At 42.4% G+C, this 60948-nt stretch overlaps 1 protein-coding gene across 1 annotated transcript; it reads left to right on the plus strand.

Moving 5' to 3' along the window:
* The first annotated feature begins 10014 nt into the window (after positions 1 to 10014).
* Positions 10015 to 49176, plus strand: LOC126234305 (uncharacterized). Its single transcript, XM_049942989.1, has 3 exons — positions 10015 to 10171; positions 38524 to 38682; positions 48335 to 49176. Exons 1-3 carry the CDS (start codon positions 10102 to 10104, stop codon positions 48559 to 48561), a joined length of 456 nt encoding a protein of 151 aa, XP_049798946.1. The 5' UTR covers positions 10015 to 10101; the 3' UTR covers positions 48562 to 49176.
* The last annotated feature ends 11772 nt before the right edge of the window (positions 49177 to 60948 follow it).

Raw genomic sequence — 60948 nt, forward strand, 5'->3', positions numbered from 1 at the left:
AACTGAAGAAACTGCAAAAAGGTGGGAATTTAAGGAGATGGGACCTGGATAAACTGAAAGAACCAGAGGTTATACAGAGTTTCAGGGAGAGCATAAGGGAACAATTGACAGGAATGGGTGAAAGAAACACAGTAGAAGAAGAATGGGTAGCTTTGAGGGATGAAATAGTGAAGGCAGCAGAGGATCAAATAGGTAAAAAGACGAGGGCTAGTAGAAACCCTTGGGTAACAGAATAAATACTGAATTTAATTGATGAAAGGAGAAAATATAAAAATGCAGTAAATGAAGCAGGTAAAAAGGAATACAAATGTCTCAAAAATGAGATCGACAGGAAGTTCAAAATGGCTAAGCAGGGATGGCTAGAGGACACATGGGGTAAGATAGACACTGCCTACAGGAAAATTAAAGAGACATTTGGAGAGAGGAGAACCACTTGCATGAATATCAAGAGTTTTGATGGAAACCAAGTTCTAAGCAAAGAAGGGAAAGTAGAAAGGTGGAAGGAGTATATAGAGGGTCTATACAAGGGTGATGTACTTGATGACAATATTATGGAAATGGAAGAGGATGTAGATGAAGATGAAATGGGAGATATGATACTGCGTGAAGAGTTTGACAGAGCACTGAAAGACCCGAATCGAAACAAGGCCCCTGGAGTAGACAACATTCCATTAGAACTACTGACAGCCTTGGGAGAGCCAGTCCTGACAAAACTCTACCATCTGGTGAGCAAAATGTATGAGACAGGCGAAATACCATCAGACTTCAAGAAGAATATAATAATTCCAATCCCAAAGAAAGCAGGTGTTGACAGATGTGAAAATTACCGAACTATCAGTTTAATAAGTCACAGCTGCAAAATACTAACGCGAATTCTTTACAGACGAATGGAAAAACTGATAGAAGACGACCTCGGGAAAGATCAGTTTGGAACACGTGAGGCAATACTGACCCTACAACTTATCTTAGAAGAAAGATTAAGGAAAGGCAAACCTACGTTTCTAGCATTTGTAGACTTAGAGAAAGCTTTTGACAATGTTGATTGGAATACTCTCTTTCAAATTCTGAAGGTGGCAGGGGTAAAATACAGGGAGCGAAAGGCTATTTACAATTTGTACAGAAACCAGATGGCAGTTATAAGAGTCGAGGCGTATGAAAGGTTTAGCAGTGGTCGGGAAGAGAGTGAGACAGGGCTGTAGCCTATCCCCGATGTTATTCAATCTGTATATTGAGGAAGCAATAAAGGAAACAAAAGAAACGTTCGGAGTAGGTATTAAAATCCATGGAGAAGAAATAAAAACTGTGACGTTCGCCGATGACATTGTAATTCTGTCAGAGACAGCAAAGGACTTGGAAGAGCAGCTGAACGGAATGGACAGTGTCTTGAAAGGAGGGTATAAGATGAACATCAACAAAAGCAAAACGAGGATAATGGAATGTAGTCGAATTAAGTCGGGTGACGCTGAGGGAATTAGATTAGGAAATGAGACACTTAAAGTAGTAAAGGAGTTTTGCTATTTGGGGACCAAAATAACTGATGATGGTCGAAGTAGAGAGGATATAAAATGTAGAATGGCAATGGCGAGGAAAGTGTTTCTGAAGAAGAAAAATTTGTTAACATATAGTATAGATTTAAATGTCAGGAAGTCGTTTCTGAAATTATTTATATGGAGTGTAGCCATGTATGGAAGTGAAACATGGACGACAAATAGTTTAGACAAGAAGAGAATAGAAGCTTTCGAAATGTGGTGCTACAGAAGAAAGCTGAAGATTAGATGGGTAGATCACATAACTAATGAGGTATTGAATAGAATTGGGGAGAAGAGGAGCTTATGGCACAACTTGACTAGAAGAAGGGATCGGTTGGTAGGACATTTTCTGAGATGAAGAATCTTGCACAGGATAGAGAAGCATGGAGAGCTGCATCAAACCAGTCTCAGGACTGAAGACCACAACAACAACAGTGTATGCGAGGTCAATCACCACAATAATGAGAGTGGCTGTAGGTGGTGGTGTCTGATTGGGTACAGTTAAGTAAGGGATGCCTCATGGGTCAGTGCTGTGTGTGTGTGTGGTCGCAGCACTGACCTCTTAGGAGCCCCTCACTTAACTATACCCTGTCAGACGCCACCTCCCAGCGGTTCTCATCATTGTGGTGAATGATCTCAGTTAAATTTTCAAAATGTTATAGAAATAACACCACTGGTCAGAATGACGTCAAATTGCTACGGAATACTATCGGAGAAGGAGGGAAACATATGGCAGAAGAAAAAAAATTGTGTGAAAATTGATCAATGTGTCAGAATACGTAAATGAAAACACCTGTCATGCGCACGACCTATTGAAGTTGCTATAAACACGCCGGGTTCACGGCTTTTCCTCCTTTTGCATCTGCGACATTCACCAGGACCGTCTCAATACAGGATCGCGCTGTGCATGTAAAGCTGTATTACAAGAATGATAACGGTGCACACGTCAGTCTGCAGAAGTCCCGGACACTGAAGGGCTTGAAAAAAGGCGTCGATCCGATGACTGCCATGGGTCTGGAGCAAATGGTTACGGAAATTCGAAAAGACTGGTTCTTTTGGTGTGCAACCTGGTAGAGAGAGGAAACTAATTGATTCGACGTCAGTGGAAGCAGTGGCCATAATGATGCAGGAGGAGACGAGTGGTGGTATGCAAACGTGTAGTGCACGGAGAATTGCACGAACATTGGACATACCCGTGAACACGGTGCGTAAAATCCTACAAAACACCCTTCTTTGCTATCCATTCAAAATTAACTATGTGCGCTAGTTGCTTACTGCTGACTTGCTATCAAGACACACATTTGCTTTAGAATTTTTTGCTCTCAAGTGGACAATGACTGGCCGTGGAAGATTATGTGAACAGACAAAGCCCACTTCCATCTGACAGGATATGTCAATACACAAAATTGTCGAATATGGGCAACGGAAAATACACACGCAAATCAACCAGTATCACTTCATCCTGAAAAGGTCACTGTGTGGTGCAGGTTTATGGCATCATTTATCAAGGACATATTTTTTCGAAGAGTCAGGTGCTTCCGGTCCTGTTACCTGTACCGTCGCTGGAAAGCGCTATGAGTGTCTTTTGCGCAACCATGTCAATCCAGCTCTCCAACAGGGCTGGGATCATTTTTACACAAGATGGCGCACCTCCGCACATCGCAAATCCTGTTACGCTGAAGCGCCACTTCGGAAATGCTAGAATTGTCAGCCGCCGTTTCGCTACAGCCTGCCCGCCCCGGCCACCTGATCTTAATCCGTGTGACTTTGGGCTGTGGGGCTACCTGAAAGATGTTGTGTTCATTGTTCCGATTGCAAACTTAACTGCATTGAAGGCATGCATTGTCCGCAGCTCGTGGTCGTGCGGTAGCGTTCTCGCTTCCGACGCCCGGGTTCGATTCCCGGCGGGGTCAGGGATTTTCTCTGCCTCGTGATGACTGGGTGTTGTGTGATGTCCTTAGGTTAGTTAGGTTTAAGTAGTTCTAAGTTCTAGGGGACTGATGACCATAGATGTTAAGTCCCATAGTGCTCAGAGCCATTTGAACTATTTTTGAAGGCATGCATTGCGCAACACATTCTGAAAGTGACCCCAGAAACGCTTTGATCAGTTGTGGAACATGCTGTTTCTCGATTTCAGCTTGTTGCAGAAAACGGTGGGCAGCATATTGAACATGTTTTGCGCCATTCACACGGAAATTAATAATCCGATTTGATTTTGATTGATGCTTTTTATGCGGTTTTGGTCTCAGGACGATTAAAAACCGATGTTGATGCTTCTTATGCGATTTGTGGTCTCAGCACAATTAAATACCGATGTGACTGATGCTTTTTTTCTTGTTTTTGGCCTCATGACAATTAAAACCGATTTCTCTCATCCGGTGTGGTATGACCTTGCCATGGTGGATGGGCTTACGTAACTAACAGTATCACACCTGTACACCCATGCACAGTGAGTAGTGCAGTTTGTTTAACGCCAAACGTACACCTTAGGCATCGTTGTATGATTCATTTGTCATTTGTAGTCGTCCATTATTAAATTATGATGCTTATATATGTATTGCTACATTTTGTAACTATTTATTTTTCTTCTGCCATAAGTTTTCCCCCTTCTCCGATAATAGTCCGTTGCAATTTCACGTCGTTCTGACCAGTGGTGTTATTTCTACAGCGGTTTGAAAGTTTAATTATAAGCACCATGTATGTACAGGCTGAATTTTTCCGTCGTGAACAGACTCTATGGATTGATCGATGAGAGGATATGGATCAAAAAATATCTCATGAACTATGTCCAGAAATGTGTGGTTCCCATGCTAGAGACCTTTTATTCAGTCATACTTTGATACAGAGACTGCAGATTATTACACGGTGTACCGTGCAGCCACGGTTACAGTAAGTGCTGGAAATGGTTTCCATGTGCCTCAACACACAGTAGGATGTTCTGTCTCAAATGTTCACATCGGCCAGGATGCATCCAGACATTGTCAAATGCAGCGTGAATATGCTGCTCCGTTGTCTCCGAATCTGGAATGGGCTCTGAATACACGATACTTTAGAGATGGCTCCATAAACAACAATCCCACAGTTTGAGATCCGGTGAACGAGCAGGCCATACAATTGGACACCATCGTCTGATCCATCGACCAGGAAAGACACGATTGAGATGCAACTGGACATTAATGGTGAAGTGGAGTGGGGCACTATCATGTAGCAGCCACTTAGCCCTTCGAGTCATCAGTGGCACTTCTTACAGCAGGGGAAGCAAAGTCACCCACGTCGATAGTTCCGGCCTGTTAGGCGATGTGGAAGGAAGACTGGTCCCAAAATACAGTCGCCAATTATCCCAGCCCACACATTCTGGCTGCACCGATGATGATGATTCGCTGTTACCAAACTATGGCGTTCTGCATACTATCCCACAGATGACTTGTTACGAAAGCTGATGATACCACTCCGTGGAAAGGTGGCCTCACCTGTGAATATGACGGATGACACAAATCGCAGAATTGTGATTGCCTGGTGAAGAAACCAGTGACAAAATGCTCCCAATGTGGAAGTCTGTCATTAGTAATCCCTGCACACCTGTAAGTGATAAGTGTAGTAACAACTGTCACAGAGAATGTTCCACATGGTCATCTGGCTTAGCCTGAACTGGTTGGCTAATTGCCTCGTACTGACGAGGCAGTCGCCTTCCACAGTGTTAATCACATTTTCCTCCTAATCTGGTGTCCGAACATTTGTGATACGACCTTCATCAGTTGCTGCTTCCTGAAACGACGCTGTCTAAGACAAACGGCGAAACACCGTTGCAAACATTGAATTCTGTGGTTGCTGTCAGCACAGATAGGTCTCCTGATACAACCTTGCTGCCCACCGCCGATTGCCATTTTCCTTTCTGTAATTAAAAACTATATCAGCAAGCTCTCGATTCGAATACCGAATCACTGTGTACAACGTTGTATCACATCCACTACAATGTGAATCAGCAAGAGAAGTGAATACGACACAACATTACCAATTAATATGGCAGGAGAGGGCACCAGGGCATGACATATGAGGTTGGTTGGTTGGTTTTGGGGAAGGAGACCAGACAGCGTGGTCATCGGTCTCATCGGATTACGGAAGGATGGGGAAGGAAGTCGGCCGTGCCCTTTCAGAGGAACCATCCCGGTATTTGCCTGGAGTGATTTAGGGAAATCACGGAAAACCTAAATCAGGATGGCCGGACGCGGGATTGAACCGTCGTCCTCCCGAATGCGAGTCCAGTGTCTTACCACTGCGCCACCTCGCTCGGTGACATATGAGGAACAGTTCCACCCTCTAGGAGGAAACCATGCATATTCTAGCAGTGGATGCATGGTACAGCGCACATTAGACCACAGTATGATTGAATAAAAGGTCTCTAGCATGGAAACAATGCATTTCCAGACGTAAGTTCGTTAGACCTTTTTTGTTCTTTATCCTCTCATCAATCAAACACTGAAAGTATATATGGTGCGTGTGTGTGTGGGGGGGGGGGGGGGGTGCATTTCCCATCTGTACTTTGCTTATAGGCTTAAAATATCAGCATTCTTTTAGAGTAGTATGTAAATCCATGTACTATCTAACAATTTTAGATATTTCATTGTTCTGTAAATTTTCTTAGAACAGTAGCACCATACGCCAGTAAAGATACTTCTTCCGCTATCAGATGCCTCTCCTCCTACTTCTCCCTGTTCTGGTTTTGTACATTTCCTAAAGCATCTCAGGTGATTCCTCCTTCTGCAATATTAGTTTCGCCTAAGCTGTTTGTTGTAGGCTCTCATCTATATGAGTTACGACTGGTTTGCTGGGTTGGGTTGTTGGGTTGTTTCTGCGGGAGGAGACCAGACAGGTCATCGGTCTCATCGGATTAGAGAAGGAAGAGGAAGGAAGTCGGCCGTGCCCTTTCAAAGGAACCATCCCGGCATTTGCCTGGAGCGATTTAGGGAAATCGCGGAAAACCTAAATCAGGATGGCCGGACGCGGGATTGAACCGTCGTCCTCCCGAATGCGAGTCCAGTGTGCTATCCACTGCGCCACCTCACTCGCTGGACTGGTTTGTGACTGGTCCAATTGCCCCCCCCCCCTCCACACCTTACTTGAGCACTCAAATTAATCACGTGATTTATTGATATACTTCAGAATACTGTTTCAGTTTTCATCGTTGGTGTTTGTTCCTGTTATCTAAAAGTTTTTTTTTACTGTTTTCGTATTGTCCAACAACTTACAATGTAAGCTTATAATTGCACCACAACCATACAACCATGCCATCTGGTGTCATCTGTGGGTAGCAGAGCAATAATATCAAAGATGTAATTTTGTGACACAATGCTTTGTATTAAGGCGTTTTTATGGTATGTAAATTTGACTGAATGTTTTTAACTATTTTTACTCTTAATGCCATGTATAAGTTTTGCTTGTTGTTTCATTTTTCAGTATATTCTGGTGATGGAATACACCTGAAACGTGTCAGTAAGTATAATTTTTAGCAAGTCTTCTTTTGATGTTAGGGTCCAAATTAAACAGTAATATGATGTGTGATCAGAGTCTGTGTAGTGGTGGCATACTTCTTGGACGACTTTCTTCGCTAATAGATCTTACAATTGAGTAAATATAATTTTTAACAAGTAATCTGTAGATTTTAGTGTTCTAATAAAACAGTAATATAGATGGGCTCGGATTCTGTATAATGGTCGCAGACTTCTTGCACGACTTTCTTCGCTCATGGATCTTCCAATTGAGTCATCTGACCATGCCTCATGGATCGAGTACAGAGGCTGGCCTGTCTAAGAAAGACAAGTGTTCGTTCGGTACACAGTTTTGTAGTTGTTGTGTTCTTCAGTTTGAAGATTCATTTGATACACCTCTCGCCGCTAGTTATCCTTTGCAAATCATTTCATCTCTGCATAACTACATCTATTAGAACCTGGTCTCCTCTACAACAACATTCCGCCCCCCAAGAGACATACCTACAGACACATACTTACTTCCAGTATCAAACTGACGATTTATTAATTCAGTATATTTCCTATAAACGGATCTCGCCTTTAAGTGAAATTGTACCATAAATTTATTGTTTCCGTACTGTGTTTTAGTACCACATCATTAGAAAACCGATCTTCGCATGTAACATTCATCATTCTTCTGTAGCACCATATTTCAAATATTTCTGATTTCTCTTTGTCTCGACTACTTATCGCCAACGTCTCACTTCGACGCAAGGCTACATTCTACGCTATTCTTGGTGTTAACAAATTTCTATTTTTCGGAAGTATGTTCGTTTTACTATCTACAGTCTGCATTTGATACCGTCTCTAGACCGTCCATCACCTGTTATTTTGGTGCCCAGATATCAAAACTCATTTACTAAGATTAGTGCCAGATTTCCCTATGTAATTCCGTCAGCTTCACACAATTTAATTTGCCTACCCTTCGTTGTCCTTAATTTAATTGATATTCATTTTATAACCTCTTTTCAGGACACAATTCACTCCGTTCTACTATCTTCCAAGTCCTTTGCTATCTCTGACAGACTTATAATGTAATCTGCAAACCTCACCGATTTTCCTATCCTTGAGCTTTAATTCCCTTTCCTAATTTCTGCTTTTTTCCTTTTCTGCTTGCTCACGTACAGATTAATATTGGAGATACACTGAAGCGCCAAAGAAACTGGTATGGCATGCGTATTCCAATACAGAGATATGTAAACAGACAGAATGCGGCGTTACGGTCGGCAACGCCTATATAAGACAAGTGTCTGGCGCAGTTCTTAGGTCGGTTACTGTTGTTACAATGGCAGAGTATCAAGGTTTCAGTCAGTTTGAACGTGGTGTTACAGTCGGCGACGAGCGGTGGAAGACGGCATCTCCGAGGTAGCGATGAAGTGGGAATTTCCCGTACGACCATTTCACGAGTGAACCACGAATATCAGAAATCTGGTAAAACATCAAATCTCCGACATCGCTGCTGTTGGAAAAAGACCCTGCAAGAACGGGACCAACAACCACTGAAGAGAATCGTTCAGCGTGATAGAAGTGCAACTCTTCCGCAGATTGCTGCAGATTTCAATGCTGGAACATCAACAAGTGTCAGCGAGCGAACCATTCAACGAAGCATTATCGATATGGGCTTTCGGAGCTGAAGGCCCACTCGTGTACCCTTGATTACTGCACAACAACAAGCTTTACGCCTCGCCTGCGCCTGTCAACACCGACATTGAACTATTGATGACTGGGAACATGCTGCCTGGTCCGACGAGTCTCGTTTCAAATTATATCAAGCGGATGGACGTGTATGGGTATGGAGACAACCTCATGAACACATGGACGCTGCATGTCAGGAGGGGTCGTTCAAGCTGATGGAGGCTCTATAATGGCGTGGGGCATATGCAGTTGGAGGGATACGGGACACCTAATACGTCTAGATACGACTCTGACACGTGACACGTACGTAAGCATCCTGTTTGTCCATTAATGTCCATTGTGCATTCCGACGAACTTGGACAATTCCAGCAGGACAATGCGACATCCCACACGTCTAGAATTGCTACAGAGTGGCTCCAGGAACACACTTCTGAGTTTAAACACTTCCACTGGCCACCAAACTCCCCATACATGAACATTATTAAGCATATCTGCGATGCCTTGCAACGTTCTGTTCAGAAGTGACCTTCACCCCCTCGTACTCCTAAGGATTTATGGACAGCCCTGCAAGACTCATGGTGTCAGTTACCTCCAGCACTACTTAAGATATTAGTCGAGTCCTTGCCACGTCGTGTTGCGGCACTTCTGCATGCTCGTGGGGGCCTTACACGATATTAGTCAAGTGTACCAGTTTCTTTGGCTCTTCAGGGTAGAATATAATTATTGTCTCACTCCTCTCTCAATTATTGCTCTCTTTTATGTTCTTGGGCTCTTATGACTGCAGTCAGATTTCCGTACAAATTATAATCTTTCATTTCCTGTACCTATTCCTGACACATTCATAATTTCAAAGAATGCATTGAGTTATCATTGTCAAAAGGTTTCTGCGAATTTTAGAATGCTGATAAATGTAGGCTTGCCTGTCTTCAGTCTGTTTTCTAAAGTAAGTCGTAGGTTCAATGTTGTCTGGTAGCCAAACTGCTCTTTCCCGAGATCGGCTTGTAACAGTTTCAACTTGTCACACGTATAACATACGATTACAAAACATTCCACCAATGGGATTCGATCCGTGTACTTCAATGTCGAGATCAGCAGCACTCTTTCTTTGTTGTGACTTTAGTAACACTGAGATGGAATTAATGGATGGGGATACGTGATGACTCGTGCAAGAGGCAGCTGAGGGCGAAGGGGGCACGGAAGTGTGCGGTATGGGAACTTGAAGTCGTGGACCAGGAAGTGAGCGGCAATGACGAATAGATAAGCAAAATAGAAGTGCACCGGAAAGCGCTCCCCACCCCTTTTTATCATACAAGTATGGCCTAGCGCCGCCGGCTCTCGGAATCATACAACTTCCTGTCAGAAGTGTTCACAACAGTTCGACGACGGCCTGACACGATACAGTCTTGTGCAAAATGAAAGTCCGAGTGTCTCAAGATCGCCTTCTGGCGCTGCTGATTCTGCTCGCGATCGTCGTGAGCCCTGGTGAGTACGAATTCATTCTCGCGCTTCAGCAGTCATCTGTCAGTAGTTTGGCCGAATGTTTTCCTCTGTATTTATAGGAATTTTCTTTAGTGATCATATTCCTAAAATAACGGAAGCTATTGTGGGTATCGACAGAGATATTAGAAAGAACAATAGAGCTTTTATAACCAGCGCACGAAATCAACTGATAATGGCCTCTTAGCTGAAATAGAATTTTTCAGATTTACTTTAATCTAGTAGTATCCTTTTATTTTATTATTCCGTGTTCCATGAACCCATGTAGTGAGTGTTTCGCTCATATGTAGAACATGGTAAATGTTACTGTAGTCCGCAGCTCGTGGTCGTGCGGTAGCGTTCTCGCTTCCCACGCCCGGGTTCCCGGGTTCGATTCCCGGCGGGGTCAGGGATTTTCTCTGCCTCGTGATGACTGGGTGTTGTGTGATGTCCTTAGGTTAGTTAGGTTTAAGTAGTTCTAAGTTCTAGGGTACTGATGACCATAGATGTTAAGTCCCATAGTGCTCAGAGCCATTTGAACCATTTGTTACTGTTACATCATGTATTGTTAGAGACATACTTTACTTCATGGCCAGGTTTCTACGGTCATAACGATCATGAATAACATTATATTATTGGCTAAGTATTATGTTAATTCAGTTACAAACTTTTACTAAATACTATGTAAATTCGTTGCATCATCATACAAATACTAAGATGCTGTAAAGCTAACACACACAAGATATTCAAGATACTACAGCGACAGTAAGTGGTTCATTACATTATAATGTATATAAATAAAATGTAAATGTTCGTTTGTTCAGAATCACATATCTCTGAAAGACCGTCACCGACTGCTTTGAAATTTTGACAAAACGTTGCATTCAAATATGCGCGTGTATTTATAGGCGTGCTGGAGCGCCATGTACAATATACAAATATATATGCAATGATTATAGGGAAAATCTATATAAAAATATAAATGTTCTTCTGCGCAAAATCTTAAATCTTTGAAAGTTTTTCACTGAGTGGTTTGAAATTTTGACACAACATTAAATTCGAATATGCGCGTGTTTATATGTATCTATTTTTAAATATTTATATACTATATAAATATATATGTAATAAGTAAAAGGGAAAATTATTACCAGAGATCTCAAAAACTACTCGGCCGATTTACTTCAAATTTTTACACATTGGTGTAATAAACGATTGGACACACGCAGGCTACATATTTTTGATATATATATATATATATATATATATATATATATATATATATATATATATATATATATATGTGTGTGTGTGTGTGTGTGTGTGTGTGTGTGTGTGTGTGTGTGTGTGTGTGTGAAACGTCGTTAGAAAATACGGAAATTGTATTTATGGCTTATCGGTTTGTGATTAGAATACTACTATAGAATCTGAATTTGCAATAACAGTAAACAAAGCTCAAGGTCAGAGGGAGGGGTGGGAGGAGATGGACAGAGAGAGACGGCAGGAGGAGATGGAGGTAGAGGGGGAGGAGAAGATGGATGGAGAGAGCAGGGAAAATATCGTGGTCAGAGAGGGGGGGAAGATGGAGGAGCTGAACAAAGAAAGGGGGAGGAGGTGATGGACAGAGACATGGGGAGAAGATGATTGGGACGTATATTCAATTCTCATACATGTTAGAAATGTGTACCTTCTCTTTTCTTTCTTGTCTATTCAATCAGACGGAGCATCAGCAATGCGTGGCTAGGAATAGCTAGAACACAAGAAATTCTTATTTAGAGTAAAAGGATTTTTGTAAAAGATAATGTTTTAAATGATTATTGAATTTGCACGGGTCACCAAATAACAGTTCTGACATGAGTTGGTGACCACCGTATATCTTGATGCTTACGTAACGTAATCCTCTCACTACCATGCTCAGACATTTTTTCTTTGTGTAAATCATGTTTATTTCGTGTATCACGTTCATGATGCATATTGCTGAATCTGTATAACATTTTATTTTTTACAAAGAAGGAGATCAGTGAGAGAATGAACCTGCAAGACATAATGAGGATTCCCAAGGGTGTGAATAAATTCTTCCAGGAGTGTCTGAGACGGGCTCTGTTAGTGATCCTCTTATAAATAGTCAAAATCCGTTCTTGATGATAATAACCTCAGAATATAGCGACGTACATAAAAAGAGAATGAAAGTAACCATGGCTTCCTGCTTTAGTAAACTCTTTTAAACAAATTCAGGCAATCACGCCAACATCAAATGAAGCTGAGTTCAGTCTTCTGCATACACTGATGAGCCAGAAGGGCATGGCCGCCTCTGGTCGACCTTTGGAACGCATTATAGCTGTGGTGTCACCGCCAGACACCACACTTGCTAGGTGGTAGCCTTTAAATCGGCCGCGGTCCGGTAGTATACGTCGGACTCGCGTGTCGCCACTATCAGTGATTGCAGACCGAGCGCCGCCACACGGCAGGTCTAGAGAGACTTCCTAGCACTCGCCCCAGTTGTACAGCCGACTTTGCTAGCGATGGTTCACTGACAAATTACGTTCTCATTTGCCGAGACGATAGTTAGCATAGCCTTCAGCTACGTCATTTGCTACGACCTAGCAAGGCGGCATTATCATTTGCTATTTATCTTGTGATGCATGTACCGTCAGACCGATGTTCACCAATTATGGATTAAAGTTAAGTATTCCAAAAGCTACGTACTTTTTTTACTAGACTCAACTCCTTTAACTGTTCCAGACCTCACGCCAGCCTGTTTGAGCTTAAACGCGTGCCTTTCGGCTACCTTCTAGTGGCTTGGCTGTCTTGCCAAGTCACAACAATAGCAGCGATTCTGCGTTGTGTGGATTCGATGACCCCTGGTAGCCTTCCAGAGATACGTGGGACCAGATGTCTACGCACACGTTATGCAGGTCCCGCAAATTACCCACCGATGGTTTTTGGGGCGGCGATGGTGCCAGATTGCATCCCAGATGTGTCCCATCGGGCTCAGATCTGGCAAATCTGGTGGCCAAGACAATTCCATGAGTTCAGTATCATGTTCCTCAAAGCACTGTAGCGCGATTCTTGCTTGGTGACAACGGATATTTATCGTGCTGAAAGATGCCATCGCCTCCAGGGAAAACATCAAGCATAAAGGAATACTGGTGGTCTGCAATAATTTTCACGTATTAAGGTCGTGGTCCAAGGCATATTTCTACGCCTAACGTTTCGTCTTCTAAAGCTGGAGACATCATCAGGAGCTATAAAGACTTATATAATATGAGGGTTGGAACTTTAATAGTGGCAACTATTTATTTACAGCTCGTACAAAATAGACACGTGTTTCAAAGTTTTACTGACCTTCGAAGTAGTCACCAGCTTTGCGTATAAACTGTTGCTAGCGATGTGGAAGTTGTAGGACACTCTTAGCAGTGCCAGGTGTGTTGGCAGTTCGAGCGGCACGGTCTATTGCCCGACGAATTAGTAGCAGTTCTGAAGCGAATGCCGCGAAGTGTTTCCTTCAGTTTAAAAATCGAATTGAACTTACGAGGGTTTAAGACAGGGGAGTGCAGTAGGTGGTATAGCACTTAGCAGCCCCATCACTCAAGTCCGCAGCTCGTGGTCGTGCGGTAGCGTTCTAGCTTCCCGCGCCTGGGTTCCCGGGTTCGATTCCCGGCGGGGTCAGGGATTTTCTCTGCCTCGTGATGACTGGGTGTTGTGTGATTTAGTTAGGTTTAAGTAGTTCTAAGTTCTAGGGGACTGATGACCATAGATGTTAAGTCCCATAGTGCTCAGAGCCATTTTTTTGAACCCATCAGTCAAACAAATCAGTAACAGATTGCACTGTACGTGCTTGAGCATTGTCCTGCAAAATGATGGTCAGGTCCTGCAGGAAGTGTCATCACTTTATGCTGTTCATTTTTGGAACACAACCTATGACCAGCTTAGAGACAGAACTGATGACACTTTCTGCAGGACCTAACCATCATTTTGCAAGACAATGCTCAAGCACGTACAGTGCAAGCTGTTACTGATTTGTTTGACTGATGGGGCTGCTAAGTGCTATACCGCCTACTGCACTCCCCTGGCTTAAGCCCTCGTAAGTTCAACTCGATTTCTAAAGTGAAGGAAACACGTCACGGCATTCGCTTCAGAACTGCTACTAACTCGTCGGGCAATAGACCGTGCCGCTCGAACTGCCAACACACCTGGCACTGCTAAGAGTGTCCTACAACTTTCACATCGCTGGCAACAGTGTATACGCAAAGCTGGTGACTACTTCGAAGGTCAGTAAAACTTTGAAACACGTGTCTATTTTGTACGAGCTGTAAATAAATAGTTGCCACTATTAAAGTTCCAACCCTCGTAGTTTCAAACTTAAAGAAGCTCAGCAAGTCGAAGTGTTTATACGTATCCACGCAACGATGGTGTCGTGACGTCAACAGACTGCTGCCTAATATCGTAGCTGTCATGGTGCCTTTGGTTACTACCAAAGGCCCCATGGAACCGCAGGCGATTGTCTAGATTTATTAACACTGCCCCCACTGGCTTGCATCCTTGGCGTAGAGCACGTTTCGAACACCATTCGCCTGGATGACGGCGTATCAGAAAAGGACCAGCGATCTGATGTAACAAGAAACTTGTTTCATCCGATCAGGCGAAACGTTTCGATTGGTCAACGGTCAAATTTTGATAGTCTCAAGCAATCTTAATTGACGGTGTCCTGGTTTCAACATGAGAGCAGGCAGAGGTCGCCTGCTGTGGGGACAACATTACCAGTATGTGCGGTGAACGGTATGCTACGAAATGTTAGTGCGTGCTCATCATCTTACAGAGCGGCCAAGTCTCCGAAGACCATAATCTGTGATGAGGCGTGAACTTCCAACACCTTGTCCAGTATTCGTGGTTTCCCCGTTCTTCAACCACTTTCCACAGATGTTCACAGTCTTACCACGCGAACAGCCGACTAGCTGCCCCGTTTCGGAGATGTTCGCAGACGCTGGGTCGTTACGCTCCGCTTATACACGTACTTTCTATACTGTACTTCCTTTATTGCGTTACGAGCACGCGTAGCCACCATTCTCGCGGTGAGCAGTGGTCATAATGTTTCAGCTCATCACTGTAATTCACATGTATGTACTGTCCATCTGAGCTTGATATTGACATTTGGTTCAAGGACTCGGGGAAGTATCTGCTCTTGCTAGTTCTTCATCTTTGTATTTTATGGTCAAATAACCTCATATTTAGCGTGCTGTTTAAAACTGTGTAAACTGTATGTTGCAGACAGTGAGAGAGAGAAAATTCGATTGAAACCAGTCCAGAAACTATTGAAAGGCAGTGATTCAAGCAGTGCTTAGACTACTGTTGGCGGGTTTATCAGTCAGAATGGCCGTGTTATTAGCAAACTCAAGTGACTCGAATGAATCTTTCGCACTTCTCTAGTTTTAAATAACAACATTATTTGAAATAAGCGAAGCCTTTGGGATATGGATAGTTGTGGGAATGAAGAGAAAACATCTTTAGAAATGAACCTAACGATGTGAACTGTCATCACCTGCTTGTAATTTCTTATTTTCGACCGTAATATTTACATTTACCTGTTGCTGAAGAGAAGTTTAATGAGAAATACGAATATAAAATACAAAGAAGTAAATGTATGCGAAATGTATGGATTAGAATGTCGTGTTCACTTCTTACCTGGTATATCACTAAGGCCACAGTAACCTGTAACTTATTTTGAGATTTTAATTCCACTTTATACTTTATGTAAGTACGTTGGACCATAGCAGCAATTAGTAAATCACAATTCAAGGCGACAATGACAAATATGTTTGTCGTTTCGGAAAATATATTCGTCCACTTGTACGACAGGCAGAGTAATGGACTACCGCAGTAGTCGTTGTTAATGTCTATGACAATGCTGTATTCAAGTTATCAAGTTCATAACTACTTAAGAAGTAAAATGGTCAGTAAAATTTTTCTGCATATGTAATCGTATTCTAATTGTGTAAAATTCTACGACTTGTCGGCCACTATTTCAAACGGCCTTTCTTTTTAAATAGCAATAATAATAGTAATAATAATTGTTATTATACATTCGTAAAACATTGGTATGAAGCTAAGCACCCATGGTGCTCTTTTGCGTACGATAGTTAAGCCTCTTTTATGTTAAAATTTTCACAAATAGTAAGTTCTAGCGCAAAATCGGTACGCAATGTAACAAGTTGATTAAAAAACCTTTTTAACCACACCACGTTCATCGCTGTACGATTATTGTGTGTTGATAAAAATGAATATCGACTTGAGAAATAATAAATATTATGAAAAACTACCATAAGATTGAGAGACTGCAAAATAAATAGTGGTGGTCTCCCATTTAGTCCTTCGTGATGGGGCAGGACTGTGATGCTCCACGGCAACGCCGCATGCCCTAACTTGAAGATGTACTGTGTCGCGTTGAAGAAAACCACTCCACGAGTACTCGAACAATTGCATGTGCAATGCGTGATAGTCGCAGTATCGTCTGTGCCGTTCTGCGTGAGCAAGAATTACATCCGTACCACTTACAAATGATACAAAGCATTGGGTCCAGCCGATTTTCCACAACGCGTTGCCTACTGCACTTGGTTCCTGCACCGCTGCATAGACACACCCCTATTTCCACGTCGAGTTCTGTTCGCGGATGAATGTAAGTTCACTAGGGACTGTGTCCAGAATTTGCGAAACAGCCGTGCCGGACAGACGAAACCCTCGTGCCACGCATCTTCAGGCATTTCAGCAACAGTTTGGTATTAACGTGTAGGTAGATAGTCTGAGTGGTCTTGTTATTGGACGATACTTCCTTCCACTGAAGCTAACTGGCCCTGCATGTTTGCCCTTCCTACAAAAGATACTAGACCCGTTCTTGGAAGCTGTGCTACTGAACGTCAGTTAGGAAAATTGGTTTCTGCGTGACGATGCACCACCTCACTGAAGAGACTCTAGGTGGGATGGAGAGTGTGTACCAGAATATGTTTAGTAGGTTCAATGTCTGTAACGAATTTGGTGGTCGCCACATCGAGCCGAGGTTGTAATGCATCAGTACTGTTCTGTATATACAATATGCTGGATACACTTCTATTTTTGAATAATGTAAACACGTGACATTTAAGTGATAATACAAACAAATGGGATTAAGTGATAAATGAATGTTTCGAGGTGTTACCTAACAACTGTACTGCGTCACGCCTAACACCCACAGAAGTGCCAAAGAAACTGGTATACGACTGAGTATTGAAATGCAGAGATATGTAAACGGGAAGGATACGGAGCTGCGGTCGGCAACGCCTACATAAGACAACAAGTGTCTGACGCAGTTGTTAGATCGGTTACTGCTGCTACAATGGCAGTTATCAAGATTTAAGTGATTTTGAAAGTGGTGTTATAGTCGGTGCATGAACGATTGGACACAGCATCTCCGAGGTAGCGATGAAGCGGGGATTTTCCCGTACGACAGTTTTTACGAGTGTAACGTGAATATCAGGAACCCAGTAAAACATCAAATCTCCGACATCGCTGCGGCTGGAAAAAGACCCTGCAAGAACGGGACCAACGACGATTGAAGAGAATCGTTCAACGTGACAGAAGTGCAGCCATTCCGCAGATTGCTGCAGATTCCAATGCTGGGACATCAACAAGTGTCAGCGAGCGAACCATTCAACGAAGCATTATCGATATGGGCTTTCGGAGCTGAAGGCCCACTCGTGTACCCTTGATGACTGCGCAACAACAAGCTTTACGCCTCGCATGGGCCCGTCAACACCGACATTGGACTATGGATGACTGGAAACATGTTGCCGTTCGTTTCAAATTGCATCGAGAGGATATATGGAGACAACCTCACGAATCCATGAACCCTGCATGTCGGCAGGGGCAGTTCAAGCTGGTGGAAACTCTATAATGGTGTGGAGCATATGCAGTTGGAGTGATATGGGACACCTGATACGTCTAGATACGACTCTGACAGGTGACACGTACGTAAGCATCCTGTTTGTCCAATAATGTCCACTGTGCATTCCAACGGACTTTGGCAATTCCAACAGGACAATGCGACACCCCACATGTCCAGAATTGCTACAGAGTGGCTCCAGGAATACTCTTCTGAGTTTAAACACTTCCGCTGGCCACCAAACTCCCCAGACATGAACATTATTAAGCATATCTGCGATGCCTTGCAACGAGCTGTTTAGAAGAGATCTACATCCCACCCTGCTCTTACGGATTTACGGAGAGCTCCGCAGGATTCATGGTGTCAATTCCCTCCAGCACTAGTTCAGACATTAGTCGAGTCCATACCACGTCGTGTTGCGGCACTTCTGCGTGTTTGTGGGGGCCCTACACGATATTGGGTCGATGTAGCAGATTCTTTGGCTCTTCAGTGCAGCTCTTCAAGTAGAAACTGATTAGTAAAACATCTGAAAAGACACCATCGTAGAACGGAAGCGGTATGTTTCCGGATATGGGTTCCCATCCAGAATATTATGTACTCACTCCGTTCTACAAGTCCTAGAAGTTTGTAACGGGAATTTCCGAACACCCTCCACTGTTTTATACGGTAGAGCGAGTGTAGATGACTGAAAAAAAATTCCGTACTGTATTGTAGGTATGTTCATCTACACTCTGTCAATGAACCAAAATAAATCAGTTTCAAAGAAGATACCATTTTCAGAGCTAGAAGGGAGAAAACAATTGTGGAGTGTTAACACTGGAAAGATGACCTCTCAAGACGTTTTGACCTTCTAAAAACTGTATTGGGCGAAACCCAACACAACATCCAGTCATTGAGTAGTCCAATTGGCAGGTCATCACAATAAAGTGTCAAACTGAGGAGACAAGGACTGTATTGACTCAATCCTAGGCTGTTATGAGTCACCTCTACCGGTCAATTTGGGGATGTTTTGGAGAGTCTTTCATTCATGTCTTCTATGTGACGTTTTACTCAAACAGTCCACTGACATAGCTTTCAAACATTTTTTTCAACTTGTGTTATGCCAGTTAACGTTAAAAGGTAGGAGACATCAATAAAATGAAATAGATCCGTTAAAACGACAAGTTTTGACGGTAAAAATGTGCTACCAAAGTCGAATATGCGTTTATAAAGTATTTGCTGTTTCTCCATTTTGAGGCGTATTAATTAAAAGCATTTTTGCTGGTTATTTATTTTTGTTGATATTCAACCAAATTTCTTCAACTGATGTTTTTTTTCTGACCGAGGTTTTATGTTTTCAATAATAATAAACATAGATTTGCAGATCGTTCAATCAAAAAAGTTTTAATAATATCAGAACATGAATTTTTTATATGTACTTACATTTCAGGCGTCAAAAGTAATCTAAAATGTTTTAAGTACAGTCATTTTCGCGTACATCATGTCGTATTTTTTTCTTAACATGACACATTCTCAAATTCGTCGAATCAGGCATGTCAAAACTGAAAATGTGGAAATTTACCCTCCTCTTGCGTAAATTTCTGGTGACGCCCTGATATGAAGTTCAAATGGCTCGGAGCACTATGGGACTTAGCTTCTGAGGTCATCAGTCCCCTAGAACTTAAAACTACTTAAACCTAACCAACCTAATGACATCACACACATCCACGCCCGAGGCACGATTCGAACCTGCGACCGTTGCGGTCGCGCGGCTCCAGACTGTAGCGCCTAGAACCGCTCGGCCACCCTGATATGAAGTCATTTCCTGTTTAGTTCAAATAACGATCTTCGCCTTCCAGATTGCGTAGTCGTTATTTTCGAAGTTCTGTTTGTACACAATTGCTTACAACATAAGGAAATATACATCTTTGCCGTATACTGTTGAAACAAGGCTATTCCGTTATTTTGTGGAGTTCGTGATAACTTCTAAAAAGAGAATTGCTCAACATTCGAGATATTCATGTTCAAGACTGTGTAAAGGTATCTCTAATTAGTGGATTGAAATAACGAGAAAAAAATAAATTAAAGTTTTCGAGCGCGTGCAAATAGTTTTATCTTTTGACGTCTGAATATTTAATCCTCGATGCGAATACGTCCGCAGCGAACTAAATTTCACCACCAAGCTTTATCTTAATGTACTAGGAAAACACTTGCAAAAGGCAGAAGCACTTTAGCAGAACGTAACCATGTGGTGCAACATTTTCACTTCGATGGACAGCTTTTAATGGCCGGGCACAACACCAGTAGGGAATGCCAACTGCAGTGTACCGTGAACGTTTTCAACCTTGGGACTGATTGAGAAGGCAACGATTCGATCATTCAACAGCTGCTCACTGTAGTGGACGCTATGCGCCATAGAGGCAGGCAAAGACGACAGTCAAGACAAAACAGCTGTTGCAACAGTCGCGATTTCCGCTTTTATCACTTCTCGGGTTGCCCACAGAGAGATAACATAGGGAAGAGGACAGCATGGTCGCTATAACTGTTGCTCAGCTCAGCCAAAATGACGAATAAGGAACTGTCCGGGTTAACTGGACCATTTCAGCAGCTCGTATTCACCATCATATACGTGCAAATGTAGATTGGTTTGCGTTTATATAAGGCAAAGCTATCAGTCAGTCCTAATTCAAAACTTACATAGAGAAGGATTATTAAACCCAGCTTAAAAATGCTCCTGTCGGAACACAAAAAAACGAATCTGCGTCTGTTTAACAATCTCTGACTGAAAAGTGGGTTATTAGCTGACTCATCCTACTTTCCCTAGCACTTTTAAAAATTTTCCTATGCGAACATATTCGAGCTCTTTTTAACATGCGCAGGCCGTTGTGCTCGAGCGGTTCTAGGCGCTTCAGTCCTGAACCGTGCGACTGCTACGGTCGCAGATTCGAATCCTGCCTCGGGCATGGATGTGTGTGATGTCCTTAGGTTAGTTAGGTTTAAGTAGTTCTAAGTTCTAGGGGACTGATGACCTCAGATGTTAAGTCCCTGCCGCGCGCCATTAGCCGAGCGGTCTAAGGCGCTGCAGTCATGGACTGTGCGGCTGGTCCCCGTGGAGGTTCGAGTCCTCCCTCGGGCGTGGGTGTGTGTTTTTGTCCTTAGGATAATTTAGGTTAAGTAGTGTGTAAGCTTAGCAGTTAAGTCCCATAAGATTTCACACATATTTGAACATTTTTTTGTTAAGTCCCATAGTACTCAGAGCCATTTGAACCATTTTTTTAAACATGCAACTAACCTCTCACTTCCACAAGCTGCCCTAACTGTAACTCGCTCACACCTGCTAGCCCATCGCTGTAAGTCGTTCATACTCACCCACTTACACTTGCCCATTTCGCTCACTCATTCAGCCCAACTCATTGTCATTACCTCTTTGTGTCTCTCCAATTTTCACTGTTGCCTTCGTTCGGTCCAACTACTACTGTCTGCTCTTACTGGCACTCTTTCTCTTCTCTCTCTTGCTGCTGCTGTCTCATTCATTCCTTCCCAATGCTGTTGTCTCTTCTCATTGTCACTATCTCTCCCTTCCACGTTTTCATTGTGATTGACTATGTCTCTCATTATCACTAACCCTCACACACTTTCACTTTCTCCTTCATTTTATTCGTCTACCACTGGCCCTGTCTCCCCTCACTCTTTTCCTAGCACTGTTCTGTCACTGTGTACTGTGTACTGCTTGCACTATGTCCCTCTCTTTCTCTCACATTGCCATGTCTCCTTCGATCTTTTCCATACCATGAACACTGTCTATCTTCCAGTATTTATTACTTTTCTGTCTCTTTACCACTGCTACTGTCTGCTTCTCTCTCAGCATAAAACGGCCCAAATATGTTCGCAAAACAAAATTTTTAAGAAAATTTTTAAAGTTCCTGACGAAGGCATAATAACACAGCTGGTACCCCAATTTTCGGTTAGAAACTTTTAAACAGGAACATATGCACTTTTTTTGTGCTCCGATGGGAGCACTTCTCTGCTGGTTCCATTCTTTCCCCGGCTACAGCAGGGGATAACACTCATATCAAAAGAACTTTATGGGTCAGTAAAATTTTGATACTTTGCTTAAATGAAATTGAAATAACACAAAACATAATTTTACACCTTAGGCCTGATTTTACGCGCACAAAAATTTTGCATGTGCTTCGGTACTACAACATGAGGTTCCCAGAACCCTTTCGATGCCAGCAGAGTCACTTTTCAGTGTATTTCTCGCGCTGCATTACTTTATAAACTACGTTTCCGCCTCACGCAGGATTTTACGTGTAAAAGCAGGGTAATTTTAAACCTCCGTATCTCAGAAACGGGAAAGGTTTAGAAAAATTTTCAAGGTTATTCGAGATCGGATTATTAGGAATATTTCGTAAGAAATTCAGCCATTTGCTGTGCTTGGCAGTCTTGGAATCCGCGGTTCAGTTTTAATACGAGAAAATGGTGAAAAACTCTTTTTAGGGGTTTTCTAGTGAACCGCCGATGACCTAACAAAGATTTTTGAAAACGGGAAGACTACATTTCTAGATATGCCAAGAGAATATGCCGTTAAAATGTGAGCAATATCTTAGGTCATTTATTATTTAGATTTCGCCTCATACCGGATTTTACGTGAGGTATTTTACGTGTAAAAGAAGGCTGACTTTAAAAGTCTGTATTTCGGAAACGGATAAAGATATCAAAAAAATTTTGAAGATTGTTCGAGGTTGGGGTCATAGAAATGTATCGTAAGAATGTCAACCATTTGCTGCGCATGGTCGTCTAGGAATGAGCGGATCTGTTTTGTTACGAGAAAGAAGTAAAAAACGGCTTTTTTGTGGTTTTCTAAGGAACCGCCCCTGGGTAACCATGCTTCCATAAGCCCCTTAAGGTCCACCATAGACCGCATCAAATGCTAAAAGAATCAACCAATTTGCCCGTTTACGTAAGCAGTAGAAAGTGGGTGAAAGGATTGATACCTTCACCCTGTGCTGCAGTGTACTGACACTAAGACTATACTTCTTTTAGGTAAGTAAATGATCGCTAGCCCAAGGGCTACCCAAAACGCTTGATCCTAACTTTCTAATCCCAATAGGAACAGAGGTATGAGACCCGGAAGAATCGCATTTTTATGCGCGGCCCTTCGGTAAATACTCGTATTAGGTAGCCCATGCAACATGGTAGAGTCATGGTACGTACAATCTCAAGGAAAGCCTTGGATGATGTTATGAAAAATAACATTTTCTTCATATATCGTGAGAAGAAAAGGATAAAAGTCTAGAGACGAAACAGTAACCTTCTGCATCTCTAAGAAAGCCTAAGGCCAGTAACAAAAGTGGAAAATCGACGAAGACAAGCTCGTGGTAAAAATGCGTATTAAGATCGCAGCTTATAATCAGTTTTGCGTCAAAGAAGCAAAAATAGAAAAGCTAAAGAATTTATATCAAACACAAATGTGGGAGGTAAAAAACCACTGATCTAAAGTTCATATGCAACGTTTCCTGCTCGAAAGACAGAACATGTAGAAGAACTTTTAAATGACGTGATAAGGCCTTTTAAAATATAACTTGTATTTCTGTTAAATTCTAATAAGGACTAAAATTATGAGTCACAGTAGTGGTAGCAGAAGTACCAATAGTGCTTTGGAAAATACTGAAATCGTAAAAAGATGTAACAGAAATAAAGGAAAAAAGGTTACACAAGTTGGCCGACAAAAGAGACACGACAGATTCAGATTAACAACACTAATGAAAAACGTTTTGTTTCTCCTTAGAGATATAGCTGCTCTAATGTAGCTAATTAAAAGACTGTTTGTACTGTGCCATAAGCGTTTCACTTCTTTTTGTTTGTGAAGCATTTGCAGAGGCGATTTGTGAACTTATTAGTCCAGGAGTTGTACTTAGTTGATCAGTGTTCAGCAGGATGTTAGATCTTCGGCGTTTTTCGGACACATCTCAACTGAACAGATCACATATTCTGTTCGCTGTGTTCTATTTTGGTGGTTTAAGTTCTCTTCATTGAACAGAAGTCCTTTGGTGCCAAATATCAGCTTAAAGCCGAAGAAAAAGTTTCAGAAACTGTGTGCATTCAGGGCAGCATTGTATGGAACTGGCGTATGGCACGTGGGAAAAGCAGAGAGCCTGGAATATTTGAAATACTACTCTGTGCAAGGAGGTTAAGAAATAAATGGGCATCAGATGTCTTATATGTGCTTGAATCATACAAACCAAGACCACTTATTTCTTCCCAATGAATCTACATTTACATTATAATAGAACAGTTCTTTTAAGACGCACATCGATCAAAATAGTACAGTAATTAGAGCACCGAACATGCATTCGGGAGCAGTGGGGCTGAAATCTCCATCCGAGCATTCAGATTTTGGTTTCTGTGGATTCCATAAATTGATTATGGCGACTTTGAAAAGAAGATATCTAATTTCCTGGGCCATCCTTGTTCTATGAAAGTTTGTGTTCTGTCTTTAATTACCTCATCGCTGACACGACGCTAAACTCTACTCTTTGTTCGTTCTTCTTCTGTCTCACTTTCAGTATCCTATTATCATCTTTCAGTACTGTATTCTGCATTTAACAGAAGTATGGCATCCACACAAATATGTAATCCAAACCTCGTAAGAAAATAGCTTCACGATTTCCACATTCTTTAGACTTCTTGCTAGTCGCATTTTATGAGAACATACTATTCACAACGCTCTGTTCTATTATTTTCTTTGCTCATCATTAATCCTGAGTATTTCCAGAGTTCAGTAACGAATTTGTTTTCAACTGCGAGCAATCAGGATCTGAAGAGGATATACATATGAAAGGAAACCTGGAAATTAGAGGTACCAAGAGAGTTCTTTCAAGATCAACTAACATCAATGCCTTAACGCATTCGTATTCAGTTATGGCGACTGTTATTCTGTATGGGAAATTGGAAAGTTATTTATTTTGCTGCGGAAGTCGGAGGTGCTCTGCTCCCTATGATACTTTCTCGTCCGCGTGATCTTGCAAGGGCAGTAGGGAATATTTACGTGACAGCAAGCAAGAGTGGAAAAATGGGCGTAAGACAACTTCAGCTACGGTATGATCGCTGCTTTTGGCCAATAGATGCTCAAAATAATTTGCTTTTTCTTTATTCCTGATCTGCGTATAAAAATCATACTTTTTAGAGTACACTGTCTTTCCTGAAAAGTGTGTGATCTTGCAGTCCATACCACCTGGAACCACTGGACAAATTCAGTCTCTGGATGTTTGTTTTTTCTGTGCCTATAAAACATATTCTCGTACTATATGAAGCTGCGTGTTAAAGGATAACCAGTTTCACGATAAGCTACATGACAGACTGTTTCGCATTCGGGTGCATGCCATCACGTTCCAGCAGTTCTCATCTGCCCGTTACACCAGTATGGTTCTATATGCCTTCTTAAAGAAGTTTAACACCTTGCACGGTTTGTAAATCCCAAGGAGTTCGCCTTCGACATTGATTATCACAGTGGCACACAATTTTTCATTCGGTGTTCATGGTGCAATTCAATGGTTTCTTTTGAACATTTCCTGAATGTCGACGATGTTCATTCCGTGAAGTGTAAAACGTACATCCCATAGAAGGTTGACTTGCATCTCCAGGACACTAATTTTCTGTCGCCCTCCTACTGCACATGGTGAGTAATTAGCAGTAATATTTTTCCTGTCATAATCGTTAACACAACATTTTCAAATGGGCCTTACTAAAGACTGAACTTACAACCTCGCACTCATTGAAGGGATTCCTTGTAAATCGTCTGTGTGGTAGCTAAGAGATTGGTTTTGGCGTTATATCGTTCGCGCTCCTCATTCCGGACGTTTAAACTCCGTATGCGAGACAGCTGTCTTACTTCTTCAGTTTGGGCGATGAACTGTTTCATCATCAGCATCGTTAGGTTGAAATGGGAACAAAGCATCCATTTTTGGTTCAGTTACCCGACAGCGGATGAAGAAAAACGGTGTGAAATCCTTAGTGTCTTGCTCTACCAATGTCGCGACAGGTAGTATTGTATCCTATACTCTGTTCGACTTGAATGTGTAAAGAGAGCATACGTGTTTTTTAAAGATTTTACATTCTCTAGGTAAAATGTATTGTTCGAATAACGACTTTTGTAGAGTCACGGACATTTCAGCCAAACACCAGGCGAGCTGGTAGTGGGGCAGTAGATGTCTCAGTTGGGAATATTTGGGAGATGTTTCCGATTGAGGCTTTCACCCAACAAACGAGAGAAACTTCCCAAAATCCTAGGCGAGAACCCGAGGATATGAACTATTTTGTCCCAAAATGCCCAGCTAAAAAAAAAGTGGAAGCCGAAGATTTGCTCGATTTGTGTAGTGCACCCAAGTCGCTAACGATCGAGACTGAGTGCATATCTGCCAACGTCACATCAAAATGTTCCATGAGATGATTCGACTGCACGTGGTAGATAGTTCTCATACTGTGAAAGATACTGTATCGTAAAATTTCTTCTGATGCCAGTCGTGACAAAAATACTTTCTCACAATGAGTGATCAGTACACAGGTTGTCACGTGCTTCAAAATCATGTCTTCTACAGGAAATCTGGAGATTTCCTGAGCTTCGGCATCTGGTACAGCTTTTATGACAGCGTAACGATTACTAGTCAATGTATTTCCACGGCTAGTATTCCTTGAAGTAGCTTACATAACGTCCGATCGGTACGGGGAACACTCGACCAGATGGTGCAAATGGCTCTAAGCACTATGCGACTTAACATATGAGTCATCAGTCCGCTAGACTTAGAACTACTTAAACTAACCTAAGGACATCACATACATCCATGTCCGCGGCAGGATTCGAACCTGCGACCGTAGCAGCAGCGCAGTTCCGGACTGAAGCGCCTAGAACTGCTCGGTCACAGAGGCCGGCTCACTCGGTCAGAATAGCCGCAGATGAAACTCCAGTTTACAGACCTATCAATCACTGTTTGGTTTCTCCCCTCTCGCTTACCATTTACTGACCAGTGTCTGAAAGTTTAACAGCAGAATTATTGCAATGCTTTCACTCGTGACTGAACAACATTCTAGCATTGAAATACCATGTTATATGGTGATTCTTGTTGCCAAGGAGGTTCTACCGTGATATACGCGTAGTCTTATCCACAGAATTCCTGTAAGCTACGCTAAACTCAACTGGTCACACAATCCTGTCTGCCAGATACCAGCACTAATTCTACCCGCTCAAGCCGACCGATAGGACTCTTTCGACAGGCTGTTTATGGAGAACTTTCCCTGAAGGAACTATCTACACCCCACCCAATATGCAACAAAAACTCAAAACTTCTATCTTATGCAGGGGCTTCTATTCTGATGATTCAGCTCCGTATACATTTCCCGCTCTTTCTCTACGTGTTTTGTTCAAACTGTCTGTCGTTGTTACAGCTCTCCGAACAACGAACTCTGAGACAACAATACTGTATCCCCCGTGAGTCAATTCTCGCCAATCTAACGCAGTGGTTTCTACAGTCCAATGCTACTGGTCATTACACAGTCTCTGTCCTTTTAGCGGTGATTTATCATCCTATTTCGCAGAATGTGCTTTGAACCTCTACATAATTCTTGGCTTTTATAGGAAAGGCCACTGCAAGGGTGACTACTTGCAATGGAAGGCTTCTGTCGTCACAGTTTGTGAATTTATACAGCATTTCAGCTCTGACTGACGTCGGATCTCGAAACTTTGGACTAGTAACCAAACACACTCATCGCTAGACCACGTCAACAAGAGTCACGAAGGTGAAAGCATAGATGAAAGAGACACTGCATAGAAATCTCCTATCAGGTAGGGGGAAGGTCACTGTAATATTCGCCGAACTGCCAGATGCTTTGCTAGTTGAAAGGATACTACGGATGAAAAAATTAGGAGCAAACTATTATCAACATACGCACAACAAATTGAGGACGTAAGCTGCAGTTTATTTCATAGATTAATATAAATAATGGCGATACTTCTTCATAAAAACTGAAACATTGTACAACCATACCAAAGAGTACGCCTAGCAGTGTGGACAAAACTATGCCGTGTTGTGTGTGGTGGGAACACACACAGATGTACAGGTGTGGAAAAAAAAAATGGAAATACCGCCAGCACAACACATTATAATCCCTGTTATGTTGTAGGAAACACGTTGGCATCCAAAACAGCTTCCAGTGGTCTCGAAATGGATAAATACAGGCTCTATGTGGTTTTCAAGCAAATTTCATACAATTCATCCTGCAAAACACGCTCAGATGACAAAAGTTGTGGGATACTTCATAATATCGTGCCATAACTCCTTTTGTTCGGTGTAGTGTGGCAACTCGACGTGGTATGGTCTCAACAAAACTTACAGAAATTGAGAGTCATGATGCCTCTGTATCCGACAATGATTACGGAAGTCTTGCCAGTGCAGGACTTTGTGCACGATTTGACCCCCCGATTAAGTTTCATGGGATTCATGACGAGCAATCTGGGTGGCCAAATCATTTGCTCAAATTGTCCAGAATGTTCTTGGAACCAATCGCGAACGACTGGCACAGTGGTATGGGGCATTGCCATGCATAAAAATTCCATTGTTTGGGAACACGAAATCCATGGATGGCTGCAAATGGTCTCCAAAAGTAGCCGAACATAGCCATTTCCAGTCAACGGTCGGTTCAGTTGGATCAGAGCACCCAGTTCATTCGATTTACACCCAACCCACACCATTATGGAAATACCATCAGCTTGCACAGTGCCTTGTTGACAACCTGGGCCCATCGCTTCGTTTGGTCTGCAGCACATTCGAACCAAACCATCAGCCCTTAACAATTGACATCGGGATTCATCTGACCGTGTAGTCTAGGGTCCAACCGATATAGTCACGAGCCCAGGAAAGGCGCTGCAGGCGATGTGCTGTTAGCAAAGAAACGTCGATCGTCTACTGCCGTAGCCCATTGAAGCCAGTTTTCGCGGTACAATCCTAAAGGATATGTTCGCTATACGTCCCACATTAATTTCTGCGCTTATTTCACCCAGTGTTGCTTGTCTGAGCACTGACAACTCTACGTAAAGGGGGCTGCTCTCGGTCATCAAGGCCGTCAGTCACTGCATTTTCCGTGGTGAGGGGTAATGCCTGATATTTTTATTCTTTTATTTTTTTTTATTTTGGCACACTCTTGACACTGTGGAATCGGAATATTGAATTCCTTAATCTTTTCCGAAATGGAATGTCGCATGCTTCTAGCTCCAACTGCTTTTCCGCGTTCAAAAGTCTTACCTCTCGTCGTGCGGTCATAATCACGTCGGAATCCTTTCTACGTGCATCACCTAAGTATAAATGACAGGTCCGCCAATACACTGTCCTTTTATACCTTGTGTACGCGATACTGTTGCCATTTGTATATGTACATATCCCATGTCTTTTGTCACCTCAGTGTTAAGAGCAGCAGTTCTCGTAACGGCGCGATAGCCGTCACGGCAGCTGCTAAAAAAACAAGAGGTGTCGATCGAGTCACGGATCAGCACGGGCGAAGACGTACCCAGTGTAGAACAGATCTTGCGGAAAATAGAGACCGAAACCGCTACCTGAAACTAATGTTTCAAAATGACCCCATACACACAGCAGGAAGTTGCGAAAAATAAACCAAGCAGTACAGCAAGTACGAACTCTGTATAAGCAAACCCAGGAAAGCAGTTATTGAGCACAAATAGAAGAGTTTCCGTCCCAAACACAAAATAAACTCGACGAAGGAGTTAGTGATGTCAAACAAGAAGGAAACGATAGGAAAAGCGGAAGCCAGTCACCTATAAAAGAAAATACATCTGCAATTTACATGAAATTGCCGTGACACGATGAGGCCATTTGGATGCACTTTTGATAACTTTTCTTTAGTATTAATCACATTTTTATTTTTCCAAAAACTTACGCGTTTCGACTTTACTTTATTCTCAAAAGCCGTGTTATCTCAGTTATATAAAACTTTTCATTAGATACATTGTATCACGTCGACATTCTCAATCACGAGACAAGTGCACACTGCGACGCAGACATAAAAAACGACTCAATGTCAGACTGATACCGACATCGGTGAAGATCATCTGATGCCTCCATCTGCCGAGATATTCATGACTAGCAAACGAGGTAGAAACGGAATACAGCCAAAAGTCAGTACAGTGCGGAAGAAGAACGAAAACAAAGACTCCAAAGACGTCAGTATTGCTACTCACGGAAAAGACTCTCAGCCCGAAACTCAATTGGAGATGCAATGAGACCACTATCGTTTAGACCAGGGGTCTCCAAACTCTTTAGTCCGCGGGCCGCATTGACTCCTCCACGAAGTCATGAGGGCCAAGATCTACCTAGTGGGATTAAAGCATCCTAGCACTCCATGATCACCGTAATGTAAGGCTACAGAGAAGATGAAATCGCAAAAATCTAAGGTTGTTGGAATAGCTAGCACTGAAACGAACTACAATTTTTATTTAATGACATAATTTTGATTGGTGGACGTACTTGACCGAAATTCTGGTGTACCTTATTCTAGTGAATTTCACCGACAAAAAAGTATGTCACTGCACATTCTTCACAAAAGCGTCCTGCAAAGTTAACGAAATCTCAAAATCATTGTTAGCAACACTATTACTGCAAGACGTAACAGATGTAGAGTATGTCAACGCACTGTTATTTCAAGCGGCGCAACAATAAGTTTAGTTATGTAGTCTTGCAGCGAGTAGCAGAGCCAGAGCATATATTTGATAGTTCTGTTGCGTGATTGTGTCTGTGTTGCGAGTGCCTCACGAGGGTTTTAGTGTTTTATGCGCTGTACTAGTAGGTGAGACGACGAAGTGTGGGACAATTCAAAGTTTGAATTCGAAGAGACAAGGAAAATCTGAAAATCGAAATAGGTATAGCACGACTTGAGTATTTTTTCAGTGTATTTTTTAGAGGAACTACAATGTAATTGTGAGTATTTAATTTAGTAATTAAAGTACCTTAAAAATAAATTCATTGCATTTTGTTTAGGCAGACTAATCCCTAGTTTTATTAGTATTAAATAGCACAATTTTATTTTCAGGTTATAATCTTTTGTGAAGTTCTGTACAAATATGGAAAAGAAACGAAAGGTTGATAGTGAATGTAGAATTTTTAAAGAGCAGTGGGGATGTCAATATTTCGTGGTGGAGTCAAGCAACAAACCAGTGTGTATTATTTGCAAAAAAAGCAATATCGGTCTTCAAAGAATACAATATAAAACCTCATTATGAGACTAAGCACTCTCAGAATTACTCCAAGTTTACAGGATGCGAACCATTAGAAATCTATGAGTCTCCGGAACGCCAGCTAAAAACCCAGCAGTTGCTATTTAAGAAAGTAAATGCTGAACAACATGCAGCAACTCGCGCTTGTTTTCGTGTGGCTCATTTAGTAGCGAAACAGTGTAAGCCATTTACCGACGGTGGATTAATTAAGAACTGCATTATTGCAACAGCAGAAGAAATGCGTCCAGGAAAAGTTAATTTATTTAAAAACATAAGTTTGTCGGCAAACAATGCGGCTCGAAGAATAGATGACATTGCACAAAATATGTCAGCACAAATGCGTGACAAAAATCAAGACAGACTGGTTCTCTTTGGCCGTGGATGAGTCAACAGAAGTATCAGATACTGCTCAAGTACTACTTTTTATTCGAGGGACTGACAAAAATTCTGAAGTGTATGAAGAGCTCCTTGATGTTCACAGTATTCACGGGACGACCACTGGCGAAGATATTTTTAAAGGAGTTGAAACGGCAGTTCAGAAAAACAATCTTCAGTGGAAGAAATTAAAATGTATTACAACTGATGGTGGCAAAAACATATGTGGGAAAAATAAAGGTGTTGTTGCTCTCCTTTCTAAGCTCGTAGAAAATGACGGTGGCTCAAAACCATTAGTAGTGCATTGTATTATTCACCAACAGTCTTTGTGTGGAAAACATTTAGATATGTCAGAAGTTTTAAAGCCATTTATTTCAGTTGTTAATTATATCAGATCCCATGCACTCAATCATCGCCAGTTCAGCGAGTTTCTTGAAGATATTGAGGAAAGCGACTTGCCATATTATACTGCAGTAAATTTATGACCCGTTTTGTTTGAACTCCGAAGAGTAATTGAAATTCTTTTGAACGAAAGGAATCGCCCTCTGGCTGAGTTACGGAACGGTGAGTGGTTATGGAAGCTAGCACTTTATACAGACTTAACTAAACATATGAATGACCTTAATTTAAAATTGCAAGGTGAAACCCAGCTTCTGCCTGATTTATAAACGCATGTTAAGTCATTTCGACAAAAGATTGCTTTGTTTCAGTCTCAATTGAACAAAGTATGCTTCACGCATTTTGATACATGCCAAACATTCAGTCACCAAGCTGAGATTCCGTTTCCTGTAACTTTTGCAATTGAAGCTTTGGGCGCTTTAAAAATTAATTTTGAATCACGTTTTAGAGATATCGATTAAAATCCAAACGATATCAAGATATTTCAAAATCCCTTTGACGTCGATATAGAAGCGCTACCCGCATAACTTCAGTTTGAAATTATTGATTTGCAATGTCGCGACTTTTTTAAAGGAAAACATTCAAAGTCAACTTTACTGGAATTTTATAAGTGTCTTCCGTCCACACAGTTTCCAAATTTACATAAATTTGCCCGTGGATTTTTTTCCGCTTTTGGCACTACTTATTTGTGTGAAAAAACTTTCTCCAAAATGAAACATGCAAAAAGCATTTACACATCAAAATTAGGTGATGAGCATTTGAAGTCGCTGATGATTTTCTCTATCAGTTAAGTTGATCCACAACTGGAGGTAATTATGAAAGGAAAGTTACAGCTACATAAAAGTCACTAATTATCACTAAGATGTTAAATTTCCTTACGTGAATACTCTTAGCATTGTGAGTTTTCAAGACATAAATTAATTACAGTTATTTTTATACATCAGTTACAATTAAAATATCCAATATCATTATGTACATGAAACCTCGGTTAAGAAGCGTCTACCATAATGATTAATTACTAAGGCTAGTCGACGAAGTGGCGTCCATTTGAAAGACTTGCACCAGATTCGTGAGTAGAATAAAATGCAAAAAAAATTTTTTCTTAAAATGTTTTCGCCAAACTAGTCTGTTAACCGTTCTTATTAGTTTTCACTATCGCACGGAGAATGGTGTGTCTGTTTATTGTGGATAGCCACAAGTTCAACCATGACCTTCCCCTTTGTAAAGAGCTCCAACAATGTCGCGGTGTATTCGTCGCGATAGACCTCGAAACTCAATTGTTGCCAGTATAGGTACCACCTCAAATATTTGGTGGGTCGGATACCGGGGATGTCCGGCCAGCAAACGCGGGCGGCTTTGCCGGCCGTCGAGGGCCGGTTTCGGCCCGCGGCCCGTAGTTTGGATACCCCTGGTTTAAACAGCATTGAAACCAATATTTTGATGTGGATACTCGGAAGAAACAAACTGTAATGGAACTTACTGATGTTGTAATATGTATTGATCTTCTGTATATTGAATACTCGGGGGTGACAAAAGTCATGGGGTAGTGCTATGCGCATACACAGATGGCTGTAGTAACGTGCCGCGCGGTTTGAGGCGCCACGTCACGGATTGCGCGGCCCCTGTCTCCAGTTCAAGTCCTCTCACGGGCATGGGTGTGTGTGTCGTTCTTAGCATAAGTTAGTATAAGAAGTGTGTAAGTCTAGAGACTGATGATCTCAGCAGTTTGGTCTCTTAAGAATTCACACACATTTGAGCATCTTTTGTAGAATCGTATACACAAGGTACAAAAGGGCGATGTATTGACGGAGCTGTCACTTGTACTCAGGGTGATTCATATGAAAAGGTATCCGCTATGATCGTGGCCGCACGACGGGAATTGAAAGACTTTGGACGCGAAATGGTAGTTGGAGCTATACGCGTGGGACGTTCCATTTCGGAAATACGAGTAGTTATGGAATTCAGTATTCCGAGATCCACAGTGTCAAGAGTGCGCTGAGAAAACCAGGTTTCGGGCATTATCTCCCACCATGGACAACCCAGTGGCCCAGAGGTGAGGCCTTTGCGTAGAATTGTAAGTGGTCGCAGACAAGCAATACTGCGCGATATAACCGCATAAATCAATGTGCGACATAGAGCGAACATATCCGTTAGGACTGTACGGCGAAATTAGGCGTTAATGGGCTATTGCAGCATCGCCTGCAGCGCCGCTCCTGCGCTCGTGATCGTAGCGGCTGGACCATACACGCCTGGGAAACCGTAGCCTGGTCAGATGAGTCCTGATTTCAGTTGGTAAGAGGTGACGTTAGGGTTCGAGTGTACGGCAGATTACAAGAAGCGATGCAAGGCACTGGGCTAGCTGGTGGTGGCTTCATATGGTGGGGATGTGTTTACATGGAACGGCCCGGGTCTTCTGGTCCAACTGAACCGGTCATTGACTGTAGATCGTTATATTCGGCTACTTGAAGACCATTTGCATCTTTTCATGGACTACATGTTCCGCAACATTGATGGAATTTTAATGGGTGACAATGCGCCCTGTCACGAGGCCTTAGTTGTTCGCGATTGGTTTGAAGAACATTCTGGACAATTCGAGCTTATGATTTGGTCATCCAGATCGCCTGAAGTGAACCCCATCGAACATTTATGGAACATTATCGACAGCTACGGAGGCAATATGCCTCAGATTTCTGCAGGGGGACTTGTTGAATCCAAGCCATTTCAGGCTGCTGCACTATGTCGGGGAAAAGAAGGTACGACGCGATATTATGAGGTATACCATGACTTTTGTCACCTTAGTGTGTATAATGCACGTGAAACAAGAACTGTTGGTCTTCATGGATTGTAAAGTCGTAGATGTTTGTGAATAAAGCTTATTTTCAGTATAAAAAGAAAAAAAAAATAGATAAAAATTTTAAAAATAAAAGTGGTTAATTGCACTGGCTGTCTATTTGTATGCTAATTTTCGATTCCCATTGTTGTCTTAATTTTTTTCGTGTTATTTTATCCATAACAATTAATTATAGAATTTAAGTATATTTAAACTGTTTTATCCATGACAATATTGAACAATTAGTTATAGAATTTAAATATATTTGAACTGTTCAGTTTATGTATACCCAATTTCTATATTCAATTTAGTTGCGATTACCATCGTCGAAGAAGAGAAATTTGTTAACATCGAGTATAGATTTAAGTGTCAGGAAGTCGTTTCTGAAAGTATTTGTATGGAGTGTAGCCATGTATGGAAGTGAAACATGGACGATAACCAGTTTGGACAAGAAGAGAATAGAAGCTTTTGAAATGTGGTGCTACAGAAGAATGCTGAAGATAAGGTGGGTAGATCACGTAACTAATGAGGAGGTATTGAATAGGATTGGGGAGAAGAGAAGTTTGTGGCACAACTTGACTAGAAGAAGGGATCGGTTGGTAGGACATGTTTTGAGGCATCAAGGGATCACAAATTTAGCATTGGAGGGCAGCGTGGAGGGTAAAAAAAATCGTAGAGGGAGACCAAGAGATGAATACACTAAGCAGATTCAGAAGGATGTAGGTTGCAGTAGGTACTGGGAGATGAAGAAGCTTGCACAGGATAGAGTAGCATGGAGAGCTGCTTCAAACCAGTCTCAGGACTGAAGACCACAACAACAATACCATCGTCGCAAATAAGAAGGCTATAGGGCACCACATTGCAGCACATCGGTAAAATTTTGGAATAGCCACCAATGTTCTTAAATGAAATATGTTTCAAATTATTTGAATTATTCCTCATCTCCTCTTTCACTTTGGATCTGTGAAAGTAACATTACCACATCTCTCCTTTTTCGTAAATATGTATTATGTACTCTCTTTTCCTGAGATGTTCAACGGCCCGGAATAGCATCAATATGGATCTATGGAACAATCCTATAAGGTGAAGGAAAAACGCACTCGGTGGTCGGCATGTGATTCCTCACCCAAACTGAAGACAAAAGTGTACCTAGCAGTACCTAATATCGCTAGTAGGTTTAAGAAAAATGCACATTAAGACACGAGACTCTGGCAACGCACTAACTGCGGGACGCGTTTTGATTCAAATGGCTCTGAGCACTATGGGACTCAACTGCTGAGGTCATTAGTCCCCTAGAACTTAGAACTACTTAAACCTAACTAACCTAAGGACATCATACACATCCATGCCCGAGGCAGGATTCGAACCTGCGACCGTAGCGGTCTCGCGGTTCCAGACTGCAGCGCCAGAACCGCGCGGCCACTTCGGCCGGCTGCGGGACGCGTGGCCAAAACCAGGTTGCATGAACTCTGCCCTCTGCTGAAGTTGTCCCTTTAACTCAGTGAGATGAGGCAAAGCTGTGGGGAAAGGATATGAAGACGCGCTGATGATCTCGTTAAACTTTTTTTTCAGTTAAAGCATCAATTGTATCCAATTTAAACCACCACTGTGCGGGACCGTACTTGTTTCGTCCATGACATAAAGTCAACAGAAAATAATAGTGAGTGGAGTAACATCGTCTGTTTCCAATGAGGTACAGAAAACACAATAGGTAGGTTGTACTAGATTGCACTTATGCTACGCACAATAATTCCATTCTGTACGTTGACGATGAGGCTTATCTTGACAGAGCCGGTAAGTAAACATACGAGCAGCGTTCGCTTTAGAGAAGATGTTCAAAGCGACCACGTAGCCTTTGTAGACACATCGCCACTCACAGGATCATACTTTGTTGGACTCTAGGCAAAACACCTGATACACCCACCATTGCTGAAGTGGCATGCACGCGAGCTATTAGGTCGTGTACATCCATGGGTGGAGTACTGCAAACTTGTTCGTTTAAGTGTCCCAACAGATAAAAAAACTTGTGGGTTAAGACCGGGGGAACGTGGAGCCTAGAAAACTGGAACTCCACGACCAATCCATTTCCCTGGAAACACTTCATTTAAATAGTTACGCGCATTCATTCCAAAGTGTGACGGTACGTCATCATGCAGGATCCATAGCTGTCGCCGAACACCAAGTGGAACGTTTTCTAATGCATCAGGCAAAGTATTGCAAAGAAACGTACGATATAGGGTCCCATTAGACTTGTCTGGCAGTAGTTAAGTGTCCAAAAGCACTCCTCCCATGATTCCAGCTCACAAGTTTATGTCATGCAGGATCCATAGCTGTCGCCGAACACCAAGTGGAACGTTTTCTAATGCATCAGGCAAAGTATTGCAAAGAAACGTACGATATAGGGTCCCATTAGACTTGTCTGGCAGTAGTTAAGTGTCCAAAAGCACTCCTCCCTTGATTCCAGCTCACAAGTTTATGTCAAAGTGTGCCTAAAAACCAGGTACATAAGTGACTTGTGGGTTCTGTTCTGACCAATACCGGCTGTTGTGAAGGTTGAAAATACCTTCACCTACATTCAACAGTCCACATCACGTTGTTTATAAAATGTTCGTTACCTTTCGCTTGGTGCAAAAGCCACTCACAAGTCTGTACTCGTCGAATGCTGTCTGGCTACTAGTGATGAGTCGATGTGCAATGACCTCGATGCAGTTCTTCGTCGTGAAACAAATAACCAATTTTTGAGATATCTGGAGCTGCCTTGCAATATCACGGATACTTCGCCGAGGTACTAGCGAACAGTTTCAAGAATAGCGCGCTCTGTTTGTGTATTACTTGTGGACGAAAGTTACCGGTTTCCCGAAGGTGTTGCCCCGACGACGAAAAACATTCTTGTCAGGATGGTGCCTTTGAGGGTAACGTGCAGTATACGCATGAGCAGCAGCGGCAGCTTGGTTATTGGATGCACCCAGCGCCAACGCATATCGGCGTCTTCATCGTTTGAGTACTCCACGGGGAAGCCGCACTACATTAACTTGGCAGGACCAGTTATAGTTGGGTGCTGCGCTGTTAGCAGACAGATACATTCAGTTGAATGGGTCCCACTCATGTGCTAGGTAATTATCGTGTGACAAAATGATGTTCTGCTTACAAACGACGAGAACTAGGGGACGGACGACTAAAAAATGAAAACAGAGCCCCAATGAGGGTTCGAACCATAGCTCCAAGGTGGATGTGAGTTTGATGTCGCAACAGTCTACGCAGCGAGTTTCGACAGCTGGTTCAGTGGTGCGTGGTGATACATGTTTCTCTGTACATTATGATGCACTGCACGATGTGATAGTGTTGCCAGCTCCTCGTTTTCATACATGTGTTTTCAAAATTCACCCAATTTCATTTTGCTATATAAACTTTTGTTTCGAATCTGGATGAGGAATCGTGTGTCGATCTCCAAGTGCGGCACCTTTTCTTCTAATCTAATTTAAGAGTTCATCAAGACTGTACTAGTTTTGGTCGCTAAAGTATTTACTAGTGGTAATTACTGAGCCTAATACTTCGAAAAGTTGTTGCTAAAATCTCTGTTGTTACAGGTGAAAGTCTGCGTTGTTACGTGTGCAGTTCATCGAATGACCCAACATGTGAACACAGCCCAAGGGGATATGATAAATGTGGCAAAACATCAGCGTTGGGCAGTTTGGCGTTGCAAGTAATACAGGGTCATTCCGTCTGCATCAAGGTTACCTATAAAGGTACGTGAACCATCATAATTAAGTTTAAGAAACACTCCATGATGTATATTGTAGTGTTGGCAGAAGAGCCAACACTGTGTTTCTAGAGGAGGCCGAAATGCACGCGTTTAATTACACGCTGACTGGCGTGAGTTCTGGAACAGGTCAATATCTTGAGAATTGCAAATAAAGTTCGTAGATGATGTAATACTTAACTTTAATCCACAATTGTAGAACATCTCTCGTTACGGTACATGCTTCATAATATTAATTATCAACTGCTATGGCGCCTTGCTAGGTCGTAGCAAATGACGTAGCTGAAGGCTATGCTAACTATCGTCTCGGCAAATGAGAGCGTATCGGTCAGTGTCGCTTCGCTAGCAAAGTCGGCTGTACAACTGGGGTGAGTGCTAGTAAGTCTCTCTAGACCTGCCGTGTGGTGGCGCTCGGTCTGCTATCACTGACAGTGGCGACACGCGGGTCCAACGTATACTAATGGACCGCGGCCGATTTAAAGGCTACCACCTAGCAAGTGTGGTGTCTGGCGGTGACACCACATATATAATAAAAACTGTGTTTTGTAATGTTTCAAGCTTTCTAGGAGTAACAGATAACAGGCACATTCCCAGGCATGCACGCGGTTTTTCGATTTCACTTTCACGAACCACGTCGACAGTAGATTGTGAAAGATTTTCTGCTGTGCCAACTGGATATTCACTCCAACCAGTTTCTAACGCTCCCTCCAAATTCTTCAACGGCATACACATTGTTCTGACAGTCGCATCTACTTGCGTGACTCTTTTACGAAATGGTTATTCAAATTCGTTGTTCGACTGTTTTTATCGAATTATTTATCAAATTCCTTAGCCTTGCCATCCACATTGAACATCTTCGTATATCATAGACATTCGTAAAACTCGAACTCTCAGTCCAATCATGACATGCTGCATTCAAACATGGAACCTTACGTTTCACGGACAGTGATCATAATGCTCAATTGGTTTGAGTCTTGGTCTGGCACACACTTACTCTCCCGGGAATTTTAATGACGCTCACAGCTCTGCATAGTGAAAGTTTCATTCATGTTGATAATAATTTCATATCTATTCGTTGTATGAGGCACAAGGGCTGCCTTCTAAACTTATAATGAAGTCATAGCATTTTCGGTACAGACTGTTTTATTACTTCTCAAAATATTCAATGTTATCATTTATACACGTTTTCATGCGTTCCAGCGGGTTCAGGAAACTTTTTTCCACTCTTACTTTGCTTTCTCAAAACGTACTTTTGGCAACATTCAACAGCTTCTTGATGAAATTAAAATCTTGGCCCACGAATTTTTGTTTGATATACGTAAAAGAAGACGTCGTTAGACGATATATCAGGCGTATAATGGCAAAGAGAGATTAATTCCATGTTTTCTCCGTCAAACAGTCGATTGTTTGACGTGCTGTTTGACAGCTGGTATTGTCATCTTGAAGAGAGATGCGAACGTTTCGATCGTTTTTTGTCGGTTCATCGCTGGACTTACAGTTAACAATTTGTATACTATTCAGCAGTAACTGCTCTTAGATCTTACAAAGCAATGATTGCGATCTGTCAGTGTAACCAAAGAAACAAGCGATTATTTTTGGATGATAAAATATTTTTAATATCCACCACAGGCTGCCAAATTCTTTATACAAGGTTACCTTTATTTCATCGTATATTACATTATAATACATTCTGTATATGTCTGTAGTAACAATGCTAACAAGATAAAACGTGTCCCACTTATTTGACTCAGTTACACCTTGGTTATTATAATGGCATTACAGTTGCGCCAGTGACATCTTTTAAAATTATTTGGTGCTACATAGGAGAAGAGACTTGTTCTCACATTCATATTTTTCTTTATTGTTATTTCACCCCCCCCCCCTCCACCTCCCCCACCACCACCCCACGTAGGCATGGGTGGGCTGCTAGCTGTACAATATCCAGCTCTTCATCCAAAAGACTGTACAATATTAACTAATACATTACAACAAGATTCAGGGCAGTAAACTTAAAATTGGTAAGAAGGTGATTGTATGACGCTATTTACACAAAATACAAGGTTGTTTTTCTTCGTTTTTAATTAAAACCAAAAAAGACTAACAAGTAAAGATAAAAAGAAAAAATAGGTGTTTAAAACACGTTAATTTAGAATGGGCACTGCACTTTTACTAAAAAACTGAAGGACATGCACTGAGGAAATGATTGTGCAGATTGGAAACTTTGGGTGTTCTCTTTTTATGTATGGGTGGGTGGATGGATGGCTTGGGGGAGGGGGGTTAGGATGGATAGCGGGAAGACAGAAAGGAAAGAATAGTTTGATGAGTGGGCAGGGTAGTGGTATCAACAGTGGAATGGGTGGAGAAAGATGGGAGAGGAAAGAGGGAGGGGGTAGAACTAATGTGGAGTGGGACTCCTAGGGAAGAGATATAGTTGGCAGGTTGGATAAGTATTGGGGCGCATTTGTTGTTTGAGGGAGTCAGTTGAATATGCATTGGAATAGGACATGGAATGTGTGTAGATTTAGGGACAGTGGGAATGATTTGTCAAGCGGTGGCAGCATAGTAGGATTCTTGATCAGAGGGGAAGCAATGGTGTTCTTGGAATCTAGTTTGCGGGCAGCACAACATAAACAGAGGAGTTCAATGTACATGAGAATGGGTAGGCATTTGATAAGGTGATAGATAATCCACACGGGGAAAGATAAACGGATGTGGAAAACAAGGTGGAGCCCAGCATTTGGAGGGACTGATAGAACTTAGGTGGAGAAGGTAACCATGCAACATTTGCATAGGAAAGGATGGGTCAGATAAAAGTCTTGTAGATGTGAAGGATAATGGAGCTGTAGACTCCCCAAGTTCGGACAGTTGATGGTTTTATTAGTTTTAGTCCATTGTGAACTTTTTGTTGGGCGTTGGTATATGATGTTTCTATGCCAGTTCCCTGTCATTGTTTAGTCCAAGGGATTTTAGCGTATTAGTTTTCTGGATAGGACGGTAGTAAACGTTGAGGCACCTGACGGCACTCGTTTGGAATAATTCCTATTACGTGCAATCCATGAATGCACAAATAGCGCTGCCCCACCTCTTGCTCCACCACGATAAGCGGAGTATTCGAGCAGTGGCTGCCTAGAACGGTAGGAGGCGTGCCTGCCACGCATCCTGAGGGGAGAGGAGCCGTGGGGGAAGACACTGTCGGCTGCTTGCCGCAGTATGCACAGTAGTACTTCGCAGTTTAACGTACTCGGAGATAAATGAAGACCTTTAAGCCAGTGCCGATTTTCTCAACTGCTAGCAGCACCAGTAAAATTGTCGAGTTGTTGCGCACAAGCTTTTATTTTCCTTGGACAACATACGAAAAACAAAAATAGATACAACAACCACATGTCACGATGTGCACTGAGGTCACTTAAGTCATTAGTTAGCGATTTGCACATATACAGATAGCGGTACTATTGCGTACACAAGGGATAAAAGGTCATTGCGGAGCTGTCATTTGTACTCAGGTGATTCAAGTGAAAAGGGTTCAGAAGTGATTAATGCCGCACGACAGGAATTAAATGGCTCTGAACGCGAAGTGGTTTTGGAGCCAGGCGCATGGAACGCACCATTTCGGAAACCGTTTGGCGGTTCAATATTCCGAGATCAACAGCGTCAGGAGCGTGCTAAGAATACCACATTTCAGACGCTAACGCTCACCACGGACAACGCAGTGACCGATGGCCTTCACTTACCGACCGGGAGCGGCGGCATTTGCGTACAGTTGTCTGTGCTAACAGACTAGCAACAATGCGTGAAACAACCACATAAATCAACGTGACATTCGACGACGGTATCCGTTAGGACAGTGCGGCAACATTTGGTGTTATTGGGCTATGGAAGCAGACTACCGACTCGAGCTCCTTTGCTAACAGCACGACATTGCCTCCAGCGCCTCTCCTGGGCTCGTGATCATATAGTTGGACTCTAGACTACTGGAAAATCGTGGCCTGGTCATATGATTTCCGATTTTAGTTTGCAAGAGCTGATGGTAGAGTCCGAATGTGCCGAGACCCCAAGAAGCCATGGATCCAAGTTGTCAACAAAACACCGTGCAAGCTGGTGGTGGCTCCATAATGGTGTGGGCTGTGTTTACACTGGATGGACTGAGTCCTCTGGTCCATGTGAACCGATGATTGACTGGAAATTGTTATGATCGGCTACTTGGAGACCATTTGCAGTCATTCATGACTTCATGTTCCCAAACAACGATGGAATTTTGTGGATGACAGTGCTTGATGTCACCAAGCGACAATTGTCCGCGATTGGTTTGAGAAACATTCTGGACAAATCGGGCGAATAATTTGGCCATCCAGTTCACCCAACATGAATCCCATCTAACATTTATGGGACATAATGGATAGGACATTTAGTGCACAAAATCGTATACCGGCAACACTTTTGCAGTTATGGACTGCTATAGAGGCAGCATGGCTAAATATGTCTGCTGGGGACTTCCAACGACTTGTTGAGCCCATGCCACGTCGAGTTGCTGCACTATGCTGGGCACAAGGAGGCGACCCGTTTCGATGGTATCGTACGACTTTTGTCACTTCACTGTAAAATAAGTAATTCCTAAAAAACGCCACACTTCCCCTGATCACGACCGCATTACCTATCGACACCTGTAAGAATGCCTCCTCTCCTATACACACGCCCTTCCAACCCTAGTTACTATCTCGACGATGATAACACCTAAGAGAATGCCACCTCTCTTACCTAAAAGCCATTTCCGCTACCAGTGACTTCCGCCTCCATGACTACCACGTCACCATCCTATCCGTCCTATCCCGTTAACTAACGCAATAAAATCTTTTGAACTACCCCTCGACCGGTAACTTACTATGGAAACCCTATCTACAAACGATCCAACAGAGGGGCCACAGTAGACTAAAAGTACGAAAACTACTAATTGGGCGAACTTGGGGATTACGCTCCGCCGCTGTCCTCCACACTGACAAAACATTGAGGCAACCCATACATCCCTACGTAAATGCTGGATGGACATCCATTTCACCTACGTTCTATCAGTCCATTCCAATTCTCTAGTGTCGTGCACTCAGCCTTGCTTTCTGCATCCGTTTTCCTTCGCCCACATTGACCCTTTTCATCTTATCATATTCCCACCACTCTTCACTCATACTGAACACCTTCAGACTACCTAATTCATCCAAAACTCGATTCCATTAATCCTCTTGTCTTCCCCCCTGATTTCTTTCCTTGTACATTGCCGCGGCAATACCGACACATTCCACCAACCTACCACCTGTACACTCTTTACATCCTCCCCCAACGACATTCCAACCCTCTCCCTCTTCCAGAAAATGGTCTCTGTCCCGACATTTACCCATCATACCAATTATAATAACCACCCCACCCATTCTACCTCATCAGGGCTCCTTAACCTCCCCATCTTCCCCTACCCCTTCTTCCCAGCGTTACCATTTTTCCTTACCTTTTTCTCCCATTAATATTATATCCTTAACGACACCCCAACTACTTCGTTCCTGTCTCCCCAACATCCATTCCTTCTCCATCGATACCACCCATCAATCGTCTGTGCTTATACTCACACCGTCCTACCTTACCGAAAACCTAACCCTTTCCTCTCCAATGGTAGGCTTTTTCTCCTATGGGAGGTCTTTCAACTTTTAGTGACAGTGTAGTGCTTCAAAAGTGTTTCAAATGGCTCTGAGCCCTGTGTGACTTAACATCTGAGGTCGTCAGTCTCCTAGAACTTAGAACTACTTAAACCTAACTAACCTAAGGACAGCACACACATCCATGCCCGAGGCAGGACTCCAACCTGCGACCGTAGCAGTCGTGCGGTTCCGGACTGTAGCGCCTAGAACCGCGCGGCCACCGCGGCCAGCGGTAGTGCTTCAGTATCAAGGTCACAGTGTTATATATCGTGTTTCAAATGTTTTGAATGTATTCCTATTGTTCTCTTTTTGCCTTTTACTATTCCTATTTTAAAAAATAACAACTGCGAAAATCAACTTTCTTTCATACAAAATCTTTATTGAATTTATCTTAACATATTTTAAAACCACTTGTAAATATTTCGCCTTTTAATTTATTGTCTTATTGTCTTTGTGTATGCTACATATCCTTTGGCTGAAGAGCGGATTGGCTATACCTCTGACTGCCCACCCCACCCACATAAGGCGAGGGAGTTTTAAATAATAATAACGGAAAAAAGGATGTGTGGCAACAAGATTCTGTTCTCACACCTGTTAAGCATGGAATACAATCACCGACGCAACTGTAAGCAATGTAACAAAAATAGCTATATGAAAAGTGTAACGATTTCAAATAAATGGTTTACCTTTTTACTTCGTTGCTGTACAGACATTTGAAAATGATGACGGACAGATCTTGTATAAAGAATTCGACAGCCTGCGTTGGATAGTTGAAACTATTTTATCGCCCAGAAATTACTTTGAGGAAATGAACCCCCACATGAAGAAACTAAGCGATCATGTTTTTGGTTTCGTTTCTTTTTATTTTGTCTCGCTTCATCTTTGAACACCCAAATAGTTGATTGTTGTTTAGTTTCCAGTTCCTAAGAGTATGTCCTCGATTGAATTTTTTGAGTATTTCCTTATGTCACTGAAAAAGAGCCTGTTGTCTAGCTGTGGTCTAATTCGGAGGACTCTATAGGTAATATTTTTTTCCGCAGCTGAATATTCACGCAGAATTGAATGTATCGCAGTCTTCGATATGCCTAGTACACGTTCATCTCGCCGCAAGCCATATCCTCTCTACGTATGTTGCACACAACATCAACGTTTTTGGAACAAAATCTAATATTGGTCGAACTTCGCAAAATTCGTCTCCGGTGAAAGTACGAAAACGATGAAATACTGCAGACCAATTGCAACAGTATTTTCTGTAGACGATTGATTGCCAAACGTTGAATGAAGTGATTTGGGCCATTGTTGTTAGTGAGGAATTCACAAAAATCTTAAAAAAAAACGGCCAAAGAAAACCTAAAGACGAAATTTCCATGTCTCTCACCTAAATGTTTCTTTAAACGCTAACTTTGCGAAGTACGCGCCCACATTCTCGGGACCCATTGTTTTATAAACAGGAAATGACAAATTTTTTAAAAGTAGTGTTGTCACACTTCAGTAGTGCCATCTGGTGGTCGTTTCTAAAAACTTAAAAGCCGGCTCTATACAAGAGCAGTTATCCAATTTCTTCGCACAGAAGGGGTGCATGCTTCATAAATTAATCGCAGAATGAAAGAGATGTACAGAGAGCGATGTCTCGTATGTGCACTACATTCTGGTGATGTCAGCGTTATGAGGCGGGCCGTGTAAAAATCAAGGTCATGCCACGCTCCGGGCAAGTGCACGGTGTCACCACCACCAACACGATTTCGGTTGTGGAGGCGATCATAAGGACGAATCAACGGATCACCACAGGCCTTCCATATACACCTCCCGTCCCCCATGCGCATCCTCTATGACCTGATTCCTTTCCCCATCTGCTCCTTTTTCTCAACATATCCGAATCCTTACACCTGCCACCGACTTTATCCCCCCTCCCAATCCCCTGGTTGCTCCTCTTCTCTCCAACCCTCGCCCGAACCCCCATCTGCTGCCACGCCTTCACCATTGTGTCCCCCCTACTCTCCACCTATACACCCCTAATCTCCTTCCCCAAGGTAGCTTTTGTCAAGTCCCTCTCCCAGATGATGCCCTCTCTCCCTCCATTTATCCCTCCTATCAACTCTGATCCTCACCTCCCCCTCCCTCCCTCTGTGCTTTGCCCTGGCTCCCTCTCCCCCCCTTCCATCCTGTTCTTCTCCGCCTACCCTCTCTTTGACTCCTTTCTCTCTGCTGAGTCCTTTTTCTTTCCCCTCCATTGCTTTCCCCATTCCATCTCATGTCCTCCCTGGCCCATTTTTTCTGTGTCCTCTTCCTCCATCGGCTCCCCCTATTTTTTTCTTTTCCTCTCCTCCCTCCCTTCTCTTTTCCCCCTCATCTCTCTGAGTCCTCCCCCCCCCCCACCCAGTCTGCTTTTGTACTCTATCGTGCAGTGTTTTCTTTGAGTGCTCAGTGCTTTGTGTCCCTCTTTTTAAGTGATGTGAACAGAAACCAGACTGTCGCTGTGTTTTTTAATTGTGCCTATGTGTTTTAATCAACATTGCCCAACCTTTGTTTTTTATATTTTCTTCGCAACTTTTCACCATGTTCGTTTTCTCACCTGTTTTTATTGTTATATCTCCTGATTATCTTTTTTAACTTTATCTGTAGACTGCAGAGCGGCGTATTACGCTGCTGCCAGCCCCCCTCCCCCCTCTTTCCCGTCTGGAGGGAGGGAGGAGAATCGAAATACAATAAAGGAAGAAAAAAGGATCACCACAGGTGACACTGTTGTTAAACTGGCGATAAGCAGAGGAACTGTACATCACATAAAATCCACATGAAGCTTCGTTATTTCAAAGTTCATGCATAATCGGTGCCGAAGCATCTTTCAGAGACTCAAAAGACGGCGAGAAGGGTGCTTGCCTAAAATATCTGTTGAAAAACGTGAATTTCATTGCTCAGATTTCGGGTGTGATGAAACGTGTTGTCACCACTTCGATCCGGCCTCCAGACAGATGAGCATGAGATGACAGCATCTTGGTTCCCCTCAACCAAAAAACGCCCACTGTCCAGATACTGGAGAAGTGATGCTCAATTTCTTTCTCAATAAAAAAGTATCTATGCTCATCGGCTGGCTACCACTGGGTGCAACAGTTAACGCTGAGCAGTATTGCAACACGTTCCTGAGGCTCACAGAGGCCATCAGTAACAATAACAGGAGCAAGCTCTCGAATGGGCAGTCTTTCTCGAGGATAACGGTAGGCCACACAAGTGGCTAAGAAGATTCTCGAGCTCTTTCAGAAATTACTATCGAAGGTCCTGGAATATCCTCCTTACAGCCCAGATATCTCCCCATATGAATAACATATCTTCGGCCCCTTAAAACAATCTCTGTAAGGTCAGAGGTTCACGTTTGACAAGGAAGTACAGTGCACCGTGGAGAACTGGACCGTCAGCAACCCAGGAATTTCTCTACTGAAGCCATCCACTGCCTTCCTACGCGCTGGGATCGGTGTATCTATGTCAGTGGGAATTATGTGTAGTTGTACTGTTCTACACGAATTGTAATTATAATACTGTTTTCACCTGGGCACACATTATAACTTCACTATTTGTAAACTAAGTCCCGTACAGCCATGGTACATTTAGAATCCACCAAACGTAACACGGACTTAGAGACGCAGCTTCTACATTACTGCATAATAACTATTGTTGTTATTCATTGCTCTGACAGCCATCTAAAGCTGTTTACATAGAGCGAGTTTCAATTTGTGAGGAGTTGGTTCCAGTTAACTCAAAGACACCATGTCTGGAAATTCGATTTTTTAAAAAAGTGAAACAACCCAATTTTTGAAACTAAATAAGTACAACCAAATTATAAACAAAAACCTCCTAACAACCATTGCTATTCCTCGCAGACTATTGTTGGCTTTAATGTTGGACAAATACTGTAATATGTATTTGCATGAGGAATTTCAAGTGCTAAAATTCTACTTTTATTTGCAGATTATGAGGACAACAAACTGTACATCCAGCGGGCGTGCGCTGTGGAAAGCGAAGTGATAGATGCTTGCTCATTTAAAAACTTGGTGACGCAGTTTAAAAACTCGGAAATCGTCGACTGCGAAATCTGTACAACCAATTACTGCAACAATGGCTACAAAATCAGCAACCAACTCCTCCTCTCCTGCTTGTCGTTATTGTTTTCTTTCTTAGTTTCATACCTGTGGTGATAAACTGATAAATCTCTGTCCTGTAAATAAAGACTGTCTTCTTTGTGATGTCACAAACTTTCAAGACTGAAGAGGCATAGTGATAAGTTTTAAATAGGTCATTCTACATATCAAATATTCAATGCGATGTGTTGTCAACCGATTTCGACTGACGTTTTGAAACTAGCATCTTGTAATGCACCACACAGAATGTCAAACGGTATAAAATTTAAACTCAATCAGTCCAGTGCTTGCAGCCAACCGTCTGTTATCACAGGCGAAGTAAGCCTTGAATTTGTACACATGCGAGATGAAGTACAGTATGTCATGCTGCTAAATAAGAAAACATCGTACAGGCATTTAGAGTGGTACAACGGATATTATATTCCGTCTGATATTACATGTTATATGGCCGTAGACAATACATTAACGCATAACATCTTTATCAGTTATGCTTCAACGTATAACATATTAACTGAAATCGGTCGACAACACTTTACAATAAAGATTTCACAATCAGATGTGATTTATTATGTTTGAGTAGCGTTACGTCTACAAAACATATGATAAAAAGCATGAAATAGGATATTTGAACAGTGTTTTGGAACTATATGATGTTTTCCATGATTTTATAAACTCAATAAAGTGTGATATAAATGTGTATACCGGTACATCCCTAAAGATGTTTTAATAATTTATAAACATTTGAACCAAGAAAACTTTGTGTTTGTGTGTGTGTGTGTGTGTGTGTGTGTGTCGGAGAGAAAGAGAAAAAGGTGGGGGGGGGGTTATGTCTCCAAGTTAAATGAAAGTCAGTTGTTTCTTTTTGTTTCTAAGATTTGGGAATCGAATGGTTTCTGGGCAGAATTGCCTTCTACACTAACAGAAGTTCAGTGGTACCAGTAAAACTGAGCTGAGTTCCTATCATTCTACGCACTTTCCAAAAGTCCCGCACCCATTTCCAGATTAGGAATTGCAGGTGTGCTACTCCACCAACGCTGTATATTAAGAAAGTAAGTAATACGTTACCGTGACGTGAAGAAGATGTAGAGATGAGCCTGCAAGGAACTGTGAGGTTGCCACAACAGAATATATAAAAACGTCTATGAATAACTAAGAGTAGTTAAAATAAGCAGTGTTGATACCAGTATTACTTGCCCCACTTAAGATGTGATTGCGTTAGGTACAATTTAAGATCCTTGTATGTATGCGTAAGTTTTTCCTTCAAGCAATTTTTTAAATGGGAATGTTTATCCCGTTCTTTATTTTCTGTTATCCTCAAATGTTATTAGCTAATTTTTATAACATTTTCTTGCAAATGATTACATACATTTAATTAGTTTTAATTTTGCTTGTCATTAAGTAATGCATTCGATTTGGTTGACACTTGTGCCATCTAGCCCGCACAGATCGTACTAGTACTGTACCTCTTGTCGCATTTCTCACCGTAGCTTTTGCTGCGGTGCTTAGCAGGCCCGTTTCACTGATACGCTCTCTACCTTGCAGCATACATTATGTACGTGTGTTTCGACGCTATGTACACCATGCCGATCCAGTCTCAGCACACGCATTTTATTCGTTCTACATTCTTATTGCCTCCCATTAAATTTACTTTTCATTTTCATTCTCGTTTAATTTCCCTTCGGTTTTGGTAAGACTTCTAACGAACGTATGCCTTACCCAGATGATTTTTTTGATCTTGTTTTGTGCCATGTTGTGACTAGTGATGACTGAAGTTTCTTCTGCTACATTTTTATGTGAGTTTAGACATATATTACTATCCCCGTATATATATGGCAGCACAATTTTGAATCACGCTTCATTACATTACCGTTTGTTTCATTAAAAAGTTTTATCCTGTTCTCTTCAGATAGTAATCTGTCGATGCCTCACAAAACGAAACGCTTAATCGGTACTAATAAATACAATTTTGCAATCTAGACTGCGCTTGTCCAAAAAAATATCATAATTGGTTGCTGTACCAGACAGCCAGTGATGAAACTGAAGCAGTACGGAACGATATTGGTTTTTTCATCAAACATCATAGTCGTCCTGTTTTTTTAATGGAGACAGAATTTTGTCTACCAGAGTTCATAAACTGAAGATTAATAGTCTTGGAGTATTCTTTTCCAGTTGCCCCTAACATTGGACACAGAAGCTGACCAAATATCGGCTGATGTAGGAGCAGAGATGTTTCGATTTTCCCAAAATGTAATGTTCACTCTTCAGCGGAGTGTGCGCTGATATGAAACTTCCTGGCAGATTAAAACTGTGTGCCGGACCGAGACATTCTGGAAACAACTCCCAGGCTGTGGCTAAGCCATGTCTCCACAATATCCTTTCTTTCAGGAGTGCTACTTCTGCAAGGTTCGCAGGAGAGCGCCTGTAAAGTTTGGAAGGTAGGGGACGAGGTACTGGCAGAAGTAAAACTGTGAGGAGGGGAGGGGGGGGGGGTGAGTCGTGCTTGGGTAGCTCAGTTGGTAGAGCACTTGCCCGCGAAAGGCAAAGGTCCCGAGTTCGAGTCTCGATCAGGCACACAGTTTTAATCTGCCAGGAAGTTTCATGTTTGGATTTTAATTTCTAGATATGACGTTAACTCTTGAGTGCAGGGCTGCCTCTTCTGCCAGTTTCGCCGTGCCGATGATCTTCATTTCTGTCTTCGCTGCCATTAAACATTTCACTGTAACTCTATCAAGGGACCCTTACGTGGTACTGTCAGCCGGGCGAAGCCATCCATGACGCTGTAACTCCTCCCCCTCCTCCTTCACCATCACTATCGAAGTGAGGCCCCGGCCTTGGGCTGCCAATGCTGGAGTTACATACATTGCCACTAATGGTGACTTGTGGTACTAAAGGATCGTTTTTGTTTGTTTGATATCACGTAAGAAGAGTCTTTATGAGATTAAGACATACATTATTTGCCGTGAACCAGTTGTAGATCTTTTCAGCTATCATCTAGGCTGTGTCTGTTAAGACTGAATTAGAGCCCTTTATTAGTATGCTTGTATCATCATCAAACATTACAAATTTTGTACTTCTTTCGAATTTTATGAAAGCTTGACACTATATCAAGTGGTGAATATGTCCGTGAGAATGATTATTATTCTAATATTTTTTATTGCAGTCTACTGTCGTATTTGTCTGTATAATGATTACAGGTTTAGTTCAAAATTCTAACATCTTCAGATCTGTCGTAGTTGCAGAGCGTCCCATCATTTGTGTGTCCAGTGTACAGCCTCCATAAATCACTAATGAACACACATTACAAAGTCAGAAATTATAATAAAGTGTAGGCAAGCCATTGAAAGAACATGTCGATTGAGAACAGAAGAGACCCAAATACCGAAACTTGTGGAACAGCACATGTTATGTCCACTCATTCTGAATTTAGGTTTATTTCTGTGACACAATCTGTCAGTGTGATACTTAGATCAGTTAACCGCAAGCATGTTTATTTACAGTTCCCAAGTGTAGTCACCATAATTATTAAAAGTGTAATCAATAGAAATCAACTTCTGTAGCGTAGATAATTACTGCTCTACATGACATTTTATTACATTCTTGCTGAAAACCAACACAACAAGCAAATCAAAATCCTAGACCATAATAGACTATAAATGCTTATTTTTTTTAGTCATACTATGACTCTAGAAGATAGTCTAGGATTTGTGTTATAATACGGTTTCCCATTTTGCATGTTATGTGTGCTTAGTGATATGTGTCTAATGTCAATGTTGTTTATGTTCCAAAATTGTTTTCTCAATCACACCATTGCATAGAACAATAGAGGGAATACCTCTCAGTTTTGAATAACATTCCAGTTGCAGATTTTTAAGAGCTTAACTTACCATACTCATTTTAACTCTTGGTTTCATTTTAGCAGAAGAAATGCAAATGGATCCTAGTAAACCTGTTAAAACTACTAGATATATAGTGTAAGGAGTTCAACAACACCACTGCTTTAAAGGTATGAAATCCACAGCCACTAGCTCTGTATACATTGAACAGAAGATTGCACAGCTGACAATATATACAAACAGTACAATACTTATGACATTTCAAGTGTCATTCATTAATTCATCTTCTTGAGAACCTTATTGGGTAGAGAAAACATTTTGCTAGTTTCATCTAAAATTAATGCCAGATAACAAACCTAAATTTATTTGTATCTTGCACACACAATTACAATGAGAACAGCCTTCACTTAAATAGTGAATCAGCTACATATAGAATATGTAACAATCATTTTGGGAAATGAGCACTTGTGAGACACAAGAGATATGTAAGGTAAATTGGAACATACAGTTATTAGAACCACAGCCATGTCTGAAGTTCGTTACATTCTTTGCTTTGACCCAATAGCAAACTGAAATGAAAGCTAATGGTGATGCAAATTTTCATTGGTGTACCTGGCAAACATGCCTTGAAAAAAATAAACATAACAAACTACACTGTCACGACAAATAAACGATTTAGAAGACGGTATGACTATTATTAAAATGGTATGGTATGCTGGCCAAAGAAACAAATTTATGACTTGAAAGACACACACACATTTAGATGAGCAATCAAGAAGGTGCATAGCACATAAAAAAGTGAATTCAATATCAGAACATAAAGGTTAGAAACAGCACAAGCTAACAACCAATGCAAAGTATCAAGCCACTCAAGGTTTTAGAAAATGTAGCTCTAGACCAGGGTTTCCCGAACTGTGTTCTCTGGAGCACAACTGAATAAATGCTCCGTGAGAAATTGTCAATAACATGGCGTTTTCTTAACAGAGATTTTTTAAAAATTTCATTATGATTTCTGCGTTATTAGTTATGCTTTGAAATTGAAGTAACACTAAACAAAACAAGTTTTTCTCGTTTTATAAATTTTTTTTTAATCTTCAAAATAAGCAAGTTATTCCACCAAAGTTCCGGGTTTTTCAGTGCGTTCTGTCAGAGGAGGAGAAATAACTTGGCATTGGTACATTCTGACGGTATTAGATAGTTACTGCAAACAGAAAATAGAGGGAACCTGACTAATTTTATATGATCTGTCTTTGAGGCGACGATAATGGGAAATGGTAAACTTAACGTGAACACTTTATGTGCATCAATGGCTAACGAACATACCTACGTACACTCACACAGAAGTAACTACTTTGAATGTAAGATACTTTATAGACATAGAAGGCACTTAGCTTGCTGTGGTGACAGATTTTGTAGCTGTACATTTATGAACATTGTTTCACACCAAAGCTGAATTTATTTATATCACTTGTCAACATCTGACAAGAAACTCCACTATCCGTCTGACTATTCCTTGAGCCTAACTTTGAATAAGCAGAGTGTTATTTCATCATACACAAACACTAATTGAGAATTTTCGTAATGTACAACACACCACAGCGCTTTGAACAAGAACAGTACAAGTTTCGCATTACCTTGCAGTGAAATCTTCTTAAGTTCAGCATCAGCAACATGTAACATTTACAAGGGGATTTAGCTGGTAAATAATTTATGTATTAGCTTCATATAAGTAACTGGCAAATATTTATATTCATATTTCTACCAGTTTTTATCACTGCAAAACCTAAACAGTTTAACACACCTTCTCAAAGGAAAAAAAGGATCATTTGCCATCTATACAAATAATAACAAATGGTTCAAATGGCTCTGAGCAGTATGGGACTTAACATCTGAGGTCATCAGTCCCCTAGAACTTAGAACTGCTTAAATCTAACTAACCTAAGGACATCACACATCCTTGCCCGAGGCAGGATTCGAACCTGCGACCGTAGCGGTCTCGCGGTTTCAGACTGAAGCGCCTAGAACCGCATGGCCACACCGGCTGGCCAAATAATAACACCATAAACGCGTTTGCTTTAAGAGTAACTCAAATAACTATAATGGACCATGAAAATCAGACTAGAGCATGGCTTTCACAATTCAAGTATGGTTTCTCTGTATGAGGTCCGAATTACGTAAAAGCACATACAAAAACAAACTGTGTGATGAGCTTTGTCCAAGCTTCCATTGAAAATGCAACTACAAAATACGTTTCGCAGAGTACACTTTTGTGGCTCCGAATACTACTGCTTCCTCCTTCGTACTAATAGCAAGTACCATGCATCTTGAAGTTTTGCAGAGCCGTCGACTTCACAATATATGTGTCACATATTTTGTAATAAATCAGAGCCCACTTCTTCTTAGATGATTGCACATATTTGTTTAGCTGTAGAAATGTAGCATTGTACCGTTGCCTTTTGAGGCTCTCTTTGATACTTTGCTCAACTAACACCACACACACACACACACACATTATGTCTTCAAGTCGTCCTCTCTGAACTAGTGCACTCCATATTGTACTGTTCTGGAATTGCACTTACTGAAAAAGACGGAATATGCCCACACTAATACATCCACAGAGATTTCCCTACAGAATATTCCTGAATATTAAAGCCATGTCTCCTCACAATTAGAAATTCATAACATTACAATATTTTGAATAACATTGTCCTGTTAACAAAATAAATCAAACAATATACATATGCAAAATTGTTGAGGCTTTCGTGGCCACTTGTTGACAAACTGCCTATTGGCTTCTGTCTCGGGTTCTTCGGCCGACGTTCATCTAATGATTTTTCTGACGTTTCGCCAGCACGAGTGGCTGGCATTGTCAAAGCTTCACTCTCCATTGCCGGTGGTGAACTGGAGCCGAGCTCGCGGGCGCAGACTATATGTACCTGGCGCGCCAACGTCCGAGGGCTTCTCCGCGGTCATTTCCGGTGCGGTTCTCCTCTTGCTACCTGCGACGGTCGTTCGTTGCAGTACGGGAAGCCAGGATCCGTTTACCTTAAGGCTTTCCTCTTTCTTGTTCAAACTGTTCGCGTGTTTTTGTATTTCTACAGCTTCTCTGAACAAACGCGTGTGATAGTGGTTCTCTACAGCCAGAATCTCCGTGTCGGCGAATTTTATTGCGTGGTCGGTCTCATTCAGTGCGTGCTCTGCCACGGCCGATTTCTCCACCTGCCCCAACCTGCAATGTCGCTTATGCTCTTTGATCCTGGTGTTAATGGATGCACATGGATGCACATGCGGAAAAGTTTATGTCGGAATGACTGGACGATCCATTAACACCAGGATCAAAGAGCATAAGCGACATTGCAGGTTGGGGCAGGTGGAGAAATCGGCCGTGGCAGAGCACGCACTGAATGAGACCGACCACGTAATAAAATTCGCCGACACGGAAGTTCTGGCTGTAGAGAACCACTATCACACGCGCTTGTTCAGAGAAGCTGTAGAAATACAAAAACACGCGAACAGTTTGAACAAGAAAGAGGAAAGCCTTAAGGTAAACGGATCCTGGCTTCCCGTACTGCAGCGAACGACCGTCGCAGGTAGCAAGAGGAGAACCGCACCGGAAATGACCGCGGAGAAGCCCTCGGACGTTGGCGCGCCAGGTACATATAGTCTGCGCCCGCGAGCTCGGCTCCAGGCTCTCCCGACCGCCATGGATCCTCAGCCCCAGTGCTTCAGGTGCCAGGGCGAGGGCCATGTTGCGAAGTATTGCCGCAACGCGGCGCGGTGCGTCAAGTGCTCAGGAGAGCACGACAGCCGCGCCTGCGACCGCGGCAGCAACGCTCTGCCGACTTGTGTCCGGTGTGGCGGCCCGCACGTCGCCAGTTGGCGCGGCTGTGCGGCTTTCTCAAGCCGCAGCCGTGCCGGGGGCGGCGAGGCGGCCGCGGCCGCACCGACGCAGCAGCAGAAGAGAAGACGACGTCGGAAACGGCGTAGGGCGCAGAACAGCCCGGTGCAGCTGAGGGACGGCGCAGCAGCAGATCCACCTGCCAGGGGCGGGGACGGCCGCTCGGAAACGGGCAGCCAGGACGCAGCTCGCCCTCCTGCGAAGAGATGTGACCTCGAACTCGGCACCGCCGTGAAGGAGGCCACAGCAGCCCTCAAAGCCGTCATGGCGGCGGAGAGGGCTGCCTTCGCAGCCGCCGTGGCTGCAGAGAAGGAAGAGGCCTTGAGGCAACTGCGAGCAGTTTTCGCCCAAGGCCTCAGCGCAGTCGTACCTGCGAACACTCCTGCGACCTCGCAGAAGGACGTTCGCGCGCCTATCCCAGCTCTTGTTCCAGCAGCAGCGCGGGTGAGAGGCGCAAAGAAGACAACCGCCGCCGCAGAGGAGCCGCTGGCGACGCCGACTGCTACGGGACGGGGCCCCGCAAGGGGTCGAGGAGCCAATAGGCCAGTCTTCATCGCAGAAGCGTCGCCGCCCTGCCGCGCCGAATTTTTATGTTACAGGGAGTAAGCCACTGCGGCCGGCCCAGGAGACTACAAGCGAGCCCAGCCGCAGCACCGGACTGCCCCAGCTAACAACCACGCAGTACATAGGTAACGTTGCACGATACCTCACGCTAACCCCCTCACCTTGCATGCTCTGTCGCAGCTAGCAAGCCGCTACTGCCCTTACTACCCGTCCTATTGTCGCAGAGGTTTTTTTTCCCTTGGCGCTGGCCTTGGCACTTTTTTTTCCTCTGCTCTTACAACCGCTACCCTTCGATCGTTTTCGACCACTTCTATCTCCTGATGGACCATGTTAATGAGTAGTCTTACCCAGACGCATGGATAACATCACAGCCTACATCCTGTGACGCCTGATTCAAAACTAACATGCTTACGGAGGTGACAGTAGAACTATTGTGTTGGTCACCACGTTGGTGCGGGCGTGGAGGGGCCCCATCTCTATAGCTCGGCTCCAGTTCACCACTGGCAATGGAGGGTGAAGCTTTGATAATGCCAGCCACTCGTGCTGGCGAAACGTCAGAAAAATCATTAGATGAACGTCGGCCGAAGAACCCGAGACAGAAGCCAATAGGCAGTTTGTCCATATACATATGATATTTCGCAAATAAGGGTGGTGATGTCTACTGCATCATTAGTTGCAACTTCAGCCTTGAGACGGCAGCGCATTATTGTCACTTCACAATGTTAGGTCTCATTACACTCACTGACATTCTCTACGACATGGCTCTCTACTCGTGAGAGCAGACAAATGCTTTAATTTTTGTCAGCTGTTACAATGCAAAGCCATTACAGAAGAAATTACATGGTTGGCAGTTTACTGTTTATCTTCGTAATGATACTTGTATCGTTACATATTGCGATGTTTTCTTAAAAGCTGCATGAAAGTGTTTAACAAAACTCGACAAACGTTTGAAAGATGAAGTAATATATGGATTTCATAAATGTATTTTCTGTTTTGCTGTATAAAACGTTTAATGACATTTTATAGCTGGAAGAGTGTACAAACATTATCTTGCTGAAAGTGTGCAGTCAAGATCTTTGTAATTAATGATTAATAAAAATTTTATTTACAGAGATTATTTAAATGCGTTCTAATGTTAAATATAATAAAATATAAAATTCTTATTCGAGAAATAAGCCTGGAAAATGAGTGGAACTTGTTTTTAGCTCAGCAACATGTGGCCATGTATGAATGTTTGAATTAAATAATGAGTAAGTTTTTGTTAATATATGAATTTTTATTTTCTGTTATGTGAGCGCAATTTCGAAGAAGCAATTGTGGGAATCCGCAATTACATAGGTCCTACAAGAAATATACTATTTTCTAATAAATGGGAGTCTAGGAAATGTTTTCCAAAAGGTTTTCCAGACCGTAAGTATCAATTTCCTTTTACGTTTAGAAAAATGGGATTGGGTACTCAAAAGTTAATAACCTTGAATACGGCAAAAATGATAAATTCATTGAACTGAACTGAACAATGAATACAGTGCTATACCATTTAAAGTTTTAAGTGATGACCGTTTTTACAAACTTTACTGGACCATGAACCACACTAGGATTTAGAAAGATAAAATTCTGAAGAAGACAAGGATTGACTGAGCCAACAGGAAATCGCTACACTGCAAAATCTTGTAAGAAGGCGTTGGTATGGTGATAGGGTTGGCTTAAGTGGTGGTAGTAACACCTGCAGTACATAAGAGAATACATTTCTATTAACTGTGGGAGAAGAATGTCTAGTACTGAAAGACATAAACGGTATACCAACCACGATCTGTTTAGATAGACAAAAGAAATATCGTATGGGCTAAACCAGTGCTTTGATCTACTGAAATAGATAGTGAAACTGGCAGCCTGAAGGGAAAGTTCAATTCTCTCAACCTTACTGTTTCTTTTCTCTGGAATGGTGGAGGAGAAATACTTAATTACTCTTATAAACAAATGGTGTTGGTTCAGTATTATCTATTTCTACCGTCGTAAGGAAACAGTGATACCAAAAGGACGATTAGTGCTCTCATTGTTGATGTGTCAACACTGCACTTGATTCATGGAGCAACACCATAACATTAGTTTAGCCTCTATTAAGATTAATTCAGTCTTCCATATGTCCACTGTTTGCAGGTGCTGATCTTTTCCCGAGATAAATTTGAAATTTCTCACATATATAAGCACGTTAGAGATAAAATTAGTCGCCTCCAGGAATCATCACGCCAACACCGTGCAACATCACATCTACACGATAGGCACACTTTGACGAGGAAGAGAACCCATAAGTTTGTTCAGGTACGACATATCCAGCAGGAGCCAGTGGTTAGATAATTTCGAGCTACTGAATTTCCACTTTTCACCCACTGGTCCCAACAGATCCAGAAATTTTCTATGGTTGTTACATGCGTATCTCAAAGAACAGACACTGTTCACGATGCACAGCTGTACGAAAGAATTCGAACTATTTCGTACAGCTGTGGACCATCAAGAGCGTCCATTCTTTCAGGCATGCCTGTAAGTCTGCGTATATGCAGACTGAAAGGGGGAATAAAAATTTGTACCAAGGCCAGGATTCGAATGCTGGTCCGCTGCTCACTAGGCAGATACTCTGACCACTACGCCACAGTGGCACAGTGGCTTCGTGCAACTACACGGACAACCCTAGCAGCCTATCTCCTCAATCCAAATTCCCCTTCATGCCTCAGCCCGTTTGATTGATGCATGTAAGTATTACAAGCCTAGGTTAGCACACAATGATAACAACACTGGTTTCGATTCCTCGCTGTCTCATCCTCCCTGTTGCAGGAATCTGAGTAATATTGCGTACAGTAGAGGAGGGATTCAGTGGACTAAAATATGTGGACGGTGTGACATATGGCAGTTTGGGTAGGTCCAAGGATCGCACATGGATAGCCAAAGGGGATAAGGCGACCCTAGCAATAAGCAAAATTGTTTCCAGAATGAGATTTTCACTCTGCAGCGGAGTGTGCGCTGATATGAAACTTCCTGGCAGATTAAAACTGTGTGCCGGACCGAGATTCGAACTCGGGACCTTTGCCTTGAGTCGTGCTTGCGTAGCTCAGATGGTAGAGCACTTGCCCGCGAAAGGCAAACGTCCCGAGTTAGAGTCTCTGTCCAGCACACAATTTTAATCTGCCAGGAAGTTTCAATAAGCAAGAAATTTTTATGTCAGTATGCGGTAGTAGATTTATACCTAATACAGCTGATGTCAAGGAACTCGCATTCAGCGAATTAATTTAGAATTTTCGGTGGATTTAAGGACTGGAGATTTAGCGGCCTAGTCTAGGTGCTATACTGTGCCTGATTGCTCGTTAAACATGAATGTTGTTATCTTGGAAGGCGGGAGTGTTCACAGCATACAGTTCATGATGATGTAGAAGAAAGATCAACACTAGGTCACAAAGAATACAGACATAAACTTCCTGGTTCTTGCCCCCAGTAACCTGAATGAGTGGACCAAAGTCTTAGTACGAAAAACACCCCTAAAACATCACATAACAATCTCCAGACTGGACGATATCCTTCACACACCGAGGGTTAACTGCATTATTAGTCCGTCACTGAACTCGAAGCCTTGCATCATAAAAAAGAAGAAAAGAAAGAAAATCGCTATTCATCAGACCATACCACTTGCCTCCAGCAATATGCTATCCAGTTTCTGTGTTATTTAGCCCGCTGAAGGTGTGCAACATTGTGTGCTGCTGTGGTCAAAGTGCTCGTGCGAGATACCCTGCTGCAGATGTCCATTCCAGGCAGACTTCCTCGCAATGTTCGCACAAAAACTTCTTTATATGGACTTACATTCACTGACAGCAACAGTCCCTTTCGGGTTCCAAATCGATTCTCACCGAAAAGGCATGACATTCGTCTCATGTCCCTGTTGGTTAGAATCTTTTACTATCAGCCGGCCGGTGTGGCCGTGCGGTTAAAGGCGCTTCAGTCTGGAACCGCGTGACCGCTACGGTCGCAGGTTCGAATCCTGCCTCGGGCATGGATGTGTGTGATGTCCTTAGGTTAGTTAGGTTTAATTAGTTCTGAGTTCTAGGCGACTGATGACCTCAGAAGTTAAGTCGCATAGTGCTCAGAGCCATTTTTTTACTATCA

This window comes from Schistocerca nitens, chromosome 2 (assembly GCF_023898315.1).
Source record: "Schistocerca nitens isolate TAMUIC-IGC-003100 chromosome 2, iqSchNite1.1, whole genome shotgun sequence".
Classification (NCBI taxonomy): Eukaryota; Metazoa; Arthropoda; class Insecta; order Orthoptera; family Acrididae; genus Schistocerca; species Schistocerca nitens.

Bases quoted from the DNA above. Each gene is read 5' to 3' on its own strand.
- LOC126234305 (XM_049942989.1), top strand. From the start codon at position 10,102: ATGAAAGTCCGAGTGTCTCAAGATCGCCTTCTGGCGCTGCTGATTCTG. The intron at 10,172-38,523 runs GTGAGTACGAAT...CTGTTGTTACAG, and splicing joins CGCGATCGTCGTGAGCCCTG to GTGAAAGTCTGCGTTGTTAC. The intron at 38,683-48,334 runs GTACGTGAACCA...TTTTATTTGCAG, and splicing joins CATCAAGGTTACCTATAAAG to ATTATGAGGACAACAAACTG.